Source organism: Nothobranchius furzeri, chromosome 2, assembly GCF_043380555.1.
Source record: "Nothobranchius furzeri strain GRZ-AD chromosome 2, NfurGRZ-RIMD1, whole genome shotgun sequence".
In the NCBI taxonomy this organism is placed as follows: domain Eukaryota; kingdom Metazoa; phylum Chordata; class Actinopteri; order Cyprinodontiformes; family Nothobranchiidae; genus Nothobranchius; species Nothobranchius furzeri.
The window spans coordinates 93,350,240-93,411,187 of NC_091742.1; the positions used below are offsets into that span (position 1 = coordinate 93,350,240).

The 60,948-nt window shown below is 44.6% G+C and overlaps 2 protein-coding genes across 4 annotated transcripts; one reads left to right on the plus strand and one right to left on the minus strand.

The window, feature by feature from the left end:
* Window positions 1-26,453: 26,453 nt before the first annotated feature.
* LOC139066151 (oocyte zinc finger protein XlCOF6-like) lies at window positions 26,454-60,673 on the plus strand. 3 transcript variants are annotated; one of them, XM_070548213.1, is made up of 4 exons: window positions 26,454-26,719; window positions 26,863-26,975; window positions 44,646-45,140; window positions 55,406-60,673. In XM_070548213.1, the coding sequence occupies exons 2-4, from the start codon at window positions 26,966-26,968 to the stop codon at window positions 56,962-56,964; spliced, it is 2,064 nt and encodes a 687-aa protein (XP_070404314.1). In that variant the 5' UTR covers window positions 26,454-26,719; window positions 26,863-26,965; the 3' UTR covers window positions 56,965-60,673. The 3 variants fall into 3 exon arrangements, with proteins under 3 accessions (XP_070404314.1, XP_070404313.1, XP_070404315.1); XM_070548212.1 differs by lacking the exon at window positions 26,454-26,719 and having other exon boundaries at window positions 26,762-26,975; XM_070548214.1 differs by lacking the exon at window positions 26,454-26,719 and having other exon boundaries at window positions 26,765-26,975; window positions 52,498-55,623.
* LOC139066168 (craniofacial development protein 2-like) lies at window positions 39,039-40,596 on the minus strand. Its single transcript, XM_070548323.1, has 2 exons — window positions 40,295-40,596; window positions 39,039-40,221 (listed from the first exon to the last, which is right to left on the minus strand). The coding sequence occupies exons 1-2, from the start codon at window positions 40,475-40,477 to the stop codon at window positions 39,265-39,267; spliced, it is 1,140 nt and encodes a 379-aa protein (XP_070404424.1). The 5' UTR covers window positions 40,478-40,596; the 3' UTR covers window positions 39,039-39,264.
* Window positions 60,674-60,948: the final 275 nt, after the last annotated feature.

Here is a 60,948-nt window from a genome sequence, read left to right on the forward strand (position 1 = left end):
CCCATAAACCATAGCTTTATGTTGTTGCTTGTCCTCTGTTCTGTTGTTGTTGCTTAATAAGCAGAAGCTGCCAATGCATATATGCATAGTCTCTGTAAAGACTGGGCACAGCTGCAATTTCTTTCAGTGGTTGGAGACACGCCTTGTGGGGGTTTAGACTTTTGAATAGCCTAATAACATCCTCTTCCAGGATGGTTAGTGGCGTGTTGGAGGAGGGGAGACATGCCTTTTGTGAGGAGACTTCTGGGGCCATGGAGGTGTAGGTGACCTTGTTGAAATGGAGATGTAGCTGATGGGTGATGTCCTGGTTGGCTGTTGGGCCATCATAGCGGCAACCAAACTCTCTTTCTACAGTCACTGATTAGAACTTGTTTAGCCTGTTGACTATAGGTCCTCTGTTGAGTGGGTTATTTGGCTTGGCAGTGATTTGCCTTAAGCTTGGTTTATGCTTGACGCATTCACTTTCCGCGCAGTGATGCGGCTCGCGGATGGAACGCGCTTCACAACTCGCAGCGTTTATGGTTTGTGCGGCTCGTCTCTGAGGTGAGCCAATATTCTCCCAAACTGAACGGGGCAGCATGGAGCTCTACGGCAAGAATCCAACACTACACCATGGTAGAAGTAGAAATGACTGTTTACAACATGGCATTTCAGCATTTTTAACAGCGTTCTCATCTTTTCCGACAGTGCGAGCTATTTCTCTCCAAGAATTATTAACAACACATTGATCACCGTGATCTTTGAGAGCTGAATCATACAAATGTCTGTATTTACGAACCTCTGCCGTACTAGTTCTTGCCGGTCCGCCATGTTTTTCCACGTCCGTCCGTCCGCGTGGTTAGAAATTTTCCGAGGTGCGCGTTTCGGAAATCTTGAGCCGTGCGGAGACGCGGTGGAGGGGCGTGGTTGTTAAAATGACGCAACTTTTCCACGCGGAGCCGTGCGGACCTCGCGGACGCGTCAAGCATAAACCAACCTTAAGCGCCCTTTCCACACAAAAGTCGAGTCGTTAGCTGAGAATGTTTTTTCAGCCTCTCAGAGTACCTTGATTTAGCATTTTTCACCTCCCTGCTGAACCTGTATTTCACCTCTTTTGTAGCTCTCTGTGTCTTTGTTTTTAAATGCAATCTCCTTCTCCATCTTGAGCTGACTGAGTTTGGCCATGGTTTGTCGTTATTGAAATACAGTCTGGTGAGTGTTGGAACAATGCTGGAATCACAATATTTTTGCTCCACGCACAAAATTTTATCCACAAGTGCACGCTGCGCTGCGTGCATGTCTGCGCTCGGCAGGATGTAGACATGGCCATAATAAATGAGGAGAAATCACGGGGAGAGTACAAAGGGTTACAGTTGAAGAGTAGGCATTCTAAATCAGGAGAACAGTGCTGGGAGATTATGGTCACATCAGAACACCAAACCAACTGTTGTTAGTATAACAGACACCTACATCTTTTGGTTTTGCCAGAGAGATCGCTCTTGCGGTCTGCACAGTGGAAATGAAAGCCATCTAGTAGGTTGGTCAAATGAATAGATGAATGAGTCATGAACAAATATGGAGGTTAGATTTGGAAAGTGAAATTTTCATCAATAATAATTATAATGTTTTATTTATTTAAGGTGGCGACTGCCTTAGATCCACAATTTAAAGACCTCAAGTGCTTGCCCAGAGCAGAGAGGGAGCCGGTGTGGGTAAAGCTACGTGAGTTGGTGAAGGGACAAGAACCTACTCTGAAGCCACTCAGGGAGGAGAACCTTGAGCAACCCAAGAAGAAAATAGCCCTTCTACTAATGGGATCAGACCAGATTCAGATGAGGAGACACCAGTAGACAACACTGTGGAGAGGTACAAGGTAGAGCCCAGTGCCAATTTAGATCAGTGTCCACTGAAATGGTGGTCGGAACACACTGCTGTGTATGGTAAGATGGCCCACATTGCCCGTAAATATTTGGGGACTCCTGCCACAACTGTCCCATGTGAGAGACTTTTTTCTTTAGCAGGCCATATTGTGCAGAAGAAAAGATCTAGTTTGTCACCAGACAATGTGAACAAGCTGGTCTGCTTGAGTGACTGGTGGAAGAAGGAGAAATAGAGCTTGGACTGACTGACCAAATGCTACTGACTGTAAATAGTTAATCATGACCTATTCTGTAGACCTACAGTGCAGAATTTGTTGAACTGAATAAACAGCTACTAAACACAAATACTTATTGATCATTATTTATTTTCATCATCAGTTCAATCAATCAATCAATCAATCAAAGCTTTATTTATAAAGCGCCTTCCGCAACCCTGTCAGGAAGCCCAAAGCGCTGAACATGGTACAGTTGTAAGTAATCATAATGAATAAATCAACAATAAAAGAAATTCAAATTACAAAATACAAATTACAAAATACAAAATGGAAATAACAAGATAGATGAAACATTCCGGTAAAATACAAATGTGTGAAACACAATTGGATTGAGTGGATGGATTGAGTGTACCAATGAAAACTGTGGAATGGATTCAACATAATAGAGGGCCATAATCAAACATGTTCTGGAAACGCCAAATGGAGGAGGTGTGTTTTTAGGTGATTCTTAAAAACTGGCAGAGAAGGGGACAGCCTAAATGAGGGTGGCAACTGGTTCCTGAGTAACGGTGCTAGGACTGAGAAAGCCCGGTCCCCACGGGTACGACACCTAGACCGAGGGACAGCGAGCAGGCCTTGGTCAGAGGAGCGCAGAGCGCGTGATGGGGAATGTCTGTTCAGGAGAGTGGCCAGATAGGGGGGAGCACCACCCTGGAAGAAATGATAAACAAAGACGAGTATTTTGAATTGTGAGCGATAGGAAATCGGAAGCCAGTGCAGGGAGGCCAGAACTGGACTGATGTGGTCCCGTTTCCTGGTCCCAGTCAGGAACCTGGCAGTGCTGTTCTGCACAACCTGTAGGCAACGCAGTGTTGACTGACACAACCCTGCGTAGAGAGAGCTGCAGTAGTCAAGCCGAGAAATTACAAAGGCATGCAGTACCCGCTCCAGGTGGGCTCTCGACAGCATATGCTTGATTTTAGCAAGGCGTCTCAGGTGAAAGAAACTGGACCGGATCACAGAATTGATGTGAGCATCAAATTTAAGTCCTACATCAAGTTTCACCCCCAAACTGGTAACAACTGGTTTTAAGTATAGAGAAAGAGGGCCAAGATCAGCATAACGATCCACATTCCTGCTGTTGGGGTGAAAAACAATGAGCTCTGTCTTTCCCTCATTCAGATGTAGATAGTTGGACATTAGCCAAGACTTCACCTCATTAACACAGGAGACAAAGGACTGAATAGAGTGACCTTTCTCCTGACACAATGGAGAGTAAATCTGGCAATCGTCAGCATACAGATGGAATGATAGGCCATGTTTACGAAAGATTGACCCCAGAGGTAGCAGATAAAAAGCAAACAAAAGTGGACCAAGGATCGACCCCTGCGGGACCCCCCACCGGAGCCCCTCCCAAGAAGAAAAAACATCACCCAGTTTAACACAGAATGTCCTGTTTTGGAGATACGATCTAAACCAGTCCAGAGCTGACCCTTTGATCCCAACCCATCATTCCAAGCGATCGAGTAGAATCACGTGGTCAACTGTGTCGAAGGCTGCTGTCAGGTCTAATAACAGAAGCAGCACAGATGTTCCCTGATCTAGTGATAGATAGATGTCATTTAGGACCCTCAGTAGAGCAGACTCTGTGCTATGGCCAGACCTGAACCCTGATTGGAAAACCTCAAACAGATCAGAGTCATCTAAATGTGAGACCAGCTGCTGATAAACGACTTTCTCAAGCAGTTTAGATGTAAAGGGCAGGGTAGAGATAGGCCTGTAATTTTCGATCACAGAGACACCAGGTTTCTTCAGGGTCGGCCGGATAACGGCTGCTTTCAAAGCAGCTGGGACCACACCTGTGCTGAGGCTCCCATTGATAATCTGACCAAGTGAAGGGCCAAGGCACGGAAAGGCAGCCTTCCAGAGACGAGGCGGTAGAACATCAAGTGGAGAGCCAGATGGCTTCTGCCTCGCAACTAGCTTACTCAGCTCAGAGTATGAAACTGTATTGAGGGAGCTCAGGGTGGGTGGTAATGGAGGAACTGGAACAGGGTCAACAGAGTTACCAGAAATGACTGCTCTAATGCCCGACACTTTATCAACAAAGAATTTGTGAAAAGCTTCAGAGTTTCCAGCAGCTGTAGGAGACATGGTGCTAGGCTCCTGATACACCAGAACTGAGTTTAGCGTTTTGAAGAGAATCTTAGGATTATTGGAGTTCGTCTCAATGATGTCTGCAAAATAGGCCATTCTGGCGGCCCTCACTGCATCCTGATAAGCAGCCAGAGATGCTCTGAACAACTCACGCGAGACCTGTAGGCCATCCTTTTTCCACTTTCTCTCAGAGGATCTACACGCCCGCCTACAAGCCCGTGTGACATCAGAGAGCCAAGGCTCCCTCCTAGGCCGAGACTTGCAAAGCTTGAGAGGGGCAACCACGTCCAGGACCTGATTACAAAGTACATCAAAGTGTTGTGAATAGTGATCAACGTTAGATGGATCAGGGTTAAAGGTCTCTAACCTTACAGACGTACAGTCCACAAACTTTGAAATAGTTTCTGCATCCAGGGCTCTGAACCTAGTAGCTGGAGCTTCACACACAGGGACAGGACATGGCAACGTAACATCACAGAGTATTGGAGAGTGGTCAGAGAACACAGGAGGCAAAGTCACAAGGTTCATGATGGGTAGACCATAAGAGATAACCAGGTCCAGGGTGTGACCCCTGGCATGAGTTGGGGATGATACCCATAGAGTTAGATTGAATGACTCTAGCAAATTAAAAAAACCTTTAGCAAGCACATTATCAGGACAGCAGATATGGATGTTAAAATCACCAAAAAATAGGACATAATCATATTTTAGGATGCAGTCTGCCACAAGATCACAGAAATCATTAAGGAAGTTAGAGTCAGTCTTTGGAGGCCGATAAATCAGCACAACGAGCAGGCGGGGGGAGATGCACAGTTCAAATAAGCACAGTTCAAAGGAAGAAAATGACATGGTGGGTGTAAGCTGTTTACAAGGAAAGCTGGATTTAAAAACAACAACCAGCCCTCCACCTCTGCCCCGTGACCTGGGGATATTAAAACACGAGCAGCCAGGTGGTATGAGCTCGAGTAGGGAACTTGTGTTGCCAAACGGGATCCAGGACTCACAGATGCAGAGAAAACCCAGGTCATGCTGAATAAAAAAGTCACGAAGAATAAAAGTTTTGTTCTGCACAGACCTGGCATATTATCGTAGTAAAACTGCTTTATCAGTCTGTGATGCATTATTGAAACAAGAAATATGCCTCCATTCTCAAAGACTTGCTTTTATTCATTATCTAGGTAGCACACACGTACAACATTGGCAGAATTTGAATGAGCCATTTTAATCTAGATTAATTTAGATTAATTCCAAGATTACAGTGAGATTAATCTAGATTAAAAAAATTAATCTATGCCCACCACTACTTTAAATACATTCAGCTCATTTTGACAGTTTAGCTTAGTTTCAGCTTCACTTCAGCTATTCAGCAGCTTCAGCAATCCGTTTCTGAATTCGGCATATGCTGCTCATTTCACAGTTACAAAAATTAATCTGTTAAATAGTCCTACTCAAACAACAAGTGTTGAGACATTTTTGCTGTCCAGATTTTTAAATAATGTTCAGATTTCAGTTTTCTGCTGTTTGGGATTAGTTTTCTTGATTCTTCACTTACTTATTGTGCTTTTTTTGCTTCTTGGTGCTTTTTGTTTTCACACATTTCAGTACATTCAGCTCATTTGACAGTTTACCTTAGTTTCAGCTTACTTCAGCTATTCAACAACTTCAGCAATCAGTTACCAAATTTAGCATAAACTGCTAATTTCACAGTTCAGCTAAATGTAAAGATTAAACTGTTAAACTTGGCAAACTGAAGTAACAGGTGTTTAGACATTTAAGCTGTCCAGATTTTATACGATGTTCACAGATTTAAGTTTTTTTGCTATTTAGTATTATTTTTTCTATGCTTCACTTACTTTTTGTGCTTTATTTGCTTGTTGGTGCTTTTTGCTTCTACATCTTTCAAGACATTCAGCTCATTTTGACAGTTTTGCTTTGTTTCAGCTTCAGTTCAGCTGTTCAGCAGCTTCAGCTTACAGTTTCAGCTATCCAGCATTCAAACAGCATTTGTGCAATAAATGCAATTTTCCTAGTTTGAACATTAAAGGTTCTCTGCAGAACTGTTAGAGTGTCCTCCATCATTCAGGTGTTATGAGTGTGTTCTGTTCTTCTGTTCCAGAATGATTTGTAGTCGGTCTGATGATTTCCTCATCAGGTTGCAGCTTTCACGTCATTTCTTGTTGATTCTTGATCTTCAGTCTCTCCCTGTTTAGATCAGAACCCATCAAATGTCAACTCAATCAACTTTTATTCATATAGCGCCTTCCACCAACCTTGCGGTGGCCCAAGGCGCTGAACACGACAGAATAAAACCACAAAAGAGCAATAAGGATAATATAAACAACATTAAAACAAATAGATAAAAAGGTCATAACACAAGCAATTAAGATAAAAACCCATCACAGAAAACCAGACGATAAAAACGAGTCTTCTCTTAAAAACCTGCAGCGATGGTGACGGTCGAATAATGAGCGGCAGCTCATTCCAGAGAGACAGATGTGTGTTTCTCTGTAAGTGGGTCACTCTGAACATCAGAGCCTGATTTCTTCTATCGTAGATTATGTTAGATGTTTGTAGCATTTAAAACATTAATTATGACCAATAAGATGTGATATTCCATACAAATATAAAACATCAATCTGATCTTTGAATGTTTAATCAGAAGATTCTAGGGTTCTTTGCTTATTCAGGGACCATAAACACACTTCGTATTAATTCAGACAGAGTCAGTATATAGTTTATAAAATGAATTTAATCATTTTTCCTAAACTAATGATACATGACAAGATATGAATAATGTGAGGTGGTGTGGTGGAAGCTAGATGTTGTAGCAACCGTTCTTTGTATCTGAGAGAAATTGTGAAATCTGGGTGTAAAAGAGTTTGTTGTTTGTTATAAATTAGAGAGTTGTTTATTGATAAAAACCTCATCAGACTCCAGTATGCAGGCTTACGATACCCTGGTATGAGTTGCTCCCGGCGGTCCGGAGAGTTGCGGTCAGAGTGGTGAGGTCACCGGACGTTGAAACCACGATACTCAGAGATTAGTAGCTTCCTCTGAGTTCAGCTTCCCTGGCCATGAGATGCACCCCGGGGTCTGCAGGTTAGGTGTCCAAGGTGGATGTCTGAGAGTTGAAGTAGCTCTGAAAAGAGCTGTTGTGTCTGTAGTCACTTGCAGCGTCACAGAAAGGTTTTGACTTAAGGTCAAAGGTGATTGTTTCAAAAGAGATGCTTCTTTCCCGATTTGGCCGGTTCGAGGGTCAGTGAGAAACTGAATTACTCGGGAAATAATTATTGTTTTATTAAACTACTTTGTTATGATTTCTGGCCAAGTTTGGCCAATCAGAAATTGACACGTTTCTGAGTATTTACCAACATCCCTCAGAAAGCCACGCCCTCCTCAGATACAAAGATGTTTTTAACACTGTGAATGAGAATGTCTTAAAACTCTTGTGTGAGGTGTATGAGTGTAAACAATGATTAACTTGTTAAATCAAACACATGGTGATTTGTGATATAAATGGATCATTGTAAGAACAATATTCATTTCAAATTCATTGATTTAAGCACAGGTTATTCAAACATTTCATTTAAACATCTTGTTCATTAATCACATATGATTATTTAACTTATAACTATAAAATCAGGGAGTCTTCACTTATTCAGAGTGAAGAATGTTGACGTCTGGCTTTCACAGAGAGTGCAGGAACCTTGGGAGAGAACGTTTGTCTGGATGTCTTGTCTTCTGTATGTAAACACACACTGAACAGAACCTTCTGGTTCTGGAAGTCCAAATAGAAAGTGTATTTATGTTGTAGATGAAAGGTCACTATGTTGGTCATTGTAGATGGTGAAAAATTGACCCTTTTGGTACGTTACATGTTTGTGAAGATCAACTCTGACAATATGTAAATGTGATGATGCTGTCAGACCTTAGCAACTGTTGCTATGTTGGCACAAAGATGCTGTAATAGTCGTCATGGTGACATGTTATTGTTGTTATGACACCATGACCTCACCACAGCTGTGCTCTGGACCATGTTGGACAGGACCGATGGTGTTGTGGTCCAGAGGACACTCTGTCTCACTGTTGTCCCAGACAGTCCCTGAAGATCCTTCAGACACGCAACAGTCATCAGATGAGTGAGAACAAAGGACTCCTGGAGGCTTCTTTAATTTGCTATTTGTGTGATGATGTCAGAAGCAGCCCAAGTTATTTAAGACTTAAGTGACTGCTTTGGCCCCCCCACACCACCAGGGGGCCCCGAAGAGCACCAAGATGACATGAGAAAGAAACGGTTTTAATAACTTACTAATAAAAACTAATATTTCACATGGAAAAAAAAAACATTTTTCTATATTACTTTCTGAAGTGTCAATTGGTATTATTTTGAAGTGCAGCACATTTTACACGTTTCAAATTTTAAGAACAAAAAATAGTAATCCTAACTTTTTTTACTGTAAATTCAGTGTTTGTCTGCTGATGTTTCTTTCATATAGTTGAATACCACACTTAAACTAAAAATTAGCGTTTTTTTTTTTGCTCCAGTAAAGCTAAAATCAACATCCACAACAATAACTTAATGATGTGTGAGCTAATTACGAAAGATGCTAACGATGGTGGTCATGTTACTCAAATGGTGTAGCCTAGGAATGGTGTTGACTTGTTGGTATGGGGGGCCCCAATAGAAACCCTGCTTAGGGCCCCACAAAGGCTTAGGCCTGCCCTGGATGATGTCATCAGTAAATAAATGTATCAGATGAACTTTGTTGTGTTCAGATCACTTTTAAAAGATAATTTTTAATAAATGATGGCAAAAGCAAGAATTTATGTCATTCTTCTCACCAAAACCTTTCAGGCTCATATAAAACGCTGCTTTACAATAGATCAGCATCTTCAGTCAGATCCAGGAGAACAGACTCTTAACCCTTTAACACTAACGGTAAAATTAGTAACACCATCACTAACACGTGGGGTGAAAATCGCCATTTTTCCCCCACACTTTAAACCCTGCAGCCAGTATGATGGTGTGGGTAATCTGCCACAGTTTTCCCTGGATGGTAATCAAGAATGTCTTGTATTCCTGATTTAATTTCCGGTGCCTGCCTCTCTGATATCTTGTTGGTGGATTTAAGTTGATTCAGACGGGTTTCAGCAGAAAATCCCACACTGACCTTTAGGGAAAAGCCTAAATATAATTATTATGAATATTGCATTACAAGTGGTGAAATGATTGAGCAGTGTGTCATGAAATAATCGGTGATTCTTCAAAAAGACTTTTAGTTTTTCATTTCATTGTGACTCGTTTATCACACGCTGTTACGACCAGTGGTTGGTAAACATGAAGGACACATAACACAGAGGCATGTGCAAGTTGGTGAAATTCAAACAGTTTTTATTATAAATACAGATTTTAAAAAACAAAGCTCCAATTCTAAAAGTTCAGTAAATAACAGTAAATAACAGTGTTAAAAAGGCTCGTGGTTACATGTTTAAAATGGGGATTCTCAATTAAAACACATCTCAAAAGCTCTAAAACATACCAACACAAAGGTCCACTGACCATACGGAGCTAAGAGGGAGCCAGCACTCGGGTCCCTCGTCTGTTTTAAAAGCCTACAAGTACTCTTGCTTTCACCTATTAAAACGTCTGGACTGAAACCCTTAAAACAGTAATGGAGCCAACAGTGAGACATGGCATGGATCCGGCCTCCTCTGTTGTGTTCTACTTGAACTAGAAGACACGGGACAACTGTGTGCCGTGAACTGGAGCTCAACCTTGTATTCACACTCCCCTCTCCCACACACTAACACACCCCACAGTCCTGACGTGTCCACTGGCAGCAACCAAACAACATCAGCTGAGGCAAGATGACTCAGGTAAGGGCAATGGAATCAAATGCAAACGAGTCCCTGAAGAAGAATAATAAGAAAATATCATTTCTATAGCGCCTTTCAAGATAAAAATCACGAGGCGCTTCACAAAAAAAATTTTGTAAAAATAGAAAAAAAGCATTGTGAAAATGTTTAAAAATTATTTAAAATGAGCAAGAATAAGCAATTGCGATTTAAAAGAAAAAATGTTAAGAGAGAGAGTGAATAGGAAAGAGGGAAATCAGTGGATCCTGAGGAAGGTGGAATAGGTGGGGAGAGCCGAATAAAGAGAGAGTGGTGAAGAAGGTCATCCAAAAGCCAGCTTGAACAAGTGAGTCTTCAGCTGCTTTTTGAAGGTGACCACTGAGTCCACTGATCTCAGGCTCAGGGGGAGAGAGTTCCAGAGTCTGGGGGCCACAGCAGCAAATGATCTGTCACCTTTGGTCTTTAGCCTGGTGCTGCACAACCAGTAGGCTTTGATCACTGGACCTCAGGGACCTGCTGGGGGTGTATGGACTAGAAAGATCACCATTGTAAGATGGTGCTTGTCCATGTAAGGCCCTATAGACCAGAACCAGGATCTGGAAATGAACCCTGAAGTTGACTGGCAGCCAGTGAAGCTGGAGGAGAAGCGGGGTGATGTGGGTGTGTTTGGAGGACTTGGTCAGAAGCCGAGAACAGGCATTCTGAACCACCTGTAGACGGTTCAGGGAGGCTCTGCTCAGACACGTGAAAAGAGAGTTACAGTAGTCTAAGCGTGAGGAGATGAAGGTGTGGAGAATTGTCAGAGCGAGACAGAATGGGACTCAGCTTAGCAATGTTCCTGAGATGGAAGAGCGAACAGGAGAACTGACATGAGAATCCAGGGTGAGAGCTGGGCCAAAGGTCACGCCAAGATTCCTGATGGAAGGTTTGGTGTGGGAAGCAAGCTGACCAAGAGAGTCTCTGACTTTGGGAACCAGCTTGTCTGGGGCACAGATGAGGATCTCAGCTGAAGAAAGCTCCCAGCCATCCAGGTTTTGATAGAGTCTAAGCAGGTGTGTAACAGCTGCAGCTTAGACATCTCATGGGGCTTAAAGGAGATGTACAATTGGATGTCATCTGCATAAAGATGGTAGGAGATTCCTTTGAAGTAGCTCAGGATGTGCTGAAGAGGAAGCAGATAGAGGAGGAAGAGTAGAGGCCCCAGCACAGAACCTTGTGGGACACCATGGGTAAGAGAGGTGGTGGAGGACCTAAACTGTGAGATGGCCACAGAAAAGGAGCGCTCAGAGAGATAAGAGGAGAACCACTCCAGAGCAGATCCTGATAGGCCTACCCAGTCTCTCAGCCTCTCCAGTAGCAGGTGATGGTCAACAATGTCAAAGGCTGCAGTCAGGTCCAGCAGGACCAGAACAGAACAGTCCCCTGCATCACTGTGAGTCAGAAGGTCATTGGAGACCCTAAGAAGAGCTGTTTCAGTAGAATGAGCTCTACGAAAACCTGACTGGAAGCTATCATAGATGTTATGTTCATCAAGAGCAGCTGTTAGTTGTTTAGCCACAACCTTTTCCAAGCTCTTAGAGGGGGGAAGATGTGACAATGTGAGTGTCCTGTCACAATGTCCCGATTGATCATGCGCCCTGGCTACTTGGCCAAGGGGATGTCCCTTTGGCTGACTGGTTAGAGCGTATGACTCTCACTCAGGAGTCTGGGGATCGAATCCCGCCCGGGCCCTCATGTATCCACCTTGCCACAGGAAGTTTAGAGATGGGTCTGAAGCTGCTATGGAGAGAGGGGTTGAGACTCGGTTTTTTAAGAAGCGGGTGGATTACAGCATTCTTAAAGTAAGCAGGGACCTGACCAGAAACCAGAGAAGCATTAATTATAGAGAGCACGCTGGGACCGATGGACTGAAAAGCACTTTTAAACAAAGATGAGGGTAAGATGTCGAGGGGGCATGCAGAGGTCTTCATAGAGTTAACTAGTTTGGTTAACTCAGGCAAAGAAACCGGAGCAAAGCTATCTAGGACTGTACAAAAGGCCCCATAGTTTTGGGTTCTCCTTTCTATTCTGTTCAGTTGTTCACCTGTAGTTGCTTAGAGTGACCTGTAGATGTCACCCCACCACTTTGGATGGGAGAGGTTTTGGATAGGTGATTACGTGGGTGAGATCTATATGAGTGTGTTTGCTCCCGATTATCAGCAGAGAAGTCATTTCGTGAGAAGTGTGCGTTACTGAGCAACGTAAGTCTGTGATGGGTGAGGATGTGCGGATAAAATGTGTTTGTGACTAGTCGAAGTTAGAGGGAAGTGACGATGTTTCTGTTTGTGTCACTAGCGAGTGCTAAGCTAAGCTAAGCTAAGTTAGGCTAGCTCTCCTGCCGTGTGATTGGGGATAATTGTGTGCTGAGTTAGCTCAGTGGGTTTATATATAGGATGTGGGTAATATCTGGTTTATGGTAGCAAAGGGGACGTTAGTTTCTTTCCTACCTGTGTTTCTGTTGATGTACTCTGAGTTACTATTATGAACATTTTAGTGATGTAATATTTTCTTTCTGTTCATTTCAGAGACCACACACACACACACACATACACACACACACACACACACCTGTACCTAAACTTGTATGTAACACCTGCTCCTCCAACAAGCCTGTTACCTTTGACTGTGTGGAGGCAATACAAGAGTTTAAACCATCCTGGGCGTCTTCGGCGTCTTCTTCCTGAATCGCCATCCGGGCCTAGAGTAGTGTTCTGGCCGACACTCCGGGGAGTGGCAGCTGCAAACCTGAATCAACACCTTACAGTCCTCCCCTTCCGGGTTATCTACCCAACACTAGTGGTCCTTCGAGCCGGATGTAAGCTGCTTCTACCATAACAAGATGGATGACATTCAGAACTGAGCTCTTGGTGCACGCCCACGGCGTAATGTACGTCGTCCCCTACGTTATGAAGCTTATGAGACTGACTTCCCCTGGCTTGGTGCAGGTTACCGGGAGGAAAGTGAAATAAGAGGTGACACCCGTTCTTCCCACCATCCGCCGTCTGACCCCTCTGAAAACTGCTCATACAGCCAAATCACACTAATGAGAGCAGAGTTGGAGGATGTACAACGTGAAAAGTTCCTGTTACAGCAATCACATGACCAGATGAGAGCTGGGCTGGCTGATTTCCAGGCACTTCATGCTAGTTTGCTGCAGCTGTTGGACCGTGCAGAGAGTCTGCAGCTCAATCCACAGACAAGAAGCCCTGCTGTTCATCTCCAGCCACCCCCTACTGAGGAGGAATAGGACTGGCCTCTACCACCTCCTCCGGTTACGTTCACGGAGGAACCTGTCCCCAGTCAAAGCCCAGTCACAGATCGCATCGACACGATGATGAAAGAGCTTCAGGCTCTAAAGAGGGAGTCTATGACTGCACAGGAGGGCCGGATTATTCCCCCACCTGAATCTAAGCCGAGGTTCACGTCTCCTCAGCTAAGGCCCACCTACCCTCCAGCGCCACCTCCAAGTGGACACCTCCCTCCATTGCAACCACTACCAGCTCCGACTCCGTCCCCATCCACTCCTTTCTCCTCCTCCCAGATGCATAGACCCTTTGGCTTGGCTGCGGCCCCGGATATGAACTACAGGGGGCCTCGTCCAAGCATTCCCAAGCTCACACGTCGTGATCCATGAGAATTTGCCCGACTGAAGATGGCGCTAGAGAACTTACTGCCCTCGGAGAGTTCAGAGCTCTTCAAGTACCACGTCTTGTTAGATCACTTCAACTTAGAGGAAGCGAAGTTGATAACGGATGCTTATATCCATTCTGCCACGCCCTTCAGTGACACCATGCATGCTCTTAATGACCGGCTTGGACAGCCCCATCAGCTTGCCCTGCGGAGTATTGCTGCTGTCATGGACTCACCTGACATCCGCCCAGGGGATGCAGTCGCCTTCGAGCGATTCTCTCTCCACATCCAGTCGCTCGTGGGCATGCTGAAGACTTTGGGCACAGATGGGGAGGTCGAACTCCAGTGTGGCTCCCATGTGGCTCGAATCCTGGGTAAACTCCCTCTAGAACAAAGAGCTGATTTCCGTCGGTGCATGTACAGCCATTCTGGTCAGGCATACACTCTGGACGACCTGTCTACCTGGTTAAAGTACAAATCCTGGTGTCAGGGCTATGACAGTTCACCCACTCCAATGATCACCAAGGAGAAATGTGATGTCAGACCAAGTAGGCGCCCTGTTGCGGTTCTTCACGGTGCAGAGACCTCACCCAGGTCAGTAGGTACCACTCCAAACAAAGCTAGGCAGCAGCCCTACTGCGCCTTCTGTAATAACCGTGCTCACCACCTGAGTCAGTGTCCAGAGATCGTTAAGCTGAGTCGAGAACAGCTCACACACTGGATAAAGACCAACAAGAGGTGCTGGCGTTGCGCTCGCTCCCATCAGGCAGCCCAGTGCACCCTCAAGAAACCCTGCAGCCTGTGTCAGGGTCGTCATTTGCAGGTCCTTCACGACATTAATTCCAAGCCATTACAGACCCTAGGCCCAGCGTCTGCTCCCCCACGAGAAAGTGAGAATCCTACAGGCGTCCTGTACCTCGACCGTCCTACAGAGAGCAGCCAAGTTCTGTTAAAGGTTGTCCCAGTCATTCTTCACCATAATGGCAAGACCTTGAGCACTCACGCAGTTTTGGATGATGGGCCAGAGAGGACTATGCTGCTGCCCACCGCTGCCCAGATCCTTGACCTTCAAGGCATTCGAGAGACCCTTCCATTGCACACTATCAGACAAGATGTGCAAACTCTGCATGGCTCATGTGTCTCATTCGAGATCTCTGCAGGTGGCAAACCTAAGCTGAGGTACAAGATCTGCAACGCCTTCACCGCTACCCGTATCGACCTAGCTGAGCGCAGCTATCCTGTGGAGTCCTTGCAGCGGAAGTACAGACACCTCAGAGGCCTGCCTCTCCAGGCCTTTAAGAAGGTCAAACCCCTCCTTCTCATTGGCAGTGACCACCCACAGCTCATCACTCGCACTGAAGCTGTTTTTCTCGGTCCACCGGGTGGTCCCGCTGCTATGCGCACCAGGTTAGGGTGGACACTACAGGGCCCCTCCAGCCTTATCGGTTCCTTTTCGCTGCCACAACAGTGCCTATTCACGACCGCCATCCCTCCTCAGATGAGTGAGTTACTCAAACATGTGGAGAAGTTATGGCAGGTAGATGTCGTCCTAGTACCAGAAGGCAAAGTGGTTACTCGGTCAAGAGAAGATAACTATGTAGTTAACCTGTTGGAGCAGAAGACAGTTCGTATGGATGTTGAGGGCATCAACCGCTATGCCACCCCCCTCCTTCGCCGCCAGAACATGCCACACCTTAAAGCTAGCCCTAACGTAGTCGTTCCCAGTTTGAGGAGTGTGGAGAGAAGGCTCCAGAAAGATCCAGAGCGGGCTAAGATCTACGGCGCGGAAATAGAGAAATTGGTCCAGGCCGGTTCGGTGATTAAGGTGGCCCCCTCTGAGGTTGCTCCAGCAGATGAGTCATGGTTCATCCCTCACCACCTTGTTAGTCACAATGGCAAAGATCGCCTTGTGTTCAACTGTTCGTTCCAGTTCCAAGGCCAAGCCCTCAATGACCATGTTCTACCTGGGCCGACCCTGAGGGCCTCCCTCCTTGGTGTCCTCCTTCGCTTTCGTGAGCATGCCGTAGCCATTAGTGGTGCCATAAAGGGTATGTTCCACCAGATTCGCCTCCTTCCTGAAGACCGTTCCCTTCTGCGGTTTGTGTGGCGGGATCTGCACCCTGAGGCACCTGTGGCTGTCTATGAATGGCAGGTCCTCCCCTTCGGTACAACCTGCAGCCCATGCTGTGCAACCTTCGCTCTGCAGCGCCACGTCAGGGATCACACTGACAGAGATGATCCAATACGTCACTCTGTGGGACAGTGTTTCTATGTTGATAACCTCCTTCAGAGTGTACCAACCCCTGAAGAAGCTCGGGACCTAGTGGACCGGCTAAGAGCCCTCCTGTCTTCGGCTGGATTTGTCCTTCGCCAGTGGGCCAGTAATGAACCCAGCACCATTGGCCACCTACCTGAAGACCTCAGATCCACAAGTGCAGGACTTTGGCTCACTCAAGACAAATCGGACACCTCCGAGCCAACTCTGGGCCTTAGCTGGCACTTCCCCTCGGACACTTTGGGGTACAAGCACCGCAAAGTCAGTTATAGCGCCCCCACTATGCGGAACATTTATAAGGTTCTCGCAAGCCAGTACGACCCACTTGGCTTCATCCTACCGTACACTACCCGAGCCAAGATGCTGGTGAGGCGCCTTTGGGATCAACAGAGGGGGTGGGATGACCCGCACCTTCCGCCAGAACTGCTACAGCAGTGGGAAACCTGGGAAGAGGAGTTGTCGTTCCTTGCACAAGTCCTGCTTCCTCGCCCTTATCTCCCAAAGCACATCACAGAGTCAGTCAGTGAGAGAGAGATTCACATCTTCTGTGATGTGTCGGAACAGGCTTATGGTGCAGTGGCCTATATGAGAACAGTGACGGGTGATGGCAGCTCCCATCTGGCCTTCCTGATGGCCCGCTCCCGTGTTGCCCCTAACGCATTCTCACCATACCCAGACTCGAACTGTGTGGTGCCCTCTCTGGAGCGCACCTCTCCCGTCTCCTTAGAAATGAGCTCACCCTGGACATGGAGAGAATAGTGCTGTGGTCTGACTCCACCACTGTACTCACCTGGTTGAGGTCCGAGTCATGCCACTTCAAGGTCTTCGTCGGCACCCGCGTGGCTGAGATCCAGGAAATAACTCAAGCGCACACCTGGCGCTATGTGGATTCAGCCCAGAACCCCGCGGATGATATAACCCGTGGGAAGACCCTTTTGGACCTGGCCAGACCCAACAGATGGAGTCAAGGGCCTCCTTTCTAAGTCCAGAGCAGTGGCCTCCAGAGCCGAGTGGCACCCTGGCTGAGCCACCAGGCTCATCTGAGCTCCGCAAAGAGACCTTTTGTGGAGTTTCTACCACCTTTGACCCCGCCACCTCAAACTTCAGCGGATATGACACCTGGGCGGAGCTGCTGGAGGCGGTTATTACACAGCTGCATGGGGCGGCCAGAGGCGGGGGAACTTCATCAGCTCAGGACTATATTCAAGCGGAGAAGCACGTTTTGAGAGAAGCTCAAAGGGAGAGCTTTCCTGAGGAGTATCGGCTTCTTAAGCAGGGGAAGTCTGTCCGTCGCAGTAGTCGTCTCCTCGCACTGTCCCCTGAGTTTGACCGTGAGGATGAGGTTATCCGTGTAGGGGGACGTCTCCGCCGCTCTGAAGATCTTGCATTTACCAACTCGCACCCCTTAGTTTTGGATCCAACACATCCGGTCACCAGCTTGCTCATTCAGGATGTCGACAGTCGTCTGCATCATCCAGGACCAGAGAGAGTTTTCGCGGAGATTCGGCACACTCATTGGATCCTGAGAGGCAGGGAAGCGGTTAGGCGTTTCCAGAGGACCTGTCTTGAGTGTCGCAGATGGAAACCCGACCAGCGGTTCCCAAGATGGCTGACCTGCCAGTGGCACGCCTTCGCCTTTACAAACCTGCCTTTTATTCGACAGGTATGGACTGCTATGGACCCTTTGAGGTCAAAATTGGGCGCCGTGTGGAGAAAAGGTGGGGCATCATATTTAAGTGCCTTACTGTCAGAGCGGTCCACCTTGATGTCTTGACCTCCATCGACACAGATGCCTTCCTAATGGCACTTCGTCGGTTCGTTGGCAGGAGAGGGACCCCAGCTGAGTTGTACTCAGACCAGGGACCCAACTTCCGTGGAGGAGAAAGGGAACTCCAAGTAGCTTTCACGGCCATGACTGCTGACCTGCAGAAGCTCCTGGCTCCCCAGAAGATCATCATTCACTTCAATCCACCAGCGGCTCCTCATTTTGGGGGAGTGTGGGAGCGGGAGATTAGATCTGTCAAGACGGCGCTCTACACTACAGTAGGATCTCAACCCGTACAAGAGGAGGTCCTCCGTACGGTCCTTGTGGAGGTGGAGGGCATCTTAAACTCCAAACCACTAGGTTATGTCCCGTCCGACATCAGTGATCCTGATCCAGTGACCCCCAACTGTTTTCTGATGGGGCGGCCTGATGGGGCGCTTCCTCAAGTCGTTTACCCTAAAGAAGAGCTCCTGAGTCGCAGCAGATGGAAACACTCTCAGGTGCTGACTGACCACTTCTGGTCTCGATTCATCCGACTGTACCTTCCGAGCCTACAGCTTCGCCCAAAATGGCAGTCATCCCCCGCGGACGTCACCGAAGGTTCGGTGGTGATTATCATAGATCCTCAGCTACTCCGCGCTTCCTGGCTCCTGGGTCGCATCTCCAAGGTCTACCCCAGTCCCGATGGGCACATCAGGTCTGCTGACGTCAAGGTGGGAGACAGGACCTTCACCCGACCTGTGGCGAGGCTGGTGGTATTGCCTGCCCTCCCGGACGAAGACAAAGGACAGTCACAGTGACTTTATTAGAGAAGTTACCTTTTGTTGTGAGCAAATGTACTTCATACATTTGGGGGCGATTGTACAAAAGGCCCCATAGTTTTGAGTTCTCCTTTCTATTCTGTTCAGTTGTTCACCTGTAGTTGCTTAGAGTGACCTGTAGATGTCACCCCACCACTTTGGATGGGAGAGGTTTTGGATAGGTGATTACGTGGGTGAGATCTATATGAGTGTGTTTGCTCCCGATTATCAGCAGAGAAGTCATTTCGTGAGAAGTGTGCGTTACTGAGCAACGTAAGTCTGTGATGGGTGAGGATGTGCGGATAAAATGTGTTTGTGACTAGTCGAAGTTAGAGGGAAGTGACGATGTTTCTGTTTGTGTCACTAGCGAGTGCTAAGCTAAGCTAAGCTAAGTTAGGCTAGCTCTCCTGCCGTGTGATTGGGGATAATTGTGTGCTGAGTTAGCTCAGTGGGTTTATATATAGGATGTGGGTAATATCTGGTTTATGGTAGCAAAGGGGACGTTAGTTTCTTTCCTACCTGTGTTTCTGTTGATGTACTCTGAGTTACTATTATGAACATTTTAGTGATGTAATATTTTCTTTCTGTTCATTTCAGAGACCACACACACACACACACACACACTCACACTCACACACACACACACACACACACACACACACACACACACACACACACACACACACACACACCTGTACCTAAACTTGTATGTAACACCTGCTCCTCCAACAAGCCTGTTACCTTTGACTGTGTGGAGGCAATACAAGAGTTTAAACCATCCTGGGCGTCTTCGGTGTCTTCTTCCTGAATCGCCATCCGGGCCTAGAGTAGTGTTCTGGCCGACACTCCGGGGAGTGGCAGCTGCAAACCTGAATCAACACCTTACAGTCCTCCCCTTCCGGGTTATCTACCCAACAAGGATGATGGGCCTGGTTGGAGTCGGGAGAGGCAGCGATAAGGCTGAAGGAGAGATGCTAGATCTAACCTTATTGACTTTGTCCACAAAGAAAGACAGAAAGTTCTCACAGTTTGCAACAGAGTGGATGGAGGCTGTAGGAGAGGCAGGAGACACGATGCTGCTGATGGTGTTAAACAGCACCTTGGGGTTCCCTTTGCTCTGGGACACCAGGTTGGAGAAATAGGAAACCCTGGCGTCTCTGACTGCAGAGTTAAAGGATGTCAGAAGATCCTTTAGGTGAAGCAAATGGACGTGGAGATGGGTTTTCTTCCACAAACGCTCAATTTTTCTGCATTGGCGTTTCAGGCTGCGAAGGCTGTCATTAAACCGGGGAGTAGGGTTCACTGCAGGAACTGATCTGGTTCTGACAGGACAGATGTTGTCCAGAATGGAGAGGCAGTGCTCGTTGAACTGAGAAGTTAAGGAATCTGGGTCGTTATCAGAAGAACAGTGTGGATAAAAAGCAGCAGAAAAATTGCTAGCTGTGCTCTCATTAAGAAAACGAGAACTAACCATACGGCGAGCAGGAGGTGGGGACGCAGAAACTGACAAATTAAAGAAAATGCAATGGTGATCTGAAATATAAACATCCTCAGGACAAACACTGTCAGCATTTAGACTCAGGGTAAAAACAAGGTCTAGAGTGTGCCCCCTGGTGTGTGTGTGGGGCCAGAAACATGCTGGGTAAAGCCGAAGGAGTCCATAAGGCTGGAGAAATTCATGGCAAAGAGATCGGAGGGATCATCAACGTGGATGTTAAAGTCACTAACAATCACCAGTCTGGAAAGCTTCACAGTGGAGGATAGAAAGTCACTAAACTCCTGAAGGAAAGAACTGTTTGGACCAGGTGGACGATAGACCACAGCACAGTAGAACGGGTCCTTACGCCCGACTTTAATCAGCTGCAGTTCAAAGGAAGCAAAGTGACCAGAGGTTGTAGAGCTACATTGAAGATGGTCTCTGAAAACAACAACTAGGCCTCCACCACAACCAGAACCCCGGGGCTGGAAAAGAATAACCACTCGGGCAGAGTTCAATCAGAGCAGAATAATCAGATGTTTGCTGCCAAACTTCAGTCAGAAACAGAAAATCCAGGTTTTTAGAGAGAATTAGATCATTGAGCAGGAAGGTCTTATTGTTAACAGAGCGGGTATTTAATAGAGCCATACTGAGTGAGGTGGAGGAATCAGAAACTACAGAAACAGCTGGAGTTAGTGGACGTAAATTAGCAGGGTTAGATCCACGGTGTTTATAAAAACCACTTATGGAGGGAACAGGAGGAGAAACCACTGAGGAATGAGGATAAACCAACCTTAAAAAACTTGGACGGAGAAACCACGCTGCAACGCGGCCTGGCGGAAATGCGGAAGTGGCGATCAGGTCATTATTTATATCTTGTCATGTTTAATCATTAGTTTAGAAAAATAAAATTCCTTTTTAACTATATACCTGACTCTGTCTGACTTAATACAAAGTGTGTTCATGATCTCTGAACAAGTAAAAGTAACTATAATCTTCTGATTAAACATTCAAAGATCAATCAGGTTGATATTTCAGATTTATATGGAATCATCACATCTTATTGGTCATAACTAATTTGCAGTTGTCACGCTATAATGTGTGACCGCTACAAAGGGAGCCTAAAGTCACACCCATCTATTTCGAGAAGTGTCATTTAGAATCGTAGGATGAAAAAAAATAAAACAAATTATTAAATAAAAGAAAAGAATAATTTTGGGATGATGTCCAAGGAAGGTCCCGGATATTTCATTTAGCAGCAAAGTGCCCTGTGATTTTTATCTTGAGAGGCACTATATAAAAGATTGGGGGGTTTTTTGTCTTTAAGGTAAATGTGGTGCAATAACATTTGTCTTTTTATCACAGGTAGAAAACAACAGCTACACTTACTCAAAATCGTAGGTACAAGTACACAAATTTGCACATTTTGAGCCACACATAAAAATAAAAATACCTACAGTTACAGTTTTGCCCCAGTATATCCAAAAGATATGGTGCAAAAATCTTTGTGTCTCGAATCTGGGAACGTGAAATCACAGAGAAAATTTCTATCATTCACAGATACAAAACAACAGCTGCACTTGATCAAAATCTTTGGCAAAAGTAGAAAAATTGTATTCGTTGAGTCACACATCAAAAAATTCTTACAGTTACAGTGTTGGCCCAGTTGATCCAGAACAAATGGTGCAAGACACGTCTACTTACTTGTGTGTGAAAAAAATAACTTGTGCCTATTTTACTGTCACTCACAGATGCAAAACTACTGTTACACTTCACACATTCTTCATTGCAGTTACACAAATGATTTACAGCAAGTTACAAAATGTGGAATTTCTGCTCTAATGATTTTGCACCATTTAATCCAGCACATTTAGAGAATAACTCATTCAAACCTTTGTTTGTTTGTTTGTTTGTTTGTTTGTTTGTTTGTCCTTCCCACATGCACAAGTGAGAAAATGCAATTGCACAAAACTGCTGATGTGAGTCACAAATGCTGCAAGAAACCCGAGCAAACAGAGACAGAGAGCCGGAGAAGGATCCCGGCAGAGTGAACATCGGGTTATGGCTTGTGCTCCGGATTTGCGTTGGCTGAGGGGGTTGTTCGGGTGGTCGGCCGATGGTCTGTATGGGCCCGGTAAGACGGTGGCCCGACTTCACTCTGCATCTGCCTCATTTGTGGCGATGGATGAGGAAGAAGGGAGCGGGAAAGACTAGTGTGACCGTTCATTCGGCTGGGTCGGGGGCTGGTAAGAGAGACCGTGGGGGAAGCAGTGATGCTTTGGACGGAGATTGGGATGCGCAGGTGAAGATGCACAGGCTTCAGGAGGGCAGCTTTGAGGTCTTCATCAGGGCGGAGGCAGGTGTGCGTTTTGCAACCTCTAACCCATTCGCTGTGACCAGGGAGCTGTGTGCGGTGATAGGGGATGTTCTTGATGCTATGGTTATGTTTAGTGGGCTTTTGACAGTGGTATGTTGGACGAAGGCCCAGTGCCTCAAAGCGCTGAAACTGGAGGTGTTAATGGGGGTGGGGGGGACTGTTACTAAATTGCGTTCTGGTGCTTTGGTTAAGGAGGTAGTATACGGTATATCAAACAACGTTTCTGAGCCTGATGTGTTTGACTTCCTGAGTGGGCCGGCAGTGGTGGCTGTTCAGCGTCTGGGGTTTGATGCCCATGGATCCACTTCACTGTTGATAACTTTTGACACGGTGGAGCTCCCTGCTTGTGTCATGTTGGGCTTGCTCAACTACTCAGTTAGGGCATTTGAGGACTCTCCTTTTATGTGCTGTAGGTGTCAGGGCTTTGGGCATGTGGCTGTGTGTACCCAAAAGAAACCCATTGTTGGTGTGTGTGTGTGTGTGTGTGTGTGTGTGTGTGTGTGTGTGTGTGTGTGTGTGTGTGTGTGTGTGTGTACTTTCTTTGACATTGAATGTGGTACCATTAGTTTATCCATTTAAATATAGATTCACTAGAATAAATACAATGAAGTTTATCTCTCACCAAAATATTAATATAATAAAATATTTACTAAGGAATCACAATGTAACCATAGAAACACTACTTGGTATTTATGTTGTTTGTGTGTGTGTGTGTGTGTGTGTGTGTGTGCGCGTGTGTGTGTGTGTGTGTGTGTGTGTGTGTGTGTGTGTGTGTGTGTGTGTGTGTGTGTGTGTGTAGTCAGTGACTTGATGCAACCTGCTGGGTTCCTTATACAAGAAACTTTTTACTGGCTTAATGAACTGACCTGTATTGGAATGTTTACTGTGTGAAGTGCCTTGAGACGACTCTTGTCGTGATTTGGCGCTTTATAAATAAACTGAAATGAATTTTATCATGACCAAATCGTCTTAGGATGCACTTTCTGTTCCTTTTGAGCGCAGCAATCGGTTCTATACCTTCACTAAAACAATTAGGTTATGGGTCAGAAGTATAACAAAATGTAGTGTATTTGTTTTTTCGGGGCTTTTGATGAAACCGCTAAAAAAACGAGAAACCTGGCTGCAGACCTCCACTGTCAGGGTGCTTCCGTTGGAGGCTCTAAATACAATTCTTAGTGCTGTTTTGGTTGAATCGCTCTCCTCACAAATGCATCTATTTTTAAATATTACGTAAAATCTATAAATTATTTTTTTATCGTTCATATATAGTTGTCATTTATTTAGTAAACCTTAGTTTTGTTTGTCATTTTTGTTGTGTGTTTTCAGTTTTCCTTTACTGTTGCACAACGTGGTCATTATGATATATTCTGTCATAATCTAAGACGTAATATTAAACAATAAATGCGTTTGTGAGGAGAGTGATTCAACCGAAACAGCATTCGGGATTTTATTTAGAAATAAGACGACCAGAAGTATGTTAGCATTTTATGTTGAGAGCTATCCCGGCCATTCGTTAATTCATTTAGAAAAATTACAACCGTAAGCATGTTAAATGACAACTAATAATGAACTATAGAGAAATAATTCATAGATTTTACGTAATATTTTATATTGAAACCTATCAATTACAAACCTTTGCCCATAGGCGTCATTTTAACCGGGGACGCCGGGGACATGTCCCCGGCAAAATTCGTGATTGGCAGCTGTGTCCCCCCCACTCTCAAAAAAGCCTGCTGATGAGGATTTTTGTTTTACCAGCTCAGATCTTATACCAGGGGTCGGTAACCTGTTCCCATCAAAGAGCCATTATTACCCATTTCCCACGGTAAAGAAAACACCGCAGCAGTCGCAGCGTTGCGGGCGGGGCCTACTCTCAGACTGCAGAGCGCTGCTCACAACAGGTGACAGCAGTCGGGGGCATCGCACCCGTGGGGGATTCAACACCCACACTTTTCCAGCTGTTTTGCTCACCTCCACACCAGTCTGGTTTATTTACGTCGCACTCACTCTGTTTGCCTCATCTCCTTCTTCACCTCCCAGCCGATGTCGGGTTTCCAGGAGAGCAGGAGAGGGAGGGACGGAAGAGCTCGACTGAATTCATAATTTTACATCTTGACATTAGCTGTACAAAGTCTGAGTTTGATAAAGTGAAGAACAACCATTTGCAGAGGTTTATAACTGGCGCGGCGCCAGGTTTTCATTTTTGGGTGGGCAACGGTAATTTTGGACGGACCTTAATAAGCAGTGACTTAAGTGAAGCAGGCAGGTCGCGCTAGAAAATTTAGTTTAAAAAGACGTCATAAATGTTTTCCCCCGTCATTTTTATTTCTAAAATATGAAGTAAAAACTCCCAATTTAATTTTCATTCATTTGTCATTAATATTTAGTCTACAACCGTGCGTTAAGTGGACCAACTTCCAGTAAACGCAAAGCATCCAGTCCATCTCTCCAAATGCGTAAAATGTGCATCAGCCGCTAGTTAGGCGTGCCGCGCGCACCGTCAGCTACGTCAGCCCAGACAAGAGCAGAGCAACTAGAGAAAGAATAGAGGATAATTCTGTCTGGATGTGGATGGAGATTACATTTTACATCAGCCTGATCATCATTTAAATACGTAAACCATCACCTGTCTTCTAGTCCACGCTATCAGCATTATTTTAATTGGTGTGTGTGTGTGTGTGTGTGTGTGTGTGTGTGTGTGTGTGTGTGTGTGAGTGTGTGTGTGTGTGTGTGTGTGTGTGTGTGTGTGTGTGTTTTCCACTTCAAACACTGGTCTAACCAACCAGACCAGCGTGTCCAGTAACACATTAATGTTACAATTAAACTTGATTAACCCCAGAGCCACGCGCACTGCACTGTACTGACTGTAAATGAGGGGGAAACTATTTAATCGGATCCTTTACTTTTCAACATGGTTTAATGTAAAGTTTCATTCAGTACAAACTTTAGTTACACCCATCTAACGAGACAGAGCCTGGATTTGTATTCTGAACAGTTTAAACATGTTTGAAACGGAGACATGCGTGACGCGTCTAAAATTCGCACCTGCTCCGCTATTATGGAAATTAAACTAACAAGATGAATAACATGAACTTATTTTAGGCACAGACAACATCCCCCACACTTTTGAAAAACTTGCAATGCGCCTGGTCACTCGTGTACGTCTTAATTATCTTTCATTAGACGATAATCAATAAAACGATTTATATAAAATGGATCCAGAAGTTGTAGCCCGTCTCTGCCTTCAATTTTTGGTATTTTTCACCCTGTTGATGGTTTTACTGAGCAGGTGCCACTTTTGTCCTACGTTTCTTTTTAAAACATGTTTAGACTGTTCAGAATACAAATCCAGGCTCTGTCACGTTTGATTGTTGGCATTAAACTTTGTAGGTGGGGAAGGTCGGAAAGCAGCTCAGAAGCGCCGATATGATTACGCACAAGCGTGACGCGTCAACCCGGTCTCACAGTAAGACCGGGTTGGAACTGTTCAGGTTTACGCAGACAATCTTTACATTTAGAATTGGCTTACAGATGTAAAATTAATGCAGTAAAATATAAAGCTTTTTATTTAAATATCCATTCATTATTTCACAAGCACAGAGAGCCGCATCAGATGGATGGAAGAGCCGCATGCGGTTCCAGAGCTGCCGACCCCTGTGCTAGCCTACTTTATTGTCCCCAGCAATTTTTAAACCCCACTCAAGTGTATGGTTATTGTCCCCAGCAATTCTGAAAACAAACTGACGCCCTTGCCTTTGCCGTTTTATTTTGTAATGTATCCCGTGCATTTCCCGTCCTGACAGTGGAGCCTCCACCGGAAGCAGCCTGACAGTGGAGGTCTGCAGCCAGGTGCTTTTGGAGAGAGGAACAAAAAACATTACGACAAATATTTCGTCTAAAAAACCACCAGCGGAAGTTATGTATGAGAGCCAGGTGTTTTATTCTGCTCCAGCAGGTGGCGGTAGTGCACCTTTACGCTGGTCATTGACCACCGGAAGAAGCAGAAACCGGAAGCTGCTAGCAGAGCTAGCTTGTTGTTGTTCTGGTGTGTGAGGAGAATATTTGAGGCTCTGCAGTAAAAATGTCTTCACTTCAGTCTCTGGGAGAGTTGATCAGCTAAAGCGACTAACTGCTGCTGCTGCAGAAATCTTCTCACCAGGCTGTGGAAACTTTCTTCTCCTCCTCAACAACTTGGTGGAGTTCTTTCCAGAACCAGAGAAGATAATCTGCGGTCTTCGTGACAATCGGAGCTCCAGAATCAGGTTGTGGGTGAGAAAAGCTTTTCTCTAGACTTCCTGCCCTCTGGATCTGCTGCTGTTCCTTTGGCCAGAACCAAAGCGTTGGATCTTTAATCTCCTGCGTTGTTCTGAAGCAGCATCTTAATCAGCTCTCCTGCTTTGTTTCTATTGCAGCTGTTAGCTAAACACGGCTAAAGAAAACCTGCTACCACTTCAGGATCATCCATCAGCTGGGACTGATTCATCGTGTGTTCTTCACCACCTGGACCTGGACAGCATGGACAAAGGTACTGGTGGATGAATGAATATATTGTCAGTCTATTGTAACCCTGGCGTCAGATTAAGTTACCACTTATTCAAAAAATAATAATAAATAGGCCAGACTCTAGGTCCAACAGGATTACCTTACAAATTACCAGTGAGTGGGAAATGGAATAGCTGGATCCAAAGAATGAGCAAAAGAACACAGTTGCACCAGATTTGTAATTTTATATAGAAATATGAAAATAGAGCAAAAAATACAGCAGCTGCAATAGACATATAATTAAACAATTAGGCCTTTCCCCGGAACCGGTTCTGTTCATCACTTTTATGGACAGAATTTCTAGACGCAGCCGTGGTGTGGAGTGTGTCGAGTTTGGTGGCAGGAGAATCTCGTCTCTGCTTTTTGCGGATGATGTGGTCCTCCTAGCTTCATCCAGCTCTGACCTTCAGCTCTTGCTGGGTAGGTTCGCGGCCGAATGTGAAGCGGCTGGGATGAGGATCAGCACCTCCAAATCTGAGACCATGGTTCTCGACCGGAAAAGGGTGGCTTGCCACCTCCGGGTCGGGGGAGAGGTCCTACCTCAAGTGGAGGAGTTTAAGTATCTCGGGGTCTTGTTCACGAGTGAGGGTAGGAGGGATCGGGAGATCGACAGGTGGATTGGTTCGGCGTCTGCAGTGATGCGGACGCTGAGCCGATCTGTCGTGGGGAAGAGGGAGCTGAGTCAGAAAGCCAGGCTCTCGATTTACCGGTCGATCTACGTCCCAATCCTCACCTATGGTCATGAGCTTTGGGTAATGACCGAAAGAACGAGATCGCGGATACAAGCGGCCGAAATGAGTTTCCTCCGTAGGGTGGCCGGGCTCAGCCTTAGAGATAGGGTGAGGAGCTCGGACATTCGGGAGGGACTCGGAGTAGAACCGCTGCTCCTCCGGATCGAAAGGAGCCAGTTGAGGTGGTTTGGGCATCTGGTCAGGATGCCTCCTGGACGCCTCCCCGGGGAGGTGTTTCGGGCATGTCCTGCCGGCAGGAGGCCCCCGGGTCGACCCAGGACACGTTGGAGAGGTTACATCTCCAATCTGGTCCGGGAACGCCTTGGGGTCCTGCCGGAGGAGCTGGTGGACAAGGCCGGGGAGAGGACGGTCTGGAGCTCCCTAATTGGGATGCTGCCCCCGCGACCCGGACCCGGATAAGCGGAGGAAGACGAAGACGAAGGCCTTTCCCCCTATATCAGTAAACCTAGTCAGGTTGAGCTCAAAGTCAGTCTTCTATTTGGTCGTAGTCTAGTCAAAAAGAAAGTCTCCTCGGTCTTGTAAAACTCGGGTTCAGTGGTCTGAGTGGTTACCACTGGAATGTTGGCTCAGTATAGAAGAATGATGTTCTCCTGATCGGGATTCAGTTCAGTTCGGGCACAGGCTCGCCATCTCCATCCGGAGAGAATCCAGGACTCCAATCCACTTCAGTCCCGTACCGAGCATAAAAACCTAGCCTGCACAACAATAATGCAATTATTGTTTACAGCTAAATAAAATTCTCATCTCTTATTCTCACAGCTATAGCTTTTACAATCTTTTCTTTCTTCATCCTTCACATTACCATAGTAACAATTTACATGCATGTACATTTCTTTTCTCAAAATACATTTTGGCAATACATGAAACAGTTTTTAACTCACGTAACTAATAGTTTGAATCTTTTTTTTCCCAGTTTTTAACCAGTTTTTTTAAACAAGGATTATGATTAGCATGTAACCATAGAGTAATACAAAAATTACACAATAACAACATGATAATCAACAAAATTGATGTTTAAGATCCACAATATTCACATTCATTTGGAAAAATAAAACAAAAATAATTATTTGTTCCCTTCTGTTAGCAGAATTACCATTAACATCCATTAAAATGAACTCATGTGGCTGGCCAAAGTCAATTAGCTTTAGTTAGCAGGTTGCTATCGGAGCTTAGCAAGCACATGGCGTTAACTCACCAAGATGAAGTATTAGCGTGCTTGAAGCGCCAGCACAGCCACCTGGTCTCTCTAGCCACACATGCCTCTGCAGAGGTGGACATTAACTTCAAAACCAACCGGCCAGCCGGGCCGGTAACTCTGAATATTTACCGGCCCCGCTGGTCAGCTGCCAAAACGAGTCAAAATAACAACTGAACCGTTTTAAATGTAATAAACCTTTATTTTGTACACATTCACAAACATAATAACGTATTCAAGTTTGAATTTGTTTGTTCCCTCAACAAAACTCGATTTTGTCGTCACATACTTCAACGCAGTACATCACCAACGCCGCTTTGCTGTACTCGAGCCATCGGCTGTGTTCGAGATGAGCCAGTTCTGCGCAGATTAGACCAGCGGTGATCGGCGAGCGGTGCATGCCGGTTAGATTTGTGTCCGACTTGACGCCGACTTGCTCTGACGTCATGCATACGTAGGCAACGATAACCTCGTGAGATCAAGGCGGCCGCAGATTTTGGAGCAAGGCGCTGCAGTTGCTCTCCCTCGGCTGCAAAACCTAGAGGATGACGGGAAACGCCTGGCTCTCACCTGATCTAAGATCTGATTGGTTCATATTTTGATCCAAACATCCGGTGGTACATGAAATGTTAGTTGTTCACATGTATTCTGTAAATCATGTTACGCTGATGATGACAACTATGTAGGCCATGAAGAGAAATGTGTTTTGTTTTCTTTTGTCACGTTTCCTATGAGCACACTAAACCTACAGCTGATAACCTTTACTTATTATTACAGTCATGTTTTCATATACAATATATGATATCCACAAGCACGTGAGGATGTGTTTCAGCTGCTAACAGGCACCAGAATTAAAATTGAAAATTGAACAAGTGTGAATGCTAACGCGATATCTTCAGCCATCGTCACCCGCGAGCTACACATGTAGGGAAATCTGTCCGACTTCCGCCGGGGACACACCGGCTGCGAAAGTGCCGTGAAAATGGGACCGCCTTCATTCGTCCCCCTTGTTAAGCTATTCTATAGACCACATGGGCCGCTGAAGCGTCGCGAATCGCCTCACTCCGTGCAGTGATCATTTCGGCTTCTGCTCTTTTTTTCGCGAGCCGCGAGTGAATTGCGTCAATTCTTGCAGGAAGTCAAACCTAGACATAAGAGGAAGGCCGGGAAATTTAACAAAATAAAGCATTTAGAAATAAAATCCCGCTGTAGTCAAATGTTTTCGTAATTAGACACTGCAGAAAAACCACACGAACACACACACACACACACACATCGAACTTGTGTGCGTGTGTGACCACGTGAAGGGGTGTGTGATTTTGGGTGTCTTTTTACCGGAGCAAACAGGACAGAGAGGCAGAAAGTCTGAGGCAAGCAGTTAAGATGGATGACTTTAAATTAATTATGGAAGTTGAGAAACACAAGGAGCTGTACGACCCCCGAAAAACATGATTATTTACGTACCCATTTCGGAAGAAACTGCTAGGATACAGCTGCAGAATTGGAGCGGGTTCCAAGAGATTCAACTGGTTCATACCATAGGTTCACACACACACACACACACACACACACACACACACACACACACACACACACACACACACACACACATAGAGGAAAAGAGCTGAAAAAAGGCAGAGGGGAAATGTAGGGCTCCCAAGTAGTTAAAAGAAAAACTACAGCTGAGCCGAGGCGCGCCTCGACTGGGGCACGTCTGATCTGAACTGAGGAGCTGCGAGCAGCGGCCGAATTTTGTGAGCGATTCGCTTCACGGCGCTTCCGCGGCCGGTGTGTCCCCAGCGTTAAACGCCGGCTTTCAGCCACTCCCCCTGCTGCTTCCGTCTGCTATCGTCTGTGTTCCAGGCGAGGCGCTGCTCAACTCGAACACGGCCATTCTCTGCGCCTCCCGTCTTCTTTAAACCGCCAAGAATCATTCCACGTACGCACACGCTTCTCTGCTTCATACCGTTTCGAACTCTCTTGCTTCTCCTCACCAGTTTTAAAGCGTTTTGCCGGAGATTTCATCAAGAAATCCCATCCCTGTGGTGGCGCGATCTTCCTGCGTGCTTGTGTGTTTCTAGCGTGGTTCCACTTCGTCTTTAATAGTGAACTTATAGTTCACGTGACTATAACTTGAATCGTGAAGGACGTGCACGAATCGTACAAGTGCAGTACGTGGCTAGAGGCGCGCAGGTTCACGCGCGCAAAACGAAAACGGCGGCTTCCTACAGGGCGTGGCCATGATGTAGGTGAACGCCGGTGTGTAAATGACAAATAAGGCTTGGGCGCCACCCGGGCGGTAAGTCGTCAAGTATTTACCGCCCGACGAGAAAATTTAGTGCCATTGGCGCTCGGGCGCTTTAACGGTCCACCCCTGAGAGCTTAGCGAGCACATGGCATTAACTCACCAAGATGAGGTGTTAGCGTGCTTGAAGCGCCAGCACAGCCACCTGGTCTCTCTAGCGTGGGCTCCACACAACCCACTATAACACATAACCTAAATTAGCCATCTAGAAAACTCAAATACTCTTAAACTTCTGTTCTGTATAGCGACTCACCCAATAAAAGGTATATACGGCTCGACTCAATCCCCTGAAATATGGTTCAGTGCGGCTCCTCTGCAATCTTCCTCCAGCTCTCCAAAGAGCAAAAAACGGCGCCTGAGTCGCTCACCTTGTAGGAAGGCGGGACTAACGCCACTCTCAACAAATGAGAGGGCAAGTTTAACTCGACGGGAGCGCCAACCGGAATCAGGAACGAACTAAGGAATTACACTTCCGTCTTTTCAAACTAAAAGTATTTTCCAAAATTAAAGCATGGAAGTAAGCTGATACAAAAAATTAAATAAAATGAAGGCGTTTTATCTACTGGGTTACATTATGGTGGGACATTACAGTGAAATTATGAGAATGAGGTTCAGTCTTTAAAATAATGATCTGTATATGTTTAGCACTACTGGGGTTCTAAACCCCCCAAAGTGTTTTACATCACAGTCATTCACTCGTTCACAGACTGTTGTAGAACCTTGAAGTTTTAGAGTGAATAGATCTCTCCAATGAATGATTTGTGAAGCCAAGTATAGTGGTCATGTGACTCGTTTTGATCCAAATAGTTTTTTGTTTTGAGGGGAGTAAGGGTTGGTTTATGCTTGACGCGTCCGCGAGGTTCGCACGGCTCCGCGCGGAAAAATTGCGTCATTTTAACAGCCACGCCCCTCCACCGCACCTTCACACGGCCCAAACTTTCTGCACCGCGCACCTAGGAAATTTTCTAACCACGCGGACGGTTGGACGCAGAAAAACATGGCGGACTGGCAAGAACTAGTAAGGCAGAGGTTCGTAAATACAGACATTTGTATGATTCACCTCTCAAAGATCACCGTGATCAACATGTTGTTAATAATTCTTGGAGAGAAATGGCTCGCACTGTCGGAAAAGACGAGGACGCTGTTAAAAAATGCTGGAAGCCATGTTTTAAACAACAGTAATTTTTACTTCTACTATGGTGTAGTGTTGGATGCATGCCGTAGAGCTCCACGCTGCCCCCTACAGTTTGGGAGAATATTGGCTCACCTCAGAGACAAGCCGCATGAACCATAAACGCTGCAAGTTGTGAAGAGCGTTCCATCTGCGAGCCGCATCACCAAGCGGAAAGTAAATGTGTCAAGCATAAACCAAGCTTTAAAGTCCCAAAGTCATCGTCACACACTGGTGATGTTACGTCCTGCATTTGACCCGTCCCCATGGGGAGCGGTGAGATTAAGCTGTGGGAACTATTTGGTCTTCTGTCGGGTTTCAGTCACTACGAGAATCAGTCAGAGACAGGAGAGGTTATCATCTTGTTCACAACCTACCTTTGTTGTAGCGTCAGTCACGCATCATCAGTTGACCAATCACAGTTGGGGAGACAGCATGCTGCAGACACAACGGCAGCGGCGCTGACAGCACGTTTGACTGATGTAGCTTCAGCATGTCGCTGTGGTTTAGAGCTTAAAGGCCCAGTGTGTAAAAACATTCGACTCTTTAGTGCCACGCAGTTCAGAGTAAGTATTGCAGCTCCGGTAGCCCACACTAGGGTTGGGCTGTTTTTCCATTCGTCCACCATTAGTCCAATAAATGATGATGGGCCGTGGTTTGTGCATGTGACTGATTAAGGTATGATTCACTGACTGATTTGTGAACACAGAAGAAGTCTAAACATGGATTATTTTATGGATGCGCGCCACAAATTAGAATTTTCTTTTTGTTTAACTCATTCACTGCCAGCCGTTTCCTGATCAGAAAAGCTCTTCGCTGCCAGCGTTTTTCAGCGTTTTTACTGTTTTTTTTAAGAGTCACAGAACGTTGCTCTATGATGATGTCAACGCCAAAACTACCAAAACATAGCGGAGACTCACCTCTCACATCAGGAAGAATCCGCGTATTTTGAGTGTTATCTGTTCTTTCATAATCCGTTGTCGAATTGTGATCGGTAGAAGCTTTTCCGGTTCTTGTCTAACTTTTTTTACATCAGCGTCCCAAAACAACCTGCTAACACATGGATTTTCTGCTTCCTGATCATGTGACATGTGATGTATGCGGATGAAGATCGGCTTTAGAGCTGGGATGTTTTTTCTCACGGTGCGGGGGCTCGTTCTGACGGCCACACAGTAAAAGAATGCAAATGACGACTTTTCAGTTCATTAAGTTCCTCAATTCATTTTACAGGGAGTGCAGAATTATTAGGCAAATGAGTATTTTGTCCACATCATCCTCTTCATGCATGTTGTCTTACTCCAAGCTGTATAGGCTCGAAAGCCTACCACAAATTAAGCATATTAGGTGATGTGCATCTCTGTAATGAGAAGGGGTGTGGTCTAATGACATCAACACCCTATATCAGGTGTGCATAATTATTAGGCAACTTCCTTTCCTTTGGCAAAATGGGTCAAAAGAAGGACTTGACAGGCTCAGAAAAGTCAAAAATAGTGAGATATCTTGCAGAGGGATGCAGCGGTCTTAAAATTGCAAAGCTTCTGAAGCGTGATCATCGAACAATCAAGCGTTTCATTCAAAATAGTCAAAAGGGTCGCAAGAAAATACAACAAAATAACTGCCCATGAACTGAGAAAAGTCAAGCGTGCAGCTGCCAAGATGCCACTTGCCACCAGTTTGGCCATATTTCAGAGCTGCAACATCACTGGAGTGCCAAAAAGCACAAGGTGTCCAATACTCAGAGACATGGCCAAGGTAAGAAAGGCTGAAAGACGACCACCACTGAACAAGACACACAAGCTGAAATGTCAAGACTGGGCCAAGAAATATCTCAAGACTGATTTTTCTAAGGTTTTATGGACTGATGAAGAGTGAGTCTTGATGGGCCAGATGGATGGGCCCGTGGCTGGATTGGTAAAGGGCAGAGAGCTCCAGTCCGACTCAGACGCCAGCAAGGTGGAGGTGGAGTACTGGTTTGGGCTGGTATCATCAAAGATGAGCTTGTGGGGCCTTTTCAGGTTGAGGATGGAGTCAAGCTCAACTCCCAGTCCTACTGCCAGTTTCTGGAAGACACCTTCTTCAAGCAGTGGTACAGGAAGAAGTCTGCCTCCTTCAAGAAAAACATGATTTTCATGCAGGACAATGCTCCATCACACGCGTCCAAATACTCCACAGCGTGGCTGGCAAGAAAGGGTATAAAAGGAGAAAAACTAATGACATGGCCTCCTTGTTCACCTGATCTGAACCCCATTGAGAACCTGTGGTCCATCATCAAATGTGAGATTTACAAGGAGGGAAAACAGTACACCTCTCTGAACAGTGTCTGGGAGGCTGTGGTTGCTGCTGCATGCAATGTTGATGATGAACAGATCAAAACACTGACAGAATCCATGGATGGCAGGCTTTTGAGTGTCCCTAGCTGGGGGGGGGGGGGGGTAATACGAGAAAATAAACATTCCTCTCTACAATAGAATAAATCTATTGTATTCTTTCATCCTTATATTTTACATAAGGCTTATACATTGCCACATACTAGTCATTTAACGTATCTTATTTTTATTTTCCTAATACTGTCGGCTTTGGAAAGGATCAAAACACAAAAGTGTAAAACTCCACAGACTCAGAAAACAAAAAACTTGAATGTTAGATTTATACTGACTGAGTTTGTGTGTTCTGTTGTTTTTGAGATTGCAAAATAAATCTTATTTGCATTACTTGGAAACCCTAGTGAGTTATTGAGACAGTTCTTTGGTGTGTAATATAGAAATAAGTTAGCATCAAAAAGGCAGAGAATGAAGGGTTTAATCTTAAGAACATTTGTATTTATTTCTTTTTTTGTGAGGTCGATTTATTGGCCATTATATCGGCTATAGGCCTTTGTTAAAAGTTTTATATCGGTATCGGTCCCAAAAAAAGCATATCGGTCGGGCCCTAATATATATATATATATGTATAGAGCTCCGGGAGTTGACGTCACTTCTCCCGGCATGCAACAGTTCAAATCGAATTGGCACCATATTGGCAGGTAGAAGCCAGCAGCTGGACTATTTGTTATTGTCAGAAAACTCAATCAGACAGGAAATATGGTAGATTCCTGTTGTGCCCCAGGATGCAGAACAGACACGGACGACATAAGGAATGAGCCATCTACAGGATTCCCCAAGATCCGGAGCGCCGCAAACGTTGGATCATTGCAGTAAAACGCGCTAGTGACCGGGCTAAAATGAAACTGTGGGATCCCGAGAGTAAAGGTTTTCGCTTATGCAGCGACCACTTCATATCAGCTACTTAAACCAACGTTTCCTCAACTGTATATGGTATTTATTTTAAATGCTTTTATTACGATTCTTAGTGGGCTTCCTAAACTTATTTTGGCATGGCTTTTTCTGTCTTATTACTCACAGCAGCTAGTAAACATCACGTAAAACGTTGCCTCGTTATTTCTGCGTGCTGCCGTTTACGTGTTTTATGATCACAGCAATTAACCGGCTAAGCTGTATTTAATTTTTAAGCAATGGTTGATCAATTGTCAGATCACACATAAAAAGCACTTTGGATTGCTATTATCTGTCTCACCAAGACAGACATCAGACAGATCCTGAGACGCTCCTGCCTGACATATTTATTTCATTCACGGAAAACAATCAAACTAGTGATTTCTCTTGGTGTTCAGTTTATACATTCAAACAGCACAGCACTTTATTTAAACTACTTACATGTAAATCTGTTATTTGTCCATCCATCCATTTTCATCCACTTATCCGGAGTCTGGTCGCGGGGGCAGTAGCGTCGAGAGGCCCAGACTTCCCTCTCCCCAGCCACCTGAGCCAGCTCCTCCGGGTAAATCCCAAGGGGTTCCTTGGCCAGGTCCGGTAAGAAGTCCGCTCCGACAGCTTCTGGCGTTTTTAAAAAGTATCCCAGGGGCACGGTAAGGGTCAGAGATGTTTAGTCTATTTAATTTCTGACTATATAAAATGATTTCTTCTGTTTTAAAGTGTGAAGTAAACTCCGACAAAGTGAAATCCAAGCCGATCCCGATCACGTTCATGGTTATGACCCGTGTTTGTTTAGCTTCTTTTACCTGCCAATATGGCGTCTACTAACTGAGAGTCACGTGGGGTCCGGAGCTCTATACAGTGGGGCAAAAAAGTATTTAGTCAGCCACCGATTGTACAAGTTCTCCCACTTAAAATGATGACAGAGGTCAGTAATTTACATCATAGGTACACTTTAACTGTGAGAGACAGAATGTGAAAAAAAATCCATGAATTCACATGGCAGGATTTTTAAAGAATGTATTTGTAAATCAGGGTGGAAAATAAGTATTTGGTCACTTCAAACAAGGAAAATCTCTGGCTCTCACAGACCTGTAACATCTTCTTTAAGAAGCTTTTCTGTCCTCCACTCGTTACCTGTATTAATGGCACCTGTTTGAACTCATTATCTGTATAAAAGACACCTGTCCGCAGCCTCAGTTAGACTCCAAACTCCACTATGGCCAAGACCAAAGAGCTTTCGAAGGACACCAGGAAAAGAATTGTAGACCTGCACCAGACTGGGAAGAGTGAATCTACAATAGGCAAGCAGCTTGGTGTGAAAAAATCAACTGTGGGAGCAATTATCAGAAAATGGAAGACATACAAGACCACTGATAATTTCCCTCGATCTGGGGCTCCACGCAAGATCTCATCCCGTGGGGTCAAAATGATCATGAGAACGGTGAGCAAGAACCCAAGAACCACACGGGGGGACCTGGTGAATGACCTGCAGAGAGCTGGGACCACAGTAACAAAGGTCACCATCAGTAACACACTACAATGGCAGGGAATCAAGTCCTGCAGTGCCAGACGTGTTCTGCTGCTGAAGCCAGTGCATGTCCAGGCCCGTCTGAAGTTTGCCAGAGAGCACATGGATGATACAGCACAGGATTGGGAGAATGTCATGCGTCGTCGTCGTCGTCGTCTTCCTCCGCTTATCCGGGTCTGGGTCGCGGGGGCAGCATCCCAATTAGGGAGCTCCAGGCCATCCTCTCCCCGGCCTTGTCCACCAGCTCCTCCGGCAGGACCCCAAGGCGTTCCCGGACCAGATTGGAGATGTAACCTCTCCAACGTGTCCTGGGTCGACCCGGGGGCCTTCTGCCGGCAGGACATGCCCGAAACACCTCCCCGGGGAGGCGTCCAGGAGGCATCCTGACCAGATGCCCAAACCACCTCAACTGGCTCCTTTCGATCCGGAGGAGCAGCGGTTCTACTCCGAGTCCCTCCCGAATGTCCGAGCTCCTCACCCTATCTCTAAGGCTGAGCCCGGCCACCCTACGGAGGAAACTCATTTCGGCCGCTTGTATCCGCGATCTCGTTCTTTCGGTCATTACCCAAAGCTCATGACCATAGGTGAGGATTGGGACGTAGATCGACCGGTAAATCGAGACCCTGGCTTTCTGGCTCAGCTCCCTCTTCCCCACGACAGATCGGCTCAGCGTCCGCATCACTGCAGACGCCGAACCAATCCGCCTGTCGATCTCCTGATCCCTCCTACCCTCACTCGTGAACAAGACCCCGAGATACTTAAACTCCTCCGCTTGAGGTAGGACCTCTCCCCCGACCCGGAGGTGGCAAGCCACCCTTTTCCGGTCGAGAACCATGGTCTCAGATTTGGAGGTGCTGATCCTCATCCCAGCCGCTTCACATTCGGCCGCGAACCTACCCAGCAAGAGCTGAAGGTCAGAGCTGGATGAAGCTAGGAGGACCACATCATCCGCAAAAAGCAGAGACGAGATTCTCCTGCCACCAAACTTGACACACTCCACACCACGGCTGCGTCTAGAAATTCTGTCCATAAAAGTGATGAACAGAACCGGTGACAAAGGGCAGCCCTGGCGGAGTCCAACCCTCACTGGGAACAGATCCGACTTACTACCGGCTATGCGGACCAAACTCACGCTCCTCTGGTAAAGGGACTGAATGGCCCTTAACAGAAAGCCACCCACCCCATACTCCTGGAGCGTCCCCCACAGGGTGCCCCTGGGGACACGGTCATAAGCCTTCTCCAAATCCACAAAGCACATGTGGATTGGTTGGGCATACTCCCATGCCCCCTCCATCACCCTTGCAAGGGTATAGAGCTGGTCCACAGTTCCACGGCCAGGACGAAAACCACATTGCTCCTCCTCTATCTGAGATTCAACTATCGATCGGACCCTCCTCTCCAGTATCTTGGAGTAGACCTTTCCAGGGAGGCTGAGGAGTGTGATCCCCCTATAGTTGGAACACACCCTCAGGTCACCCTTCTTAAAGATGGGGACCACCACCCCGGTCTGCCACTCCCTAGGAACTGCCCCCGATGACCACGCAATGTTGTAGAGACGTGTCAACCATGACAGCCCTACAACATCCATTGCCTTGAGATACCCAGGACGAACCTCATCCGCCCCCGGGGCTCCGCCGCTGTGTAGTTGTTTGACTACCTCAGCAACTTCTGCCCCCGAGATCGGACAGTCCATCCCCAGACCTCCCAGCTCTGGTTCCTCCTCGGAATGCACATTGGTGGGATTGAGGAGCTCCTCAAAGTATTCCTTCCACCGTCCGACTATAGCCTCAGTTGACATCAGCAGCTCCCCATCCCCACTGTAAACAGTGTGAGCGAGTTGCTTCCTTCCTCTCCTGAGGCGCCGGACAGTTTGCCAGAACCTCTTTGGAGCCGATCGATAGTCTTTCTCCATGGCCTCACCAAACTCCTCCCACGCCCGAGATTTTGCCTCGGCAACTGCCACTGCTGCACCCCGCTTGGCTATCCGGTACCTGTCTGCTGCCTCCGGAGACCCACTGACCAGCCACGCCCTGTAGGCCTCCTTCTTCAGCTTGACGGCTCCCCGAACCTCTGGTGTCCACCAGCGGGTACGGGGGTTGCCACCACGACTGGCACCGGCCACCTTACGACCACAGCTAGCAACAGCCGCCTCGACAATCGCAGAGTGGAACAAGGCCCACTCGGACTCATGTCCCCCACTGCTCTCGGGACGTGGTCAAAGCTCTGCCGGAGGTGGGAGTTGAAGACCGTCTTGACAGGTTCTTCTGCCAGGCGTTCCCAGCAGACCCTCACTATGCGTTTGGGTCTGCCAGGTCTACGCGGCATGTTCCCTTGCCATCTGATCCAACTCACCACCAGGTGGTGATCAGTTGACAGCTCCGCCCCTCTCTTCACTCGGGTGTCCAAAACATACGGCCGCAGGTCAGATGATACGACTACAAAATCTATCATCGACCTGTGACCTAGGCTGCCCTGGTACCAAGTGTACCGGTGGGCATCCTTATGTTCGAACATGGTGTTCGTTATGGCCAAACTGCGGCTTGCACAGAAGTCCAATAACAAAACACCGCTCGAGTTCAGATTAGGTGGGCCGTTCCTCCCAATCACACCCCTCCAGGTCAAGCTGTCATTGCCCACGTGAGCATTGAAGTCCCCCAGCAGGACAATGGAGTCCCCTGATGGAGCACTATCTAGCACTCGTCCCAGGGACTCCAAAAAGGGTGGGTACTCTGAACTGATATTTGGCCCATAAGCACAAACAACAGTCAGGACCCGTTCCCCGACCCGAAGGCGCAAGGAAGCTACCCTCTTGTCCCCCGGGGTAAACCCCAACACACAGGCAGAGAGTCTCGGGGCTAACAAAAAGCCAACCCCAGCCCTCCGCCTCTCACCCGGAGCAACTCCAGCAAAGTAGAGTGTCCAACCCCTCTCCAGGTCTCGGGTTCCAGAACCAATGCAATGTGTCGAGGTGAGTCCGACTATATCTAGCCGGTACCGCTCAACCTCTGCCACAAGCTCCGGCTCCTTCCCCGCCAGCGAGGTGACGTCCGACTATATCTAGCCGGTACCGCTCAACCTCTGCCACAAGCTCCGGCTCCTTCCCCGCCAGCGAGGTGACGTTCCATGTCCCAAAAACTAGTTTTCTTGTCCGGGGATTGGACCGCCAAGGCTCCCGCCTTGGTCTGCCACCCGATTCGCATTGCACCGGACCCTTCATGTTCCTCCTGCGGGTGGTGGGTCCACAGTTGGACGAGCCCATGTATCCGGTTCGGGCTGGGCCCGGCCGGGCCCCATGGGCGAAAGCCCGGCCACCAGGCGCTCGCTCACGGGCCCCAACCCCAGGCCTGGCTCCAGGGTGGGACCCCGGTAACCCTCCGGGCCGGGTACTCCGACTCTTCGTTTTAACCGCCATGAAAGATCCTTCGAACCGTTCTTTGTCTCACCCTTCACCTAAGACCAATTCGTCATGGGAGACCCTACCAGGGGCACTAAGTGCCCCAGACAACATAGCTCCTAGGCACTCAAACTCCTCCACCACGATAAGGTGACGGTTCAAGGAATGTCATGTGGTCAGATGAAACCAAAGTAGAACTTTTTGGTATAAACTCAACTCGTCGTGTTTGGAGGAAGAAGAATACTGAGTTGCATCTCAAGAACACCATACCTACTGTGAAGCATGGGGGTGGGAACATCATGCTTTGGGGCTGTTTTTCTGCTAAGGGGACAGGACAACTGATCCATGTTAAGGACAGAATGAATAGGGCCATGTATCATGAGATTCTGAGCCAAAACCTCCTTCCATCAGTGAGAGCTTTGAAGATGAAACGTGGCGGGGTCTTCCAACATATATACATATATATATATATGTATGTATATATGTATGTATGCATATATATGTATGTATATATATGTTTATGTATGCATATATATGTTTATGTGTATATATATATATATATATATATATATATATATATATATATATATGTATATGTATATATGTATATATGTATGTATATATGTATATATATATATGTATGTGTATATATATATATATATATATGTGTGTGTGTATATATATATATATATATATGTATGTGTATGTTTGTTATTTTATTTGAACCCAGTGGTTCAGTGGGGTGTATCTGGGATGATCAGGACACGGAGTACAGAGGTCTGGTGAGAGATTTCGTCGCATGGAGTCACTCGAATCACCTGCAACTCAACACCTTAAAGACTAAGGAACTGGTTGTGGACTTCGGGAGGTCAAGAGGGGGTCCAGTGCCGATTAAGATAGAGGGGGAGGAGGTGGAGGTAGTCAATAAGTACAAGTACCTTGGGCTGTGGGTGGACAATAAACTGGACTGGTCATGCAACACAGGCCACCTGTATAAGGAAGCCCAAGGCCGACTGTACTTCCTCAGGAGGCTGAGGTCTTTTAACATCTGCAGGAAGCTCCTGAGGATGTTTTACGAGTCAGTGGTTGCTGGAGTACTTCTTTTTGCTGTGGTGTGCTGGGGGAGTGGCACAGTGAAGAAGGACACATCTAGGCTGGAGAAGCTGATCAGGAAGGCAGGCTCTGTGGTCGGCATGAAACTGGACACGTTGGTGTCAGTGGCAGAGAAAAGGACATTAAAAAAACTGCTTGACATCATGGACAATGTTGGGCATCCTCTGCACACGGCCTTAAACAAACAGAAGAGTCTATTCAGTGAAAGGCTGCTTCTCCCCAAGATGAGAACTAACAGACTTAAAAACTCCTTTGTCCCACAGGCCATCAGACTGTATAACTCCTCTCTGGAGGGGAGAGGGAGGAGAAACAGGAGGACAAAGGAGGGGGGGACACCGAAGCTGTAGTGACTCTTCACTTCACTGTGCAATACCTCAATGCAAATACCTTTGTTAAACAGTTAAATTGGTTTAATGGTCAACGGTGCTACGGACGTTGATATCCGGAAGGTGCAATTCAATTGTATTTTTATTTTTATATTTATTTCTATTTTTATTATTATATAATATTTTCTGACGTTCTGTAACCTATGTCGGTGTTGCGCTGCTTTTTTTGGAAACTGAATTTCCCGAAGGAACTCACCCGAGGGATTAATAAAGTTTTATCTTATCTTATCTTATCAAACAAGTCAAACATTTCATTTGGTGTTATTTCTGACCCTTCAACTGTGGCATAAATATTGGACTCTAGAGCTGCTCAGAGACATTAAACACTCATATATGAACCCATTATGTATCTTATTATTACATTATGTGTCCTGTAGGTTTTCAGTACTTTTTTAGATTTTGTGAGTTTTTGCAAAGCGTGTTTTTCTCAGGCTGAGGCGTGGTGTTGAACGAGGAAACAGATTGTTGTACTTTGTTAAATCTTCTTAAATGTTTAAAATGTTTTGTCCTAACCTGTTGTTAATGGAGAGCTTTTGAGGGATGGCAGGTTGCGTCAATTACGTTTATGATATAAACTAAAATTAAGAAGCAATTATCTGACATCTTCTATTTATCGATAAAACAAATCAATATGAAATAATCGTGATGCATCTGGATATCGAATCCAATTGAATCATTGACCCAATAATTAAATTGAATCAGGAGGCAAGTGAAGATTCACACCTCTAATACACGTATATATATATATATATATATATATATATATATATATATATATATATAGGGCTGTAGCGAAGCCTCGATGACGTCGACGGCTTGATTCTAAAAATTTGTCGACGTCAGATCCGGAAGTCGACGCACCGCGCCCACTTGTTGCATCCCCAGGAGTTTGTAAATAGAGGAGGAATCTGCCTGTTTTTTCTCTAGTTCGCCCTCTTCTCCGCCTTCACTAACGTCTCCGCCAAATACCGAAGACCCGGAACAATGTCCGTCCACTACTAGATTATTTTCCTGTGTTGCCCGCCTTCGTCTCCCGGCAACGGACAACAACTTCCGGGGTCAAATGCGCTGCTTCGTGTCTATCGCAGATGTAGAAAATAACCGGGAGCGTTTCTACCTTCATTAAGGAGCTTCTTTCAGACATTCGGAGAGCTGTTTTGGTGGTAGCTGTCTCTCCTCCGTGCTGGTCTGTTTGCTGCTGGGTGTTTTTGGTTTATTTGAACTTGGTAACTTGAACTTAACGTTGGTAAAGCTACTGTTAGCATCTTTGCTAACAGCTTCTTGCGTTTGGATAAGCTGTTACGTTTTGGTTTAGAGTTCATCTTTTTTGTGGTGCAGATCTCCCTTTTATTACATTTAGAGTGTTGTGGGTTTTCGGTTTAGTTTAAAATATCACCTTGAGTTTGGTTTAACTGCCCAGTTTAGAGTTTGGACCTTTGGAGATCCTTATTTTGGTCCAGAACTCAGTAATCTTTGCCCAGTGGGACATCCCTAGTTATTTGTACTTTTGTTTTAATTCCCCACAGGCAGAATTAGTTTTTTTTATTCCCAACCTGTGGATGGAAAGATTTATGTTTTTTTGTATTTTTAAATAAACCTGATTATCATTTTAACTTTTAAATCCCGTTATTGTCCCTTCCTTTTTGCACACGAGCCAAACTCCCCAGGAAGGGTCGTTAACACCACTCGCCTCACGCACATAAGTGACCAATACAAAGCAGCATGGAGACACTCCATCTTCTACCACCTCTCAGGCAGCAGCCTGCACTCCCAAGTTCTACACGTCACCAGAAAATAACCAACCAACACAATAAAAGCAGTGTTATACAAAATGGAAAGCCTGTAGTGTTTATTCTCTTACAGTAACAATTTATCAATTTTTTGAGGAATTTATTTGAGATTTTCTGGTTTTTGTTAATTGTGCAATAGAAAAATAATCATTAGATTAATTTTCTAAATAGTCATTAGAATAGTCGACTATTCGATAAAATAATCGTCAGAATAATCGTTTGAAAAATAATCGTTTACCCCCAGCCCTATATATTATTATATTATATTATATTATATTATATTATATTATATTATATTATATTATATATATATACATGTATAATATATTAATAACAACAATAAATCTCCCAAAATGCTAATTAGTAAGATTCCTTTGCTTTGTAGTGCTCTAGCCTGCTGAGAGGTTAAAAGTGAAAGATAGTTACTGACAGCAGCTACATCTAAGTGTTTATTCATTTTCCTTTTGACTGAATAGTTGCTGATTTTATCTTGGAGACGTTTCTCCTCACATAAGCTTCAGATCTAAAGCTTGGGTTGTGAGTAGGAGGCTTAGAAGTTCTGGTCAGAAACAAACACGCTGATTGTGATGGAAGTTTTTATTGTTTCTAAAGTAGAAATCTGTTTTTATCTAAATGAAGTTCATGTTCTTGTTCCTTTTTCCCACATCATGTAGCCAGTATCACTCATGGTGTAAATATAAAGGTATGGTGGTCTGTAACATCATGTGTCTGTGTTTCCTACAGATGTTCCACAGCTGGTGCTGGTTAAAGAAGAAGCTCCTGAAGAACAGAGTGCTGGTGTGGACCAGCAGGACCCAGAACACCTCCACATAAAGGAGGAACAGGAGGAGCTCTGGACCAGTCTGGAGGGAGAGCATCTCTGTTTGAAGGAGGAGACTGAAGCTGTCGGGTTTCCTGTTACTGCTGTTTCTATAAAGAGTGAGGATGATGAAGAGAAACCTCTGGTCTCACAGCTTCATCAGCAGCAAATAGAAGACAGAGATGTTCCAACCAGCAGCTCAGCTGACCAGATGGCAGCAGAAACTGGTGGAGGAGCAGGAACTAGCAGGAACCCAGATCTGAACCCTCATGAACAAACATCTGATTCTTCAGAGACTGAAGTTAGTGGAGATGATGATGATGATGGTGTGAATCTGGACTCTGAGCTGTCAGACTCTGGGTCTGAAACTGGAGATGAAGATGATGACTGGAATGAGAGCAGGTCTTCTGAGTCAGATGGTAAGTCTGTCAACAAGTTCTTCACAAGTGGTCTCTCCAGAGACACGTGAGGGAGACAAGTCATCCAGCAATAAGGTCTTCAGGCTGTTTGGTTCATAAGAAATGTGTTAGAGTGAAGCAACATGTAGACTCGTGCAGGAAAGTCCAGAAGAAACCTAAATCATTTAGTCATGATGAGTGTGGAGAAAGGTTTCTGCTCAGAGTTTATTTATAATAAAATAAGACTGTCTGTGGGGGAGTGTGTGTGTAGGCTTTCAGGCATAGAATAATACATTCAGTTAATAATAAACATAACATAATCCCTTCTGTTTATCCGAATAGGATAACCAAACAAAAAGAAAACAAGAACAAATAAAGTAATCAAAACCTTCAAAACCTCTCGATTCACTGCGCTTCTCTCTCCAGCTGCTCTCGGGCCCTGTCCACACGTAGCCGGGGATCTGCCAAAACGTAGATATTTTTCTACGTTTTGGCCTGTCATCCACACGAAAACGGAGTTTTTTCACACGAAAACGGATCTTTTTAAAAACTCCGGCCAAAGTGAAGATCTGCGTTTTCTCCGTTTTGGGTGTCTGCGTGTGGACGGACAAAACCGGAGTTTTAAGGTCCGCATCGTCACTTTCCGCGACAAAAAAATGCTGACATCACGTGTGCGACCTGTGTTTACACTAGCCGGCATCATGGAAGCCTTCAGAGCTGCGCTCTGTCACTACCCGATCCATCAATTGTCCAAGCGCTTTCTGGTTGTTTGTTTTTGCAAGTGGAATTACTGCTCCTTGAGGAAGACCACAGACGAAGGACGAGGTTAAGAACGGGGGAAGTACTGCCGCCTACAGGTCTGGCATGTCCATAACAACGTATTTATCCAGGTACGTGTGGACAGTTTGTTTTTAAAACGCGGTGGTGTGGATGCAAGTTTTTGGAGGGGCGGATATTCGTTTTTAAAAAACCCCGGCTACGTGTGGACTAGGCCTCAGTCTGGCTTTTCAACTGTTTGTGCAGACCTCTTAATCAGCTGATGTGCACCAGCTGCCCTGTGGGGAGCAGCAGCAGGCCAAAGGGTTCCAGATAATGGCTCCCTCTGGTGGGGGAGTTTAGCTGGATCATGGGGTTCACCTCACAGGATGAACAGAGGGAGATAAACTCATCAGCCCAAACACAGGGGGCTGTAACATGAGTGTGAATTAGTCTCATAAAATGTTTAAAAATATATGATGATCCCTACTCATTTTTGTCAGGCATATTTTTTCGTTTCTCTGAGCAGAGACTGTCTAAACGTCATGGTAGAAAATAGTTTGCATTTAGCAAAAAAGCATGTTGATGAGTTTATTTTAATTATTCCAACAAGAAGTATGTAAATGCCAGAGCAGGTCACTACTAACCCCACAGACGGGAGGACGGCATTGTAGTTGTCACCTTTTTCCACACCCCGAGTTTGCAGGTATGTTACCACCAGCGTAATTAGCAGTCTTACTGTATTTACGCTTATCCTTAGCCAGCAGTTTCAGGTAGGATTTAATGTCGCCCGCTCTGGCCCCAGGTAAACATTTGACTATGGTTGCTGGAGTCTCTGCCACGTTTCTGACTATGGAGCTGCCAGTTACCAGAGTTGGGTTGTCAGTGGGTGCATCACTGAGTGACCCCAGCAGGATCTAAAAAAGTCCGGTCACAATCTATTTTTATCTGCCAACGTTTACTGCAGTTACGTTAATCACTTCAGACAAAAAGTTGGTTTGGGCATCGTTTGAATTTGAACGATTCCCCTGTTTCAATTCTATTTCCTAACGATTCCTGATTCTTTCAAGGTCAAAAACATTACATTTTTCAAATGAGCCAACTAACCACAGGTCCTACTTGGACTTGAATTTTAATTCTATGAACAATAACATCACCTTTGTTTAGACTAAAATGTTTTCAAAAGAGAAACTAAAGAAAGACCGTCAGTGTGTTTATTTCTGACCATAACTCACAGCCTTCTACTCACAACCAATGTGAAGAAGCCTCTAGGATGAGAAGAAAAACGTCTTCAAGATAACCAGAAATGTCCAGCTGTTTTTATATTAAAGCTCAGGATGATCATGTCCAGGATGACAGAGAATCTTCACCTAATGCAGGAAATGTGAGCAGAAGTGGAAGAAATCTAGGTCACAGCCCTCATTTTAAGACATGAGGTCTGCTTGGTGTTCCTATCAAATGGCTGTAAAAAAGGCAAAATCCACTTTTTTATCTGATATTATTAGCTCTAATGAGCATAGCCTAAGAGTACTATTTTCTACCGTGGATGAGATTTGAAATCCTTCGTGTGCAGGTGGACTTAAAGCCTCCTCGACTACTGCTGAGAGGTTTCTGAAATAATTTATAGGCAAAACTGAAACTATTCAAGCTCAAATTCCCAGCAATTTAGTTTTATTGATGAAGAAATCTGTTTTGATTCAACTACTTTAAATTCTTTTGACTCTGTATCCCCAGATATGTTGGATGAAATTGTTGGAAGGATGAAACCATCCAGCTCTGCACTCGACATCATTCCGTCGATTGTTAAAAATGTTTGGCCAGCTATTTCAAATATGGTTCATAATGTAATCAACTCCAGTCTGCAGTGTGGGCAAGTTCCAAAGAGTCTGAAAAGAGCTGTAATCAAACCCCTTCTAAGGCTGGGCGATTAATTGAATTTTAATCTCAATTACGATATGGAATTTTAACGATCATGAAAAGAAAAAATCCCGATTTTTTTGTTCCGTTCATTTGTTTCCCCCGTGCTGCTTTGTGTGTAGACACTCTCTCACACTAGCCACGTTGTGTGAGGCACAACATAACACAGTGCTGGAAGCCCGGGAGACTGTCAGACTGCTCTCCCCACAGCCACCCCCATGTGTGCTCGTCTTCAGCAGCGGTGCTAAAGTTTCAAGCAAGGCTAGTGTGTTAGCAGTCACGCAGAAAAGATGAGGGGGAGATAATGGCTGAAGAAAGACAACCGCTGGTGGAGAAAAAAGGAAAAATCGCTTCTGTGGTGTGGAAACACTTCCGGTTCGAGGAAGCAGATGTGTGTCAGCAAACAATAATATGTAAATATTGCCTTGCTTGCGCCACAAAGAAACATGATAAATCTTTTTAACCACTTAAAGTCATCACACAAAGTGATATATGATCAGGCAAAGAAAGAACAAATACAAGGAGTGCAGAATTATTAGGCAAATGAGTATTTTGTCCACATCATCCTCTTCATGCATGTTGTCTTACTCCAAGCTGTATAGGCTCGAAAGCCTACTACCAATTAAGCATATTAGGTGATGTGCATCTCTGTAATGAGAAGGGGTGTGGTCTAATGACATCAACACCCTATATCAGGTGTGCATAATTATTAGGCAACTTCCTTTCCTTTGGCAAAATGGGTCAAAAGAAGGACTTGACAGGCTCAGAAAAGTCAAAAATAGTGAGATATCTTGCAGAGGGATGCAGCAGTCTTAAAATAGCAAAGCTTCTGAAGTGTGATCATCGAACAGTCAAGCGTTTCATTCAAAATAGTCAACAGGGTCGCAAGAAGCGTGTGGACAAACCAAGGTGCAAAATAACTGCCCATGAACTGAGAAAAGTCAAGCGTGCAGCTGCCAAGATGCCACTTGCCACCAGTTTGGCCATATTTCAGAGCTGCAAGATCATTGGAGTGCCCAAAAGCACAAGGTGTGCAATACTCAGAGACATGGCCAAGGTAAGAAAGGCTGAAAGACGACCACCACTGAACAAGACACACAAGCTGAAACGTCAAGACTGGGCCAAGAAATATCTCAAGACTGATTTTTCTAAGGTTTTATGGACTGATGAAATGAGAGTGAGTCTTGATGGGCCAGATGGATGGGCCCGTGGCTGGATTGGTAAAGGGCAGAGAGCTCTAGTCCAACTCAAGACGCCAGCAAGGTGGAGGTGGAGTACTGGTTTGGGCTGGTATCATCAAAGATGAGCTTGTGGGGCCTTTTCGGGTTGAGGATGGAGTCAAGCTCAACTCCCAGTCCTACTGCCAGTTTCTGGAAGACACCTTCTTCAAGCAGTGGTACAGGAAGAAGTCTTCAAGAAAAACATGATTTTCATGCAGGACAATGCTCCATCACACCCATCCAAGTACTCCACAGCGTGGCTGGCAAGAAAGGGTATAAAAGAAGAAAAACTAATGACATGGCCTCCTTGTTCACCTGATTTGAACCCCATTGAGAACCTATGGTCCATCATCAAATGTGAGATTTACATAGATGGAAAACAGTACACCTCTCTGAACAGTGTCTGGGAGGCTGTGGTTGCTAATGTGGGATTCAAGAAACTTGTCGAGACTTTAGATAAAAGGTACGACTTTCCATCCCGAAATCATTTCAGTCGAGTGTGTCTTCCTGCTCTTTATGATGAGTGTCGCCAGGGCGTTCTAAAGGACCTTGCTAATGTTAAATATTTCGCCACCACTACCGACCTGTGGTCAAGCCTAACAATGGAACCGTATATGAGCCTCACGGTTCATTTTATAGATGCTGATTTCAACATGGAAACTAGATGTCTACAGACGTCTTATTTCCCAGAGGATCACACAGGGCAGAACATCGCTGCTGGACTGAGACAAGCGATAGCTGCTTGGAACCTAGATGAGGGGAAACTCATCTGCTTGACCACAGACAACGCCCGCAACGTAACACTGGCTGCTCAACTCAACGGCTGGATGAGGCTTCAGTGCTTCAGACACAGACTCCATTTGGCCATAGGTAAGCTGGATATGATTTACGGATGTAATTATTAGAATTGAATGAAAATAATTACCATACAGTGTTTACAACCTCAGGCTATGCATGTCTAAAAAAACCTTCATGAAAATGCAGAGGCCATCACATTTTTATTGTTTAATTGTTTACAGTCATTACCTACCTTTTTTGATTTTTCCCACATAAGTGTGATATTTGAGATTTTGATTCATGAGTGATATAACTTGCTTTGACATTTGATTCATTCTTCAACTAAAGGCCAGTAGTAGTTTAAGTAGGTGGCAAAGTGTTCTTTATATTTATTCTGTTTATTTTTATACAGTGTATTTTTGTACTTTTCAGTAGAACTTTGTATCTCAAGACAAAGTTACTGTTTGTTTAGTAATTTATTTATTCAAAATGAATCCGTTATGAATTAATTATATGAATGAATACGTAATCTGAAAGATATTCTTTCTCTCTCACACACACAAATGACAGTCCTATCTGTGGATTGGATTATATATATACATTATAACAAATAAATTAAAATTAATATCTTAACAGAATGTTCTTTTTTTCCCAATCACAGAGAGAGTCATGAAAGATGCTAGGATTGATCGGGCAATTGGGGTCTGCAAGAAGGTGGTCAGCACCACCTTCTACAGTTGGAAAAAGAAGAAGGAGCTGGCCAAGGTGCAGAAGGCCCTGAATGTCCAACAAGATGGGGTTCAAGGCATGCAATGGTTTCCAGAGTCCTCGAGCAGCAGAAGGCTATTGCCCAGGTCCTCTCTCAAGACAGGGGAACCCGGCTCTTCATCCCCACATGGCAGGACATTGATGTCCTTGAGGCCATCAGCAAGACCCTGGGCCCTCTGGTTGATTTCACCTATGCTCTTTCTGGTTGTTACGACTGGTGATGGTATGGGTGAAGGACGTCGTAACATAAAAGGCGCGGGGTCAGGATTTTAAAAGCAAACAGTTTTATAACAAATAAATGACCAAACTCATGCACAGTTACTAGGCCAGTTAAATACAAGAACTAAAGGTGACCTCCTAAATAGGGAAAAACAAGGACTGGAGAGAACACGCAAGCTGGAGCTCAGCTCCACTAATATACTAAACCAATAAGTCAAAAGTAAACTCACCAATTCTGCTATTCCCCTTTTTGGGTTAAAATAGAAAGTAAACTGATTAAGTCCAAACCAACTAAAGGTGAGCACAGGGCTGTTAAGGTAATGGAATCAAAACAGTAATAATTACTAAATCAAAGCGCTTTTGAGCCAACACACCAAAAGCAATACTTATGCTCCACTGAGCACACACAACCAACAGGTTAACTTAACCTCTACAAAGGCTCCACTGAGCAAACACAGGAAGAAGGTTCAAACTAACCTATTTCCTACCTCTATTGAGCACACTCTCCAAAAGTTCCACAGAACTCAGAGTAAAACCAAACTCAATGAAATTACATAGGTTCAAAACTAAGTGTGTCTAGATTTCATCCACTCTCTAGAGCCCTTTTCAGACAGACATTCTGGAACATTTGCGGACAATTCAATCTGGTTTTTAACCGGAACTGTGTTTTCAGACACACCACTTTTATACCGGAACTTGTCCTTTCGGCTGCGTTCACACAGCAGGGAAAAGTTCCAGAAGTCTGACGGCGGTGGGGGGTGGGGTGGGGGATCGGACTTATGTTAAGAAGAAGAAAATATCATTTCTATAACGCCTCTCAAGATAAAAATCACGAGGCGCTTAAGCATAATTCTGCGCACACGAAGACGCATAAGAGACCTGGATGATGAAGCTCAATGGTTAAAGGAATCACTGAAGCGGTGTGAAGCACTCCATCGTGCGTCTAGACGGTACCGTAGGAGGCCAGCTGCCGTGGTTCGCCGCATGCTACAGCAGCGGGCTATATAGGTGCGCACAGCGTCCCCCGGTCCCCTCCTCCTCCCCCTCCCTCTTGTCCGGAACTTTACCTCACCAGTCTGAAGCAGCCACCCTGTCCGTAACAAGTCCGGACCTGTTACTAGGGGCTTCGTCCGGATAAATTCCGGAACACGTTATCCGGATGTTTGTATTCAGACACAAAGGTCTTACGGACAGATTCCGGAACATTTCCGTTTTTCATGGCCTGTCTGAAAGGGGCTTAGGTATTCCCCACTCTTTCTGCCTCTTGGTTCTTCTGGCCGCGCCCTTTTAAAAACTCAGAAGCTGATAAGGGATTGAGCGCAGCTGAAAGGTGGGAAGGAGGAGCAGGTGCGGAGGAGGGGCTGCCCCTCTCTGCAGGGAAGTGGAGCAGGAACAGGAGCAGGTAGAAACTGGTGATCATAACACTGGTGAAAAATATGTGAGTGTGTCCTTGGTGAAACCAAGACTACATCTCTTCAATAACTCAATCCTGGCAGACCAACATGATGACAAAGATATTTCCAAATCAATCAAGAAAAAAATTCTGGACTACCTAAATGAAAAATTCAATGACCCAACAACCCAGGAGCTGCTAGACATTGCCACTGCCCTAGTAAAATCATAATTTAATGTGAAGCTTTAATGTTAAAATCATAGTTGTACTACACAGACAAAACATGTTTTTTTCTTCCACACTCTGACCTCTAATTTTTCCCTTAAAGGAGACTCCAGTGATGCAGATGCCTGCTGAATCTGATGACCCAGAAGAAGCAAAGAAGAAGAGGAGGAAGAAGGGCCTCGGCAGTTTCTTCAAGGTCCCTGAGGGCACTTCTCCAGATGGTGCGGGGCCTGCTTTACATCCAGATGAGGCCATAGCCTTAGAGCTGCAGGCCTACCTCCAGGCAGTGACTCTTGACACTGAGGAAGACCCCCTGGAGTGGTGGAAGCAATCCCCGAAGCTCTTTCCAAAGTTGTCCGTCCTTGCGAAGAAATATCTTTGCGTCCCAGCCACAAGTGCCTCTTCGGAACAGGTCTTCAGCACAGGTGGCAATATTGTCACCTGTCTGCGTGCATCTCTGACGTCAGATCATGTCAATAGGCTTGTCTTTCTGGCTAAAAACCTTACATTAAGAAAGAGTGTAAAAGTAAAGGACTTGAGCATGCACATTTGTTTTCTATTTTAGTTTTTAAAGATCAGTAGGTCGTGGAATTAATTTCATGGCTAAATGTTCTTTATATTTTATTTTCATACACTGTACTTTTCAGTTGTTGAACTTTATATTTTATATTTCAAAACAAAGTTACTATTTGAGTCATTTTTTATGTATACAGTATTGTTTACAATCAGTGGTACCCTACTGGATTTTTTTCCCAGGTACCAGACACTAAGATTTACATACCTCAAAATAACGTGTGATTTTTTACCTTGATTCATGAAGGATGATTGAAAATAAATAGCTTTTACATTTCATTTTTTTTTTACTATTGAAAGTAGTTTCAGTAGGTTGTGGAAGTTCATGGCACAATGTTCTTTATATATTCTATTTTAATACAGTGTGTTTTTGTACATTTCGGTTGTTGTTGCACTTTACACAAAGTTACACTTTTAGTTTGGGAGAATTAAGTCAGTTTTGCTAAATGTCTGTAAAGCTACAGATGATAAATGCTAAAACGTCAATGTTATGTTCAATAAATGGCTTTAATCAAAGTTACTGAATAATGGTGTTAAATAATCGATATCAATTTCATTCAAAATAATCATGATTATCATTTTTGCCATAATCGTGCAGCCCTTAAGAAACCCGGTCTTGATGTCTCTGTATTATCCAATCATCAACCTATTTCTATGCTGCTGTTTCTTTCTAAGGTTCTTGAGAAAGTCGTTTTTAAGCAGTTTCAGACCATGTCGATAACAAATTTAAGAAGTTTTTCAATCAGCATTTAAAACAAAGCATAGTACTGAAACTTCTACTTGTGAGAGTGTTCAATGATATTTACCAATATACTGATGTGGGTGACAGTCGTTTTATTACTCTTAGATCTGACCGCTGCTTTTGATACTCTTAATCATGTTATACTTCTCAATCGACTGGAGAATTTTTTTGGTCTCTGGTTCAGCGCTCTTCTGGATGAAATCATACCTGGCTGACAGGTATGTGACTGTTAAGATTGGCATCTTCTTCTCAAGGTATGCTCCCCTGAAATATGGGGTCCCACAGAGCTCTGTAGTAGGTCCTCTGCTTTCATTTTATGTTTGCTCCCTCTTGGGGCCATCTTTAGGAAATATGAGCTTGACTTCCATCTTTATGCTGATGACTGTCAGGTCTATGCTCCTGTTAAAGCTAAGGATTTAGATCTGAGTTGTCTTTGTGAGGTTAATAATTGTGGATGGGTTGTAATTTTCTCCATATTATTGAGTCTAAGACTGACTTTATTATGTTTGCACCAAGTGGTGCTCTTGTAGTTACTCAGTCTCATATGATGCAAAGGATTTTGTGTCTAATTTGGGTGTTAAGAATGATTCTCAGCTTATATGTGATGTTCAAGTCAATAATGTGGTTCAAGTATGCTTTTTTCACCTAAAGAACGTTGGTTACGTATTGTAACCTCAGATTCTGAGTCTAGTCGCAGCCCTTAAGCTAGCTGCTATTGGAGCTAACCAGTTAGTTATTATTAGATATGTATTATAATGCATTTAATGCATTTTGTTTAGACTACTGCAATAGTCTTTACTTGGGTGTTGATCATGGATGTATTGCTAGGCTGCAGCTACTTCAAAATGCTGCAACCCGTCTTTAGACTGGCACTGGTCGATTTGATCACATCACTCTAGTTGTTGCCTCTCTGCATTGGATCCCTGTTCAGTTCTGTGTTCAATTTAAGATTTTGGTTCTGGCCTACAAATGTGTAAATGGCCTTGCTCCTAGCTCTTTATCTGGAATTCTAGTGCCATATGTCCCATCTTGTGGATTAAGGTCAGCTGACCTAGTGAGCAGAACTAACTGTCATCACAAGCTGCTGATCTAGCAGCATGATGCTCATTATTATTTTATGGGTTATAGACGAGTGCTGATGCTCTGTGTTTGTATTTCTGCAGCGAGCCTTACAATCTCACCTCTTTCCACCCACAGTTTCTTCTTAAAACACGTATTACATTTACTGTTTTTGACGCATTTTAAAGAGCTTCCTCCGCGCCATGATTTCATTATAGGATACAAACTTTACAGCACTCTCACAGAGTAAATGTTCGGCAGATATGTTTGTTTACATTTTTGCCCCGCTACAGTGTTAGGGAAAGGAAGGGAGGGGCCTACGCGATGCTGCTGTCAGGGTATCTCTAGGCTCCACAGTAACAGCGACGGACGGCTGGTTTGACCTGCTCTGAGAGGCGTTAATCAGAATTTGCAGATAGCATTTTTTTCCTTCTACCAATCGCATAGTGATGTCTGGACTTAAAAGCAACTCATTAGATTCATAGTTATTTGTTAAAGTATTGCATTACCATAAATAGTAATGTTTTTACCAACATTGGTTATGTATATTACTGATTGCAAAAACACCCTTAGGTATTTTGTCTTATCTTTTTACTGAATATTTTTCTTTTATATATTTCTGCTTGGTTCACTGCAGTTTCAAGGAAGAGAGAAGAGACAGACGAGAAACCTCTGCTCTTACATTTCCACAACCATCAAATGAAAGACGGAGGTGTCCCAACCAGCAGCTTGGCTGGGCAGATGGCAGCAAAAGTTGGTGGAGGAGCAGAAACTAGCAAGAACCTAGATCTGGACCCTAATGAAAAGACATCCGATTCTTCAGAGATTGAAGTTAGCGGAGAAGATGAAGATGATGTGAATCTAGACTCTGAGCGTTCAGACTCTGGGCCTGAAACTGGAAACGGAGACCATGGCTGTAATGAGAAAAAGTCTTTGGAGTCAGATATTAAGACTGTCAACAAATCATTTAGCTGCCCTGTGTGTGGTATACGGTTCCTCCACCAGTGGTCTCTTCAGGAACATGTGAGAGTGACAAGTCATTTAGCAGTAAAGTCTTCCGAGTGTTCGGTTAATACAAAATGTGTGAAAGAGAAGCAACATAGAGGCTCATGTAGAAAAGTCCAGAAAGAACCAAAATCATTTAGTTGTGATGACTGTGGGAAAAGATTTAGCCAAAAGTCCAAATTAACCCGTCATATGAAAGGCCACACCGGGGAGAAGCCTTTTGCCTGTGAGCTCTGTGGATACAGATGTACCAGAAAGACAACTTTAAACATACACATGAGAGTCCACACAGGAGAGAAGCCTTTTGCCTGTGAGCTCTGTGCATACAGATGTACCCAAAAATCAGATTTAAACACACACATGAAAGTCCACACAGGAGAGAAGCCTTTTGCCTGTGAGCTCTGTGGATATAGATGTACCAAAAAGGCACGTTTAAACACACACATGAGAGTGCACACAGGAGAGAAGCCTTTTGCCTGTGAGCGCTGTGGACAAAGATTTAGCCGTAAAGATAGTTTAAACACACACATTAGAGTGCACACAGGAGATAAGCCTTTTGCCTGCGAGCTCTGTGGATACAGATGTACCCAAAAGGCAAGTTTAAACACACACATGAAATTCCACACAGGAGATAAGCCTTTTGCCTGTGAGCTCTGTGGATACAGATGTACCCAAAAATCAGGTATAAACACACACATGAAAGTCCACACAGGAGAGAAGCCTTTTGCCTGTGAGCTCTGTGAATATAGATGTACCAAAAAGGCACATTTAAACATACACAACAGAGTGCACACAGGAGAGAAGCCTTTTGCTTGTGAGCGCTGTGGACAAAGATTTAGTCGTCAAGATAGTTTAAACACACACATTAGAGTGCACACAGGATATAAGCCTTTTGCCTGTGAGCTCTGTGGATACAGATGTACCCAAAAATCAGATTTAAACACACACATGAAAGTCCACACAGGAGAGAAGCCTTTTGCCTGTGAGCTCTGTGGATATAGATGTACCCAAAAGGCACGTTTAAACAGACACATGAGAGTTCACACAGGAGATAAGCCTTTTGCCTGTGAGCTCTCTGGATACAGATGTACCCAAAAGTCACATTTAAACACACACATGAAAGTCCACACAGGAGAGAAGCCTTTGCCTGTGAGCTGTGTGGACAAAGATTCAGCCGAAAGACAAATTTAAAGAGACATACGAGCATCCACAAAAGGCTCGAGGGATTTATTTAACAACAGTACTTCCAAATGTACTTATTAGACTATTTAGTTTTTTTACAACCTTAATGTTAGTCTTGTACCTCTGCTCAACTATCGTTAATCAAGTCCGTAATTGGCCCTTGAGCCACCTCTTCTTTTTATTTTCTTTTTCAAATCTCCTCTGTTTTTTTAACTCTGACCTTAACCAAACATTTGAGATGTTCATTCATGAATTCTGAAAAATATTACTTAAAGATTAAGAAAAACTGTTATACCCTCCTGTATTTAAGAAACAGACAAGATAACAGGCACATGATGGTTGTAGTACATAACTCACTGCAATTTAAAGCTGTTAGATACCAGTGGCGTCTGCTTTAAACAATTTATCTGTATATAAAGTAATAGCATACAATGTTGTAATAACTGCAGCTTAAAAAGAATGTGCCATCTTTATTCATTTGGAGCCTCTAAGAAGAAATCCCACCTTAAAGGCTGTGGAGAGAAAGCTGGGACTGTTGTCAAGAAGTCATAAATTACAAGGCGGCTCTGTGGAGACTCCATTCTCCTACAATAGCATTTTGCTATTCTATGCAGGCTTAGGAATGTACCTGTACCAGAGTTTTTAGAGATGCTGTTGTAGAGTTATAAGCAGTGGACAGATGCCGGAAAGACAGAACCACTTTTGGGCTGCATGGTTCTCTACCGGTGTACCGATACTTGTATTAACATGGACTAGATTGTAATAAACCGGTTATCTTTTTTAACTCAAACTTTGCCATGATTGAGTCATAGCACTCCAAGAAACAGCTCAGCATGAAAATTAACCACATTCCCTTTATTTCTGATGACACAACTAATCACTGCTGGTGGACATTTAATCACAGACACTTAGCACTTCTGCATGCGTTCTGTATTCAGTGTGAACAAGGCTTCACGCCCTCTCTCAGTAGCGCAGCATTGTGCGGTTGTCCTGTTCTGATTTTTTTCATGTAGTTGTGGTTTAGGAATTTTGTTGCCATTATCACTGATAAAAGCTGTGGGTTTATTCATTTGTGAATTAATTAACCAATGCAGATCACAGTCCAATGTTTTTGTTTTGTTTAGATTTTTAAGTAAGGTTCAGCAAATGCTGTCGAATCACTGAACACCATCGTCTGGGAAGTGAAATATGAACTGTGTCCAAGTACCGCTGTAATGTGCTTGCATTCCACTAGGCAGAAGAAAAAATATTTGTATTTAGCGTCTCTCAAGAAAAGCTCACAAGGTGCTTTATAAGAACGACAAAACTGAAAAAAAAAAAAAACGAACAAAGACCATAATAAAAATACAAAAAAAGGGAAATATTTAGACTAAAAATGAATCCTGAAAAAGACGGACCTGACAGACAGTAGTGTGAAAAAAAGCTACTGAGGAAGAATCATGAACAATGTGTGTTTAGATGGTAAATGACAGAGTTCAGAGCGGTTCTGGTTCAGTCCGCTGTTGGATCATCAACACTTTACAGGAGACATGATCGTCTTTTATACAGAATGTCTCGTGTCTTCATCTGTCTAGGGCTGTTATGATGGTTTAATTTTTGAATTATTTGAACATTAAAGGTGTAAAGAAAAACTTGGTTGCTCAGCCATATTGTAAAACTGGCTGGCTGGTCATATTGTAAGGAGAAACTGTCTGTACTCAGTTTTATTGTTAAGAAGACTCAAAGGTTGTTTTCATCGATAAGCTGACGATAATATCTGAGTGTCTGTGTTTCAGTTCAATGAGGAAACCAGTTTGACGATTAAAAGTTTTAATTCTTCAAATTAAACTAATGATTTTGAAAATTGACAAACAGGAAATAACAATCAACATTACTTTGTGGGACAATCTTTAACAGTTGATATGCTGTTCTTGCTCAAATAGACCTTCTGTCGGTGAATGAAGATTGAGTGTGATATGATGTGATTATGGATGCGTGTGTGTGTAAAGTGTCGTGATAATTGAACATGAGGTGAGATGAATGCGTGTGTGCATCTGATTTTGCTTCAGGAAGAAACAGGTGTCTGAGTGAAAAGTGATGGTTTGAATAAACTTAGGTTTAGTTGGAAAAGATGCATCAAAACGCTATCTATCGTGTTTTGCCCCACCGAAAATCGGACCCTCTGTTGGACCCGGGACGTCACCTTAGGATGTTTCATCCAGGGCACCTTGGCTGGCAAAGAAGACAAAGATGCGCTGCGAACCGGTCCAGAGTTGCCCTCGGTACACGTTGATGGTAAAGCGTTTTGTCGACGCGCTTTCTTAAGTTAATTCACTCAGAAATCAAAAGACTCGGTAATGAGTCTGCGTTAGAAGTTGCGATTCAGCTATTCTGTCTGGCTGACAGGAACAGCGTGAAAGGGGGGAGAAACGAGCCAGCCGGCTCTGCCCCCCCTTTGGTTTTCAGGTCTGTTCTCTTTCGTTGTCAAGCACGAACTGGAATCATAAGACTGAAACTTACCAAAAACCTTTCTCTTCTCAAAGCAAACGTGTGTTTCATCAAATGTGTCTGGAGTTTACTGTGGGAAGATGTGTGTGGGTGTGTGTGAATGTTTGTGTGCTTGAGTGTGTGTGAAGGTCAGTACCAAAAATTCAACATTATCTACTTAAGTGTGGATTCATTAATCCATTATAATTACCCTGTTCTAAAATAAAATGTTTTATTTTATTTTAATTACCTTAAAAGACTCAAAGTCTCTTTTTACACTTTATATTTATTTAGTCAGGATCGTTGTCAAGTCGACGCCAGAAACAATGAAACACAACTTGAATATCAGATGAACAACAAGGCTTTATTCAACCGGCATTCATACAAGTTATCAATCATGAACGAAACATTTCTCTTACCGTTGCTTATGGGTGGAGAGCTGAACACCCCAGTTAGAAAACGTAATCCATGATAGGTGAAGAACTGAACACATGTAATCCATGAACCTCGTCAAGTAGAATCCAACAAGCAGCTCTAACAGCTCTGAGCTCTGCTCTGCTCCTTATACATTCCCTGATGTGCGTGCAAAGCTGCACACCTCCACCAAGATTACCTTGATTACATCCTCATGATCACATTATGTTCGGCTCTACCATGATTATCCTCATGATAAGTGTGATTGACAAACAGTAGTGATCAATAACTTGTATAAAGCAATTATACAACAGATGACAAGTTCATTTTTATTACATACCCCAAAGCATAAGAACCATTCATTTGATTAAACACATTTATAAGGAGCAAAATGATAATGGTTACTTTAACATTAAAATCAAGAAAAAGAAGTTTAAACTTTATGTTTTGACTTGGTCTGGGTACAACTCATGGAAACACATCTTCTGGTAGACTGCAGGTGGCTGATGTTATGGTTTCCTCCCAGACTCGCTGGCGTTCAGGTCTTAATCTGTGGGTGAAAGTTCTCAATGACCCAGCTTTGACCCAGCTGCGTCCAACACCACCATTGTGACAGAAAACCCATATTTCCTCACGTTACAAAGGTTCTCTGCAGACCTGTTAGAGTGTCCTCCATCATTCAGGTGTTATGAGTGTGTTCTGTTCTTCTGGGTAAAGCAGCTGTTACAGGATGGTGGACATTTCTTTCAATCTGTGATTTTAGTAATTTTTATTTTCTATCCTGTTTAGTTTAATGAGATGTCGTTGTTTCACTAAGATTAAAGTACACTTTGCTACAGCAATGATCTTTATGTTTCATTATTTGTTTATGTGGTGTTGAGGGCATTCGTTTTGGTGGCCAGAGGATCGGATCTCTGCTTTTTGCAGATGATGTGGTCCTATTGGCTTCATCAGAACAAGATCTCCAGCTTTTGCTGGAGCGGTTCGCAGCCGAGTGTGAAGCAGCTGGGATGAGAATCATCTCCTCTAAATCTGAGACCATGGTCTTAAATCAGAAAAGGGTAGAATGGTTTCTCCAGGTCACGGACAAGCCTCAAGTGGGGGAGTTCAATT

What these genes read in the sequence shown, in the direction of transcription:
- LOC139066151 (XM_070548213.1), top strand. An exon ending in CAGGTCTTCTGAGTCAGATG is followed by an intron (nt 45,141 to 55,405) that starts GTAAGTCTGTCA and finishes GGTTCACTGCAG; the next exon opens with TTTCAAGGAAGAGAGAAGAG.
- LOC139066168 (XM_070548323.1), bottom strand. Translation starts at nt 40,477, where the DNA reads ATGGGCTCGTCCAACTGTGGACCCACCACCCGCAGGAGGAACATGAAG. An exon ending in AGCCGGAGCTTGTGGCAGAG is followed by an intron (nt 40,222 to 40,294) that starts GTTGAGCGGTAC and finishes CTTGTGGCAGAG; the next exon opens with GTTGAGCGGTACCGGCTAGA.